Source organism: Camellia sinensis, chromosome 2 (assembly GCF_055761805.1).
Source record: "Camellia sinensis isolate YWXY chromosome 2, ASM5576180v1, whole genome shotgun sequence".
Lineage (NCBI taxonomy): Eukaryota > Viridiplantae > Streptophyta > Magnoliopsida > Ericales > Theaceae > Camellia > Camellia sinensis.
Window position 1 is genome coordinate 174,766,498 of NC_138962.1, and position 72,089 is coordinate 174,838,586.

The window sequence follows — 72,089 nt, forward strand, 5'->3', positions numbered from 1 at the left end:
TTGTTTGTGCAACCTATAGGTGAAGCTACTCAATCGCCGACCAAACTGTGTGTTTAAAGTCCTTGCTACATCACTCGGATTGCCTTGTAGATCAAACTGATCCTACAAAATCAAATCATTTTTTTTATAAGTTAAATAACCTAAATTTCAGACAAGCAGCAATGAGCCTGATTAAACAACAAAGAAAAAAAGATTGCATCAACAGATGTGTTAACAGTTGCAATTTAATTCCTAGATATGCAGGCATTATATATTGTAACAGTTGCAACAGATGTGTTAACAGAGGAATATGATGTCCATGTTTTTCTAGGCAGTCTACAGGAACCTAAAAATTCAATGTCAAGCTTTGACATGAAATGTCCTACATGTCTTTCTAGGCATTATATATTGTAATGAAAAACATTAACAGCAAGAATATGTGAATCATAAGTGTATACTATTGTAAATATTGCTTTTTACTGTGAAGATATTGCCAAGACCTTCCTAAATACATAGTTATAGTTGCATTCTTACTAATCGTTAAATTCGTTCCAAAACTAGAAGTCTTTGATATGCTACCATGTAATATCTTGTTTAGCAGCAAGTTCTTGTAATCACCCTAACAAAGAGAGTATTTCTTTCACACAATAATTACCATGTAATTTCAATTTCAATTTCAATTTCAATTTCAATTTTCATGTGTCATGCCTCTTTTACTTGACAATAATTACCTCCAAGCGTTGGATCATCGGCTTCTTATCAGCATCGTGAACCTTATTCCACCTACAAATGCTCAAGTCTGGTAATTGCGTTCGAACCTCTATGCCAATCTTGGAGGCCAACTTAGAGGCTTGATCTCCCACTGGCGCACGGAAATGTTCAGGTACAGGAACCAACATCTTTCCATTTTTCTGGACAATGCGTTGGGTTTGTATGCCGCGTGTTGGACCACGACCACGTCTGTCATGTGATGTTGTAAGGACATAATGTTAATTGAGTTAATAAGTAAACAAATGCAAGTTAGACCTTAAATTAAATATAAACAACTTTGCAAACTTACCAACACTACTAGATGCAGTCACCTCATGCACAGGTTGCACATTATGAGGTGGTAAGGGTTGGGTACCAATCTCTTGACGTGGGGGATCCATCCCTTCTTCTAGGGTGGGAGTTAATGGCCTCGAATAAGGCTGTAAACGTAACCCCGGTAGCATCTCTTGTTCCTGAAATAACATAATCGAATAGTAAAGAAGATATTTAACACAGTTAAAATATATTTTAAAAAAGATATGATGTTTAAGATATATGAAGAAGATATTTAAATAGTAAATGATATGTTCACACACAAATATAAAATAATGTATATAATACCTTGCGATAAAAGGAACCCAATGACTCGTTATCACTATCGTTCTCACTCCCTGATGGATTATACTCATCATCATCATCTACCTCAACCCTAATTCCCTTTTCCTTTGCATTTGCACATTTGGGCTGAACCACACTCATCAAAGAATTTGTAATATTCTTCACTCCAAGATTGTTCATTACCTCATAGTTCTTCTTGATTCGCTTATTTCTTTGTTTCTCATATTCTGTTAGCTTCTTAGTTCTCAAATCACCTGGTTTCAGCCATTGTCTTTTTCCTTTGACCATTTTCTACAACTATATAACATAATTCAACTTTAATTGGAAAATATAGACAATATAATTATTCACCATTAAATAAAAGAAGAAAAACATAATCCCAAACATAATCCCAATGTTTCGAATTGTAATGCATATATTTTAACTCCAAATATTTCATAACAAGGAAGTTCCAATCCCTTGAATTAATATTTCACGCAAAAATTTTAAATCATATTGTAGAGTAGTGAAGGTTTCCATGGAAAAAAAATCAAGACAAGAGATCCTCTTCTTAAAAGAGGTGATGTTCCTGTATTGCATATATTTTAAATCCAATTAGGATTGATGATCATTGATGCTTAACATAATTATGTCTTGCATTAATCATATATTACATTTGATTTTCTAATTCCTGGATGGACAGTTTCACTATGTTTGCCCAAATGCTTTGATGCTTGTGGTGATGATGGCCTATTGAGGAATTTTAACATCACTGGCACATCTCTGGATTTACATATCATATACTTAGACAAATCAAAGTTTTTCCTGTTCAGACATGCTATTCTTCACTTGTATACAATCCTTATTCGTTTTCTGTTTTCGGACTGCAGAGATAAAATTGAATTGGAATTGGACTTCAAGAGACATTGGGAAGAGTTCCGTTCGTCAAGTTCTGAAAAGGTAAGCTGTGATTATTTTGCTTTGCTTTCTAGTTTTTTTTTTTTTTTTTTTTGGGTATACAATTTACTGTATAAAAGTATTATTTTTTAGCTTTTTGGGTATACAATCTACTTTATAAAAGTATTATTTTTTAGAATTTTTTTTTATTAGGTTTTGAAATTCTTACAGTTAATGGTGTTTTTTTTGGGTCCATGCAGGCAAAAGAAACGGCCTTGAATATGACTGTAGATGTTTTTTGTAGATTAGTAAAGCAGCATACTAATGTAGCTCAGTTACTTACCATGTATGAAAACCTCTCTCCTTTTCTAATTTGTTGTGTCAATTTTGAAATATTTATGCAATTTACTTAAATGTGAAGATATGTTCCTTGCTATGTGTACGGTTTTTTCTTCTGCTTATGTAGATATTTATGCATTTCTATTTTTTAAATTGGTGGATTGTTATTTGTCCCCTTCTTTTCTTGTTATGAATGACTCCCTTGCTGCTGTTAGTACTAATAAGTGTTTTGTTCTCTCACATACCTGCAATTTGAATTTATGAAGCTGAAAATATGACAGACATATAATCATGGGAGACACGTAATTCATTCACTTACAGAATTATTGAAATACTTTGTATATTATCTTTGGTTTTCTATATCAAATGCATCATTACATACATAAAACTTATTATCAAAAGAACTTGTATATGTCTTTTTGAGAATGTTTTTGGCCCTGTCATGTAATATATATTGTGTCTAAATGCCTCTAAAGTCATCGACATAGAGTATTTGGCTTAACAGTCTCAGAATTAAGTAGAATGGAATTGGCTTATGGATAATTTCATTGGCCTTGAAATGCCCTATAATAGTATATTGTATTTTATATATATGCATGGATGTAAAATATTTCTGCTGAGGCAGGATCAAATTACATATTGTTTTAAGCTTCATATTCTTACATTCCTCAGTAACTTCTCTGTGGAGCCCACATTTGTCAAACTTATGTTGAAGTATTTGGTCCTTGTTTTTCACATCATGTTTGTTAATCAGCAATTAGTGGCCACACAATCCATATGGTCTTTTTTACTTCCTAACATTTCATGGCTATAATTTGGAGTTTTATATGGATGAGATATCTCTCAATCTCCAATCAAATTGGAATTTGGTGAGCATGATGAGAATGAAAGAAACACGCAACTCATTGTGGATTTTATAAATAAAATAGAGCAGGATACATATATATATATATATATTATATGTATAACAATATAATGTATACAGAACACAGAGTAGCAAAAGAAAAGAGAGAAAGAGAGAGCATCGAGAGAAAAGAGCAATGAGAGAGAGAGAGATTAACAGATCAGCGGCAGTGAGAAGAGGAGATGAGATCGGCAAGGGAAGGAGAGGCTAGATCGGCACAGCAGCGAGGGGCGGTGAGGAGAGGAGAAGCTAACAAATCAGCGGCGGTGAGGAGAGGGTGACGGCAGTGAGCAGAGTGAGCCGATCGGCGATGAATCTGTGTCTGAATCGATGAGGAGAGTGAGCAGCGGTGTCGCCTCTGTGTGTGTGTGTGTGTGTGTGTGTGTGTGTGTGAAATAGGTTTGAACCGATAGATTATTGTGGGTGTTTGAGGCGCCAAAACATTTTTTTTCCCCCCTAAATATTTAGTAACTAAATTATTTATTAGTGGCAAAATTATTTCTTTGATGCCAAAACATTTTTTTTCCCCCCTAAATATTTAGTAACTAAATTATTTATTAGTAGCAAAATTATTTCTTTGGTGCCAAAACATTTTTTTCCCCCCTAAATATTTAGTAACTAAATTATTTATTAGTGGCAAAATTATTTCTTTGGTGCCAAAACATTTTTTTTTCCCCCTAAATATTTAGTAACTAAATTATTTATTGGTGACAAAATTATTTCTTCACCAAAGATAGAAATATTGGCCACAAAAATCGTTTTGTCACTAAATAATATTAAAATATTAAAAATTATTGGTGACAAAAATATATTCGTCATTAATAATTTTATAATTAGTGACCAATTTTTTCGTCACTAAAAGTCTCAAAAGTTTGGCACCCTCCGAAAATATTAGCGGGAAAATATTTGGTGACAAAAAAAAATTATAAATAATGACGAAAAATAATTTCGTCACCTAATTTTTTTATTATGATTTAGATTGGTGACGAAATTTTATTTTTGCCTCCAAAAATGGTACATTTGGAGACGAAATATGATTTTTGTCATTAAAAGATACGTTTATCGTGACAAAAAAAATTTCGTCATTAGTTTTCGTCTCTAAAGACTATTTTTGTTGTAGTGTCATAAGTTTGGTGTTTTAGGCCTTAGACACCATCTTATTTGAGTTGATTGCATTTATTTATGGCTTTCCATACTTGTGATCACTTTTAATCACCTCTACAACCTCCCTCCTTTCTTGGCTTTTGTTTTTCTTTGAAAGTGGTTTCAAACTACTTGTTTGTTTAAGCATGAGATTGAGATGTCATACTTAATGGTTTAATCTCTTTGGGGGTTCATTACCAATGGCATGATGCCTCTTTCATGCCTAAAACAACAATTGGTTTGAGCCCTCTTTCCATTAGAGGACTTAAACTCACCATTGGACTCAATAAATTAAAGGATGGTTGGTAATTAAAATGAAGTAATTAAAATGGGGTTAACATGGTGCAAGATAATAATTGGTTTTGTGTTCAGTCGGACGTTAATTGAACACATGGAAGCTTAAGGGATTTCATACTCATTAGTGATGAAATAGCTCAAGTTTCCAAGGTCACCATTTCCCTTGATCAATTCATGAAAGGGAGGAGGTTTGAGTCTTGTTTTGTTGCATTTATTGAACTTGCACATTTTGATTCATAAGCCATCATGCAATGAAATTGCTTGAGTGTGTGGTTTGTAGACCAAGTTTTGTCCCCCCTTTGAGTTGTTTGATAATAAGAAGGGGTGAGTTATGCAGACAACCCTTGAGAATACCCTGTGTGTAACGTCCTCAAAATAATACATAAAACCCAACATTCTTGACATGCACAATATAAGAGAAATAAACATCTTTCTATTTATCAGAGTAGTTCTTACAAAAGTATTACAGGTTGACAACAAAAGTAAACGCCCTATGGGCTTATAACTTTTCAAGCCAACACTTGGTTACAAGAAAGGAGTACTAACTCATATACATATTGAGCCCTTAGCTTGGATTTACATGTAATACATCAAAGGAAAACAAAACAACCAAAAAGTCTGTTTGCCTCTAGCCTCCCAAGCTATGTCCTTTGAGGTGGCATGCTAGCTGTACCTGAAAATGGTGTCCCATATAGGGTGAGCCACAGCTCAGTAGAAATATACTAAACCAACTATAAACAATGACTAAAATTACAACATTCGATAGATGGTCCACACTTATATTCCCACTTATAACACATTACAGTTTCATGACATTCAGATCCATGTTACATTTCATTTCCCACTTCTTTTTCAACTTTGAGTTTGAAAACAAGGCCCAGAGCCTAGCCAAATAACTTAATGAGATTATGACTCATCATTAAAACACTTTTGAAATTCATGATGGATACACATTTTGGTGCTGTCTCAATAACACATAAACCACTTCCATACTTCACGAAGAATACACATTTTGGTGCTGTATCAATATAACATAGAAATACTTCTATACTTCACAATTGATAACGATATACATTTTAGTGCTATATCAAACCAATTCAAACACTTTCATAATCCACACTTGATACACATTGTAGTGCTGTATCAATGTCACACAAAATCCGGTTTGGAGGTCCATCCCCTATCTTCCCCTAAACAGTGGAGTACATCTCCTATCTCCTCCTACACACAATGTATATAAACAAAGATCATATACATAATCAATCAATACATAAAGTTAATGTATTATTCCAACCGCTATATTTGATAGCATACTCAATCGATTAGTTTTAGTTTGCCTAATCATCATGCATTGTCTACAACAATCAAGACTATCCTCCACCGATAGCCCAAAGCAGTTATTTCTAAACAGAAAATAAATGCACAAAATGGATAAAATAGCAACATTTTAACTAGGTGAGTGATAAATGATCCAATTACACCCTTTAATCACATACGTTCCCAATTTCAATATTCTAAATTCAACTTCTCATTTCTCAAAATTAATTTCACAAATTAATTCATCAATGTAATTAGGGCATTTCCCATAATTAATAAAACAACCCTAAGGTTCCATTTCTATCAATAACCCAACATTTACCTCAATTCTCCATGCTAAACATGCATATAGGTTTATATAAGTAAAACTTTTTCTTTGTAAAATTACATAAAGGCCCAAACTTTCTCAAAATTACTCAACAACCCCCAACATGTCGAAATGCTAAAATTTAAAGACAAAGCTCATAAAAAGGAGTAGGATATCCCTACCTCGAAACTAGAGCTCAAACGGGGAAGTTGAAGAAAACCAAAATGCTCCAAACTCCAAGATCCACGGATCAAAACGAAGCCCTCGACGATCCACACACTTTTTACAAAGGCCTAAGGGAAGGGGGACACTCTAATTAGATCAAACCCTAGAGAGAAGGGAGATCCTAGAGAGAGAGGCTCTCAAAAACGATTTTGGGAAAGTAAGAGAGAGAAAGGAAATGTAAAAAGTGATTTAAAATTACCCAGCGGATGACTCATATACGTATGACCCGCTCAAGCGGAGAATAGAACGCTCGAGCGTCAAGCACAAAAATCTGGATCTGCTCGAGCGCAAGAAGGCCCGCTTGAGCTCTAAGAAACAATAGCAAAACACATCCGCTCGAACGCGAAGAACCAGTCTGCTCGAGCGTAGATTTTCATCTCTTAGAACTTTTTAGAAAAAAAGAACTACCCGCTCGAACTCCAACAAGCCCGCTCGAGCGCGACCCGCTCAAGCGCCAACAAGCCCGCTCAAGCGTAGAAAACACACCTGCAGAAGTTTTGCAGGGGCACGAAATACTAGAGGGGTGTAAACCACGCTCGAGCGCAAGAAGGCCCGCTCGAGCGGACAACCCAAAAACCAAACTCCGCTCGAGCTCAGAAGGATCCGCTCGAGCGTAACACCAAAAACCTGGGCAACTACACTTTAGACCAAAACTCAACCTACCTGTTCAGAACACGCCCAACACATCCTATAACTCGAATACAAAGTACGAAAGGATATAAACAAGATATAAACAACTGCTAACATCCACGGAACCAAGTCCGGATCACTGTACAACAAGGGATAAAACCCGAAATCGCTATACTGTGCATGCTCTGTTTGTTCTTTGTTGCAGCAAGATGAACCCTGCAGTAGTGGCCGACAGACCACTTTTCATGGCCGGTAGGCCACCTTGAGTGGCCAGTAGGCCCTCACTCTTAGCCAGCCGGCCACCTCTACAAAATCCAGCAGTGTGTTTTTTGAGCAAAACAAAGCTATTCTGGAGGTAGACAAAAGTGTAAGTGTTCTTTTGTGCAATAGAGACCTTCTGGAAGCAAAACAGTGGCCTTTTCGGGTGAAAACTGAGCACATGCATGGGCATTCCTTGCATACCGAGCTTGTTTAGTTTAAATATTTAGCTTAAATATTTGTTATAATTAATTAGTTGTAGCTAGTTAATTTTGTAAAGTGATGTAATTATTTTAATTAGCTATATTAGTTAATTAATTAGTTCATTTGTTGTTGTAATAATTATTTAATTAGTTAAGTAGTTTAGCTAATTATTTATTTGTTCTTGTTATAATAGCTAGGTAATTAGCTTAGCTTTAATTAGTTAGCTAGTTAGTTCATTTGGACTCTCCTTCACGAGAGCATAATGTTGTAATAACGTGTATGTCTTCCAACCCCACGTCTTTCTCCCTTTTATTTGATAGCTTATGATGGTTAGTTTAGGGCATCATGTTTAAGTTAGCATATCTCATACCTTGCATCCACTTGTATTGCATGCACCGAGGTTCGGTTCATCATTCTAACTTGCATTGTTATTGATTATGCTTCTTTGAATACGTGCTTAGACTGCATGCTATCAAATTGATTCATATGCTATGCTAAGAAGCCGAGCCTGTTTAGATTGCATATCGCATATGTTGCATTAGTCATATTGCATAATTAGGAATCATGTATTTTTCTAACTTATTTCTCTTTTTGGCTTGGAGTACTAGGTGAGCCTTTACTCGCTTTAATATATTGCATTTGCATGTTGATGTTGCCATGTTTAGCATGCTTGCCATGAGGCTAATTGCTTAAGTGCTATAAATTGTTTTGAATGCCTGTGAATGAAGGCTAGTTGTTTGAATTGGAATAATTTGAGTAATATTCATATGCAATCACTTTTTCAAGTGGTACATATTCGAAACAATTTTCAAAAACAAACATGAATCAAGTGTTCCAATTCTTGCAAATTAGTCTATACTTGTATGTGTGTGTACATCACATAGTAATGCTAGCCTAATAATCAGAACAAGAGCATATAAATGTAAATAAGATTCATATTATGATTAGTAGAGGCTGATCTTTGATCGGGCGAGCAGGGGTGCTCAAATCATAACCTTCCCCTCTCATACCTTAGTTCCCGAGCCAAGATAATCTCAGTGATGATAGACACGTGGCCTTTTGGCATGAGTAATGGGTTTTCGAAATTTCTCAAAAATATTTAGGTGGCGACTCTGTATCTGGCAAAGTAGTCCATTTTTTGGCAATTTGATTCAAAATCAATTTTCCAAAAGATTTGTCAGATTTAGACTCTTTGGTGTTTATCTATTTCACATTGCACTTGTGACATCAGATTCAGAACTACGGGAGGCCGATACTGTAGGGCTTATTCGTCTTCTGAAAGGGGGCGCGAAAAGTCGAGCTACAGTACCAAATACAACCGCAACCCATTATCAAAACTCGCCTCAACTCCTCGAACTTATATGTTATTTATCCCCTTTTGACATTTCCAAAACATCCACAAGATTGTTAAATCGCATGAGAAAATTATAATGAACATGATGCATGAGTTTTCAAATCCAATTTCCTTAAGATTTGTTCAACTCACAACAACATTTAATTGTGTCAACAATAAAGGTTTTCTCCAATCCCACCATTTTCCACAATCTCAATAATCATCTACATTAATACATATATCTAAGAAAATTTAAGAATCCCATGTCTTAACACCATTTCCATAATTATTCACCCAATTTCAAGATTTAAGAGTTAATTTGGCCAAACCCATTATTAAATTAAATTTGAAAATTAGGGTTTTTAGAAAAATTGGGGCTTTTCTCCCATTAGCATATAAAAGTCAATATTCATTCGCAACATAAAGAATCAACAAGAAATTTTTACAATCTTTCTCAAAATTGTTAGATACAAGCTCCCATTAACACTACAAACCACTTTAATTTAACAAAACATCTTATACCATATTATACCTAAGAAATTACCACATATATATATATATATATATCAAATGAAAAATATAACGAGTTAAAAGTAGCCCTACCTCAAGATTGAAGGCAAATGGTGAATACCCAACTTCAAGCTTCAAGAAATGAGAGAACGATCGCTGGGACTTTTAGTCTAGGCTTGTTCTTCAACCCTCTTTGAAGATCTAAGGTGGATCTTGGTAGAAATTAAGAGAAATCCAGTGTTTAGGGCTAGGGTTTCGGAGGAAGAGTGCTAGACAGAGACAAGAGTTGGAAAAAATGAGAAAAATGAGTGTTTGATCGAATTTTAAGTGAGCTGTCCCGACCAAGCCGCTCGAGCAAACTATTCACCACTCGAGCAATGAACGCAAGGTTTTAGAAGTTTTGTAGAGCTATAGTGAAAATACTAGGAGTCTGAATTTTGCACTCAAGCAACCACTCTATTGCATAAGCGATCTCGCTTGCAAATATGCAAGATATTGGGAGCTGCACGTCTTCTCTCGAGCGATCGAGCGACCAAATGACCGCTCAAGCGGTCACCCAAAACCAACTATTACAACCTACCCTCCTTAAAGAATTTTTTCCCCGAAATTTTGTAATTTCTGCCAAAACAACTCCAACAACTTCCAAGGATGATGAATACTACAATAACAGTAACTCCAATCCTCACAACATTGCCCATTGGAAACCAAATTGAGGTCAAAATTCTCATCAAGATATGAAAGTTTAAGGGTATGTTTGGTTTGGTTTTGAGAGAGTAGTTTTTAAAAATTGTTTTGGGAAAAGAGTTTAGAAATTTGTTTAGTTTGTTTGGTTGTGTATTTTGAAAGTAGTTTTGGAGCTTGTGAGTTTGGAATGATTTGATATTTTGTTGTAATTGAATAGATGTATGTGAGAGAAAAAGTGATTGAGAAGGGGAGAGGAGAGAGAAAAAGTGATTGATTGATGTGTAATAGGGAGAAAGTGATTTTGGAAATTGTTTTGGAAAAATTACAAACCAAACAAGTTTTTTAGAAAAAAAAATTGCAAAATCATTCTACAAAACCAAACCAAACATACCCTAAGTCTTTAAGGAATTCAAAATTTTACATTACTCCGTTCCATAAATCAAGATGTGTATAATGATGAACACAATCATCTAACAAGATTACACATTATCAAATAAATTTGGATACTTTTCTCGAACCTCAGTTTCTCACACCCAAGTAGCTTCTACCACTCCATGATGGTGCCACAATACCTTCACTAAAGAGATAGTCTTAACTCTCAAAACTTGTTCTCGGGAGTCTAGGATATTCATAGGTCTCTCCTCATTTGAAGCATTCTCATCTACTTCCAGACTCGTCCAATCTAAGATGTAAGAAGAATCAGGTTCATATTTACAAAGCATAGAAATGTGAAACACGTCATGTATCCCGTATAGTTGCGGTGGTAAGGCAAGACGATAGGCTACTTCTCTCACATGTTCGATGATATCAACAGAACCGATGAATCTAGGTGACAACTTCCCGCATCGCCCAAATCTCGTCAAACCCTTTTTAGGCGATATCTTCAAAAATATATGATTGCCCACTTCGAATGATAAAGGTCTCCTTCTTCAGTCGGCATAACTTTTCTGTCGGCTTTAGGTCGTAATTAATCTCTTCCAAATGAGGGCTACTTTCTAGGTGGTCTCTGTAGACACCCAATTTTTTACCGCCCTTAAGACTGGGGCGCCTCATGTTGAACACTCAATGATGAATTCTTACGCTGTCCAAATCGTTCAATTTCTTCAGCAAAAGGCTTCGATTTTCAAGCTTCAAAGCCCAAACTTTGCACCCCCTTTAAACCAAAACCTAATTTTTTTCAGTCCAACTACCTAGAGGCCTGCTGGCCAAAAAGTGGTCAGTTGTCCCCCTGTGTGCATGTCTAGCACCAGCTAGCTCAATATAGATATTTCTGACAAGGGAACCTATTTTTCTATAAATAGATGACCATCCGTCATGGTTTTAGGTTTAGAAAATTTTAGCCAAAACCAAAAAATTGTCCAATAACCTTCTTATCTCTCTTGTAAAATACATACACTATCCGTACACTTCCTAAACCAAAAATTTGAGGCTTCTTGCTGAGATTATTGAATCCAAATTTCAACTTTTGAGAGTGATCATCTTGTGGTTTGTTCAAAAGGTATACCTTTGCCATCTTTTGCTTTGTTTACATTACTCTTTTCTTCTCTTTTTCTTGTTGTTTATACACTATTTTGGTCTGACTTTGAGAGCTGAAACTTGTGATTTAAAAGCTACCAAAGGTGGAAAGGTTAACCACCCTTTCTTGAACCTTATTCCATAGCTTATATCCTTGTGTTTTCCACTTGTTTCATTACTTTTAGCTACTGATTTTTAGAATTTTCAGAGGCTAAAACATGTGATTTAAAGGTTCAAAATGTGGAGGGGTTAGCCACCCTACCTTAGGCTTGTTTACTAGGTTTGTTCTCTTCTTTTTTTGCTTACTTTTTCTAGCTTTTTCAAGCTGATTTTTAGCATTGTTTTGTACTCTTTAGGGGCTGTGTAGTGTGTTTACTTAGTTTATGCATTGAATACTATGCTTATATTGTTGTAAATCCTCATAGATTTGGTGGTTTAGGCCATAGACACCAATCTATTTGAGTTGATAGCTTTTTATTCCATAGTTTTCACACGTACACTCACACTTGTAGTGATCACCTTTGCCTAGTCATCTTTGGAACCTCCCTCCTCTCAAACACTTAGTTGTTGATCAAGGCATGAGAAAGACACCTTCCATGCTTAATGGTTTAATCTCTTCGGAGGTTCATTACCAAGGCATTACATCTCACTCATGCTAAGCACAACTTCTTGTTTGACACTCCTCTTTATCGCTTTTTGCACTTAGTGGACGTAACTATCACTTTTGGAAAAAAAAATGAATAAGGAATGGAAAGGTATGTAAAAGAGGCTAATAAAATTAGAGTAAAAGAGGTAAAAAAAAAAAGGCAATAAAATTGAGTTGAGTTCAATCGGATGTTCTGTTGAACCTATTAAGTCTTGAATCACTACATGCTTTGTAGTGATGTTTAGTGATTCAAGAATCAATGTCTACCACTTCCCTTAAGATAACTCCATGATAGGGAGGAGGTATTGTTGGTCTTTCATTTTTTTCATTGAGCCTTTGTCCTATCAGTTCTAAGATCATCACGCAACAAACGTGCGAATATTAATGGTTTTTGAACCGAATCTACTCCTCCCTTGATCATCTTCATGATAGTGAAGGGCAAAGAGGATAAACATCTCCTAGAAACACTCTATTTTTGCTCTATTTCAATTCTTTCGCAGCAGGGTTAAACTCGAAAATAATGGTCGGCCGGCCACCTTCTTGTCCGGCCAACCATTTTCCAAGGCCAGCCGGCCACCTTTTTGTACAGGCAGTGGTAACATAGCAGAAGCTACGGTAAAAACAAAACAATTTTTTGATTATGGATAGAACAGATTCTGGCAGCAAAACAAAGAGGTTTCCGGGAGGATGTTCTCATTTGTGTGCGCGCGACTCCTCGTTTCCCGTTCTAGTCCATTAACTTAGCATTTTAACATTAGTACGTTGTAATTAATTAGTTGATTCATTCGAATTTGTAATAGCAAGGTAATTTAGATAATTCATTCAGTGTTGTAATAAGTAGTTTAAGTAGGATATTCGTTTGAACCCTCTTGTATGAGGGCATACTTGTAAAATTGTGTATGTCTTCTAACCCCCATTCTTTCTCCCTTTTATTTACTTACTTATGATGGTTACAGGTAGTATCATATTTTGGTTTTATATCATTACCATGTGTAAATATCCATTTTGCATGCATTGGGTTCGATTCATCATTCTAAAAATGTTGTCATTTCCTACTTATTTGAATACATGCATAACCGCATGCTTTAAGTTGAGCCATATATCATGCTAATAAACCGAACCTAGTAGTTGCATTTTGTATGTGTTGCACTAGTCACTTGCATATTAGAGCATGCATTTTGCTAACTACTTTCTTCTATTTTGTCTTGCCTCGATTGAGTACTAGGTGAGCATTTTTTTTTTTTTAGTATATTGCACGTATGTTTGTGTTGCCATAACAAGCATATTACCATAAGGCTAAGTGATTATTTGATATACATCTTGATTGCCGATGGATGAAGGCTATTTTGCTTAAGTTGGGATGATTTGATAAATGTACATATGAGCTTACTCTTTTGAGTAGCACATATCCAAAACTCTTTGCAAACAAACATGAAATCAAAGTATTCCAAAGTGGGAGAAATAGTCTATACTTGTGTGCTTCACATAGTAATGTTTAGCATAATATTTGGAACAACAACATATACTGTATATAAAAATCACATCATGATAAGTAGAGACTGATCTTTGATCGAGTGAGTGGGGTGCTCAATTCATGACCTTCTCCTCTCAAACCTAAGTTCCCGAGCCGAGACACTTTGATGATAACAAAAAAGTGGCCTTTGCCACAAGTCACGGGTTTCCTAAATTTCCCAAAAACATTTAGGTGGCGACTCTGAAATCTGGCAATATAGTCCATTTTTGGCATTTCCGATTGTAAATCATTTTTCAAAGATTTGCTGGATTTGGACTCTCATTGGTGTTTTTCTATTTCACATTGCACTTGTGAAACCAGATTCAAAAGCACGGGAGTCCGAACTGTAGGGCTATCGTATCCAAGGAGACTAAACCCCTCCAAGGAGCGCGAAAAGCCACCTACAGTTTCTGGCAATTCTGTTGGGGAAATTAGAAAACTTGACTCGAACTTCATGATGTGACATTTTATTTACAGATATATGTTCTTTGCATTGCATTTGCATTGGTACTCTAAGTCACTGTGTTTTCCATCTGCAATTCCTGGACGACTTGTCTAAAGAGCTTGCCAAAAGGCTGGCTGGTCGTGGGCTCTGTCATATTGGAATCACAACCCTTGGATCTAGATTACCGCCACTTGATCCTCCTTTCACTTCTTGGTGTTAGGTGTGAGTGATATATTAGGTAATCTTGCCGAGGTACCCCTTTTAACTAATCGGCCTAGCTACATATAGTAAAGCCATAGTGACTGTTCCAACTTAGGACAAGATGCTCACTCGTATGCAGGATTTTGTGAAACTACTTGCTTGAAGTAATGAAACCCTAGATCATCTCAAATCTAATACAAGGTAACCCTACCCCATTATAGGGGTGTTTTGGCTCTCTTTACATGGTATGTGCTTTACAATGAAACTGTATAGGAATGTTCATATCAGTGGCACAGTTGATATCAGTTTGTGAGACAGAATTTAGTATGGAGTATAGTCTTATAACTTTGATTATGTATGTTCTGATCAAATCTTAGGTAAGGTGTTGTCTGATTTCTAATTTTTTCGTTCTTTCTTTATTTCTTTTGCTAGATAGTCTAAAACCATAGCTTCAGAAAGTTCTGATATCTCCCAAGTACTCTGGATCCGTGTCGGAAGACTTTGTAAGGTCAGGGATCTTGTTCGGAGACAGCCAGTGTTTGCCTCATTGTCGCTAGTTGAAAGGCACAGAAGGGTCAAACAAAGTTCACCAGTTCAGCTGTTTCAGCAATCACCCCTCAGCTCACCTACATTCAATTCGCCTCAAGCACAACCATCTACTCCCAGAATGGCTCAGTATCCCCCATCAGATTTAGAAGAATTACTACTCCGTTTGCAGCAATCGGTTGACTCACTACAGCACGACATGACCTGTCAAGCTGAGGTCACAAATAGGTTGTAATAACAACAGCAGCCAGTTGCGGCTTCTGCTTCACACACACCTAATATGACTATCCCCACACCTGGTACCGCTGCCAATGCTGCCACAACTTAGGATCCACAAACTGAGGGTGTTCCGATTTTTCCCGTCCAGGCAGATCCCATTCTAGCACAGACATCTAGAGCCCCAGTCTACCAAACTGAGGTACCTTTTGAATTTGAGGTTGACCCAACCATGCTCAAAGTAAACAAACTGGAAAAAATCTTCAAAATGGCATAAGGAGTTAACTCCATTCCAAAATAGAGGATGTGTACACTGAATCTGCAGTCACTTTGCCGGAGTGGTTCAAAATGCCACAAATTGACCGCTTTGATGGCGTTGGGGACCCAATATGGTACACCTACGACTATTTTCTAATATCATGCGACCAATGGGTTTGACCGAACTGCAGAAATTGTCGCTCTTCGGTCGAACTATGTCGGGAATAGCTATCATTTGGTATACTAAGTTGGAGGGTTTTGTGAAGTAGAACTGGGAGGAATTGGACGAGTCTTTCAATGCTCAATACTCTTACATCACGCAAATCGAGGTCACAACTAATGTGTCAGGAGCTAAAAGAGGGTTTCTCCGAGTTTGTAACTAGGTGGAGAGCCAAAGCCTCTATGATGACCACCAGACCCTCAGAGAAAATCAGATCACAATGGTTGTCTGGAACTTTCATGGCAAGCTACTGCAAAAAATGATTGTTATCCCCTTATTTACCTTCAAAGGGCTTCATGAAATGGGGGTTCAACTTGAAGATGCCATGAAACAAGGTATCATCATTGATGACAAAGAGCCGGCCAAGAGGCCTTTCGTTCTAATGCTACCAGGGGTAGCACAGCTGCGAGGCCGTCAGAGGTGAGTGTTATCACCACAACCAAACCTACCGACCCCTTTGCCAACGTGGGCCCAAAAACTTCTAACTCTACCCGACCTTTGGGTATGACTTTCAACCAACTCTACATGACTCTATCTCAAGCCATGCAGGTGCTAATCAAAAAAAGGCATCTGAAACCCCTAGAACCTAGACCACTTCTCGACCTTCTTCCACCAAAGCACGATCCCACCAAATACTGTGTTTTCTAGCAACAACACAGCCATGAAATCGACCGGTGCTTCCGCCCACGTCATGAGATTCAAGAACTCATCGACAACAAAGTCATAGCTCCACCCCAAACGCCAAATGTGGCCACCAACCCACTTCCTGTCCACAACCAAGTCCCTCCACCTAGAAATATCCGCCTCATCCATACACTACCACTCACCTTCAACCCCGGCATCAATATCACCCCCTTCCACCTACTAAAGCCGGTATTGTTCATCCCTAATAGTAGGACTTATTCATGATGAACACATCCAATCCACAACTTGAGCCTCATAAATCTGTGGTGACGACACCTAAAGAAAATGAGGTTTTGACCTCAGAGGGAGGTGTCGGTCTGCTGCTGGAAATTTCTTGGGAAGTATCTGAGGGGAAGTATGACCCGAGCAGCTACATTTTTCCTGTTACTCAAACCAAGCCTAAAGTAGTACTGCCAACTTCAGTGGACATTAATGTAGTAAGGAAAAATAGCTCGAGCCAGGGGTTGGATGATCTTGCGAATATGGAAAAAGATTTGGATAACCTACGATTCTTTGAGGAACAAGACCAAGGCAATGTGTAGATCGGTTGGTTTGATCTGAGCCTATCAACTGACAACAGGGGATGGCTGAGTAATCAGTCCGACAAAGAAGAGAAAACCGGAGTTAAATCGGAGAAAAAGAAGTTCGTAGTAGTTGTTGTAGCTGAAGAAGCCAAAGGAAAAGAGAAAGTGCCAGAGGGCAGTAATACGGAAAAACAAACCCAAGATTTGGGTGTCGTAGAAACTACAAATGTTGAACGGGAAGCTGTGCTGAGGCAGTTTGAACAAGAAAGAATTGAAGATAGCTGGAAGACCGTAACATCTTGTCGTCCTAAGGGAGAGAATTATACTATGAAAGTGATACAAGTTGAAGGTCGTCCTAAGGAAGACCGTAACATCTATCGGTAGCTGAAGGTCAGTGGTGAGAAGATAGCAATTTGCATCTTGCCCACACAAACGAAAACTGGGGAGACCATATCCTGAATAGTACCTGGTATGCAGAGGAAATAGACTATCTGAACAGGAGTGGACTGTATTTCAAACCTCTACATTTGGATCAGGCCGAACCCTCAGGAAAAGATCGAGAGGTTGAAAAGGAAAAAAAGAAGAAGTTGGAGGAGGAGCTGGCCCTAAAGCAACTCAAAAATATCCAAGCTAACATATCCATTTGGGGCCTCCTCATGGCTTCTCAAGAGCACCGACAGGCAATATTGTCGACAATGGATAAGGCTAAATTGTCCATTGATACTACGCCAGAACAGCTTGTTGGCCTAATCTTCCCAAGTAACACCAATCTTATGCTCACCTTCTCCGATAAAGAGTTACCGCCAAAAGCATCAGCTGACAACAAACCACTATACATATTTATTGAGTGTAAAGGAAAGTGGGTGCCAGTGGTTTTAGTGGACACCAACTCTGCAATCAACGTCTGTCCTTCTTGCACTGCCTATGCGATAGGCCTAAAATTGGCATGTTTCGTCCCCACAGCCTAGGTGATTCGAGCATATGACTACATGAGCAGAGAAGCTATGGGGATGGTAAAAGTACAAGCCCAAGTGGGTACTTCCAAGCATGAGATTCAGTTCCATGTACTTGATGTGCCAGCTAACTTCAACCTACTTCTAGGGAGGCCCTGGTTGCATTACATGAAGGTTGTGTCCTCCATCCTCCATCAAATGATGAAATACCCTCATAAGGAAGGAGTGGCTACCATTTTGGGGAATTCATTTATTCATCCACCGCAGAGCTAACTACGCCTTTGCTGGAAATCAATCACGGTGATGAGGATGTATTTCTTTTGGAATTCACTCTAGTAGAAGCCCAAGTGGTATAGGCCATCTTAGCCGAGGATGAAGGCATGTATGTCAGTGCTCAGTCCATTTACTTCATGAAAAAGTTGCGGCATATTCCAGGAATGGGGCTCGGAAGGAGCGGGAGAAAAGATGTTGTGGTGCTAGCTGAGGTGCCACATAATCCACATACCTTTAGGTTGGGCTATGTGCCCACCAAAGAGGACTAGAGAAGGAAATGAGAAGAAATGAGAGAAAGGGTCAAGGCCAAAAGAGCTAGAAAGCATTATGAGTTGGTTCATAGGCCAATCTGGGGAACGTTGAATGGGTGCTTTGTCAAAGAATGAGAGGATTTCCCCTTCTGTGACTTTCTTGAGCCTTGGGTGGATTCCTCAATGAAAAAGTGTTTTCCCGGATTTGAAATCTTCTTTGACCACCAACTCTAAGACAGTGATGAAGAGGGGGCTGATCCAAGCATAAACGCCGGCCAAAACAAAGAAGACGATTCAGACAATAGTGAGGCTAAAGTAAGGGTAGCGCTGGTCAATCTCTTGACAGATCCTGAGACCAATACGGAGAACTTGGGGGATACCTTTACTGTCTCTATGATCGAAAAGGAACCGGTTCTGGATTCCACCAGTTGCATTCTGGATGCATCGAGGGCGTCATGCCTCACTTGGTAGTTAAAGGAAGGCTTTATTTCCAGTTCCGAATCAAATGATGAGCTGGCATCTAATTCCACCAATTCTATTGAGTCAGAATCAGATTCGAGTCAGTCCAAGGAGTCTGAGTCTGGCGCTTCCAAGGGTGGTAACCCGGATGCCAAGGTTCTGTCTAGGTCCTCTTTTGCTTTCTCTTTTGAGTCTATTGTAACCGAAGAGCCAGGACTTCTCAATGAGAATGCTACAAATTCTGTTTACTTCTCGGTGCTGTTAATTTATTGCATTGACCAAGATTTTCAAAATTTTAATGAAAACAAAAAGGAAGAAATTCCTCAAGCTTTGAAAAATTTGATTGACAGAGAGAAGGAGAGGTGTGATAAGCCCTGCATAGATAAAATTATTGCAATTAATGTGGGTACTGAAAAGGATCCACGCTTAATCCAAATTGGGTCCACGTTGTCTTCGGAGGAACACGAGCGTTTAATTTCTTTATTAAAAGATTTCAAAGATTTTTTCGAGTGGTCCTATGAAGACATGCCTGGAATCGATCTTGAGATCGTACAGTACCAAATCCCTCTTGACCCCGAGGCCCGACCTATCAAGAAAAAACTCTGCAGGATCTGTTTAGATTGGGCACTAAAGATTAAAAAGGAAGTCACCAAGCAGATTGACACTGGTTTTTTGTAGATGTCTGAATATCCGACTTAGTTGGCCAATATTGTTGCAGTTCTGAAGAAGGATGGCAAAATCACAGCTTGTGTCAACTTTTGGGATCTAAATAAGGCTAGTCCGAATGACGACTTTCCACTAGCACACATCGATGAATTGGTAGACTTCATTACCTGCCATGCATTGCTATCATTCATGGATGGATTTTCTGAGTATAATCAGATTTTAATGGCGCCTAAGGACAGAGAGAAGACTGTATTCACCGCGCCGTGGGGTACCTACTACTACAAAGTTATGCCATTTGGGTTGAAAAATGCCGAGGCTACATATCAGAATGCTGCAATCACCAGCTTACATGACATGATCCATAAGGAAGTCGAGATGTATGTGGACGACATGATTGTAAAATCCAAAGAGAGGGAAGGCCACTATACTGCACTAGATAAATTATTCAAACAGATCAGGGAGTACAGACTATGTTGAACCCGCAAAAATGCACTTTTAGGGTAACTACAATGAAAATTCTTGGATTTTTTATTACGCAGAGGGGAATTGAAATATATTCGTCCAAGATCAAGGCCATCTTAGAAATGCCACCACCAAGGACTAAAAAGGAGGTGCGCAGCTTTCTGGGAAAAGTGCAATTCATAAGACGATTTATCTCAAAATTAACTTTGACTTGTGAACCACTATTTGGTCTCTTCAAAAAGGGGAAGAAGTTCTGATGGGATGATCAATGTCAGCTCACTTTCGAATAGGTCAAGCAGTACCTTCAAAATCCACCTGTATTGTCGCCACCAGAACCGAAGAAGCCGTTGATCATGTATTTGTCGGTAACAGATTCAACCATGGGGTGCATGCTTGCTTAGCTTTGGTTTGGGCAACTAGGAAGTTGAAACACTATTTGTTAGCTCACTCTGTAATTCTAGTTTCGAGATTAGATCCCATTAAATATCTCTTTGAACAGAAGTATACACCTGCTTATGAGATGATAGCCGTAATAGATGAGGCTCAAGACAAAAACCCTGGTATTATGAGATTTGGAACTTTTTAGAGAAGGATATGTATCCACCAGGGGCAAATGCCAAAGATAAATGGGAAATACGACGTCTGGCCATCCAGTTCATCATTTGTGGGAATAAGTTGTACAAGAGAGGCCATCTGGGAATGCACAAGCTCTGCGTTGAAAAAGAAGAGTCAAAGTGTCTCATGGAGGCCATTCATCGAGGAGAGTGTGGACCACATATGAATGGTGTGATGCTGGCTAGGAAGATCCTCAGGCAAGGTTATTATTGGTCAACCATGGAGGAGGATTGTATTAATTTTGTTCGACGATGCCACGAATGTCAAATTCATGCCAATTACATGATAATCCCGCCGTCAAAGCTTTACAACATGACTTCGCCATGACCTTTCTCAGTCTGGGGAATTGACGTCATTAGGGCAGTCTTGCCAAAGGGCTCAAATGGACATGAGTTCATCTTGGTGGCAATTGACTATTTTACCAAGTGGGTGGAAGCGCAGTCTTACTTAGTGTTAAAAGCGTCACATGTAGCCAAGTTCATCAGAAACAACATCATCTGCAGGTGTGGGTAACCAAATGAGATCATCTTAGAAAATGGCTCGCACTTCAAGAAAGAGGTGATGGATTTGCTCAAAAAATACAACGTGCCTTTTCACAAGTCATCAACATATAAACCACAAACTAACAGAGCTGTTGAGGCCGCCAACAAGAATGTCAAGAATATCCTGTGAAAGATGATGGAAACTTATAGAGATTGGCCAGATAAATTGCCTTTTGCACTCTGGGGATATAGAACGTCAATTCGAACATCTACGGGGGCTACCCCTTACTCTTTGGTATATGGGATGGAAGTTGTTTTGCTGATTGAGATCGAAGTACCGTCGCTAAGAATCATGGCCGAGTGTTAGATAACAGAGGCGGATTGGTAGCGTAACAGATTCAAAGAATTGATGTTGTCTGACGAGAGAAGGTTGGCCGTGTTGTATCATATCCAAGGATATCAGAGTAGAATTGCCAAGGCCTTCAACAAGAAAGTCAAGTCCAGAAACCTTAAAGAAGGAGATATAGTGCTCAAAGACAATTAAGCTCCCATTCATGACCCTAAGGGCAAGTTCATACCCAATTCGACTGGCCCTTACATCATTAAATATATTTGGTCAGGAGAAGCAATCATCCTTATGGATTTAGATGGCTTGGAGTTCTTGCAACCAATCAACGTGGACAAGTTGAAGAAACACTATCCCTGAGAAGCTCGCTAGGCCAAAAACCTGAAAGAGTGACCTAGGAAAAAGTTAGAGCATGAAAAAAAAATAGAAATAAAAAAAAAAATAGAGCTCGCAAGGTTGAAAACCTGAAAGGGCGACTTTGGAAAAAATTAGAGTGCAAAAAAAGAGAATAAATACTCAAGTGAATCCTAACCGAACTACATAAGGCTTGATTCCCATCTTTGGGATACGTAGGCAACTTCATCCCAAAGTTTGGTCATAATCTTGCTCGACTCAACTGTCATGTCCATTTGTTTGATTGGTCCATCTTTTTCCATCATCTGTTAACATGGTTGTGTTACCTCCATTTGGTAGAAGGGCCCATTGCAAGACAGAACAATAATGATGAATGTAGTTGTAGGTAGTTATGATCTTTTGATTCGGGGCTATGCATCTTGAGGATTGATTCCATGTGTGTCAAGTGGTGACCATTTTTTAAAATTATTTTGAAAAGTTTTAATGAAATTGATTTTCTCAAAATTTTACGTTTTACAACACAGACCATTATTCGAACCAAAAAGGAAAATTTCCAGTACTCACAACTTTAATTACATGATTTTAACACAAGTAAATTATCTAACTCTCTGACTAAATCAAAGTTGCTTTTATATCATAAAAACTTGAAAGGAAAAGTCAAAGCAATAAACTAGGGGCATAGATGAGTCGAGTGATAGCCCTCTGCCTCATGCCCGCACCATCGGATGTCTTTGCAACCAAGGATGGCCTAACATGTGCCTCATCCTCAAGCCAAACCAAGCACTCACCAAAAAGAGTGTAATTGAAGCTAGCAGTAGGGGCTAAAAGCTCTCTCGTCCTCCAAGCAACGAGGTATCGAGCCAAGTGTAAAGCACGAACTGAGAATGGAGCAGGGTATTCAACCCCCTCATTTGGACGAGTTTGATCACGTCCAAATTGGCGCCTGAACCAGAACGGGAAGTAGAAGATGTAGTGTGTGAGGCTGATCAACTATATACCCGGCTAGCGTGACATGTTGTAGCTCATCTCAGTCAGGTTAAGCTAGGGGCAACGCCAAGCGATGTCAGCTGCAAATCTGCTGCATATCCAGATGCACCATAGTCCCCCTATGGGAAAGTCTACTAGCCGCGGGCGAAAAAAGTAGGATTTGGCCGAATACTCAGGGCAAGGGTCCACCACCTTCAGCTTATCCATCAACCACACCTGGGAAGGGATGAAAAAGAAGAAAGATTAAAAAACAAAGAGATGTACGTTGAGAGAAAAAGTAAGGAAACGGCTTTGAGAGAAAATAAGAGTGAGTACCAAATGATATGAGAAATCATAAATAAGAAAAAGCGGGAAACAATACCTGAAGAAGTAGTGGACTCCCCGCAAATTGAGAAGTCTCTCATCGATGGAAGGCATCCAAACCCATCAAAGTTTTAGCCAATGCCAAACCTATGCAGCTCTTACCCTCCTTTAAGCATTGGGCCACTTCGATCAACCTAATGCTAGCTCCGCTGCAACTAGGGGCAAGTAAGAAGTGTGCAAGTAAACATAAATAGAGGGCATGTTGACGATAACCTCAGCAAAAAAGGTCACCTCTGTCTCCAATGCCGAAAAACTGATGAATCAAGCCAGGTATATCCAACTCCCCGCATGAGCCAAGGACCGAGCCTCGTGTAAAGTAAGCCCACACATCTGTTCAAGGGCCCATGCATGGCCAAAACGGGGTTGGGGCATAATCTTCTCATTACGCTGGGACTCCATTAATACTTGAAGTTCTTTGAGAGTAAGACACATTTCTTGTGTTCCGAAGTGAAACACATGAGTAACCAGGTTCCAACATTGAACAACAACATGAAAGAACGGTAAACAAAGTGAAATACGGCTCAACGAAAAAAGAGCGATAATGTCAAAACCGCAGAAATTTACCTTTTACGTGCCGTCCAAAGTGACCGTCCAATCCTTGAGCCTCTCTATAAGAAAGATCTCCATTTTCAGAGAAAATAGTAGAAAATATGGTATTCTGTCGAAGAAATGGCAAGAAAAGAACTTTATAGAAAATAAGGTTATGTGAATGGCTGACAACTGTTGCCAGCTATCCAGCTATATATCTTAGCTGGCCGGCTAACTTTCCTAGCCGGCTGTCCATTCACTTGGCCGGTCGACCAAGTGTGTTGGCCAAGCAGCTGGGCAACAGTGTTGTGATTGGCCCTCTTTGTTTTTAAGTCTTGTTTTGAGTCTTTTGCTTCTAGCAAGTGTAAATAGCTGTGTTTAAGTTATTTTAGGTTTGTTTTTCCTTTATTGAGTTGTATTTTGCATTTTGGTCAGTTGAAGGCTCAATATCCAGTTATGAACATCATTCAAATACAAGCATTTTTCGGTTCAAATTCAGTTCCAATTTTACGCAAGTATGGTGCCATTCTCAAGATGCTGTACAAAATAAAACTCCTTTTATAAAACTGTAAAGTTTTACCTCGATCATAGTTTTTACAAAAGAGGAATACAAGTGTTTAAAACAAAAGTAATAGTCCTATCTGAAGCTATACAAAGTTCCAAACTACAAAGCAAAAGAAAAGAACAAAAAGAATACAAAATCGGTATCAGTTGCATCAGGCACGAGAGGCCCTCTTCATCCTCTTCTGCGAAGGGGACTCGGGGGCACTGTCACTAGCAGCACTACTGTCATTGGAAGGGTGAGACTTAGAGCCAGAGCCAGTGTCATCCTCCTCACTTCCTGACTCAGAACCAGCTTTATCATCCTCACTCCCAGACTCGGAGTACCTGCTCACTATCTCCTCAGTGCTATTAGTCTCGACATCATTCCCACTCAAAATTAACTTCGAGGAGGAGGAAGCCTTCTGTACCTGAGACTCTCCACTCCGAGCACCCCTACCTCTCCCTTGACCTATGTCGCGCACAGGGGCCTGTCTACCTCTCCTCCCTATAGCTGGAGGACGTACCGCTGGTGCAGTCGGTGCCGCAGGTACAGGCGAAGACTGAAAACAAGAAATAAAGGTTCAAAACAGTGTCAGTGTAGAATCAGTGTGAGTATGGCAAATAAGAACAGCGTCAATGCAAAATCAGTGCAAAATCAATATGAGTATGGCAAATCAGAATGGTATCGGTGCAAAACAGTATGATTATGGTAGAAAGTGAATCAGAGTAGTCAGATGAATGAGAAAGGTAGAATACCTGATAACCGTAGAGAGTAAGTAATGTCTCCCTCTTCTGCACAAAGAGGCGACCAACTGAAGGAGGCCATCTACATAGCCCACTGGCACTTGCAAATGAGTTTGGGGCATCAATATCCAAAAAAGGGAGTATGAAATACGAACTGCAAAGCAAAGTGCATACCTGCTGCACGTTAGGGTCCCTAACATACCCATACTCTTCCTCCGGCTGCTCAATCAGAATATAGTAGGCCGTTCCGTTTCGGCCGCCAACATGGGATCGCAGTCGGAATCACAGGAAGACCGGCTACATGAACAGTAGGGGCCGCTCCTTCAGCATCAGATTCAGCCACGTAAGCAGCCCCTCTAGCAGTGGGTGCATCTATAGCACCTCCCGCATGAGCACTGGTCAAGGACGGCATGAGATAGGTCCTAATGAACTCAGCATAGTCTCTGGCTCCATGAAAAAGGTCAGCATCCTGCCCCACCATAAACTGCATAATGGCCTTGACTGGCAGACCATCAGTTGTCCTCATAGATAGAGGAGGCAGAGCAAGAACAATGGGGACAGGTAGGCCCAAGGTCTGATGCACTAACCTCTCCCTGAGATGCCAAGTCCAACACAAAGGGCCCTCTAGCAAGATCCGCATCTGGGAAGTGTCCCAAGATCCGGCATGCTCATCCTGCGTCCCAGCTGGCATCGCCACCCACGGCTACCACATAATTTGCGAAAACAAATTCACAATTGTCAGTAGCAATGGAAAATGAAGTAAAAGTTGGTATGGGTTTCAGAGTACCTCACGTGCTGCCACTGTATTAAAGAATTGGCAGAAGTAAGCGAAGACAATATCACTACGACGCCAGGGGTGGCACTGGCCGTCGTATCGCCGGGAAACAACCTTTACCACGTCCCTTGGCACAGGGGCAAGGACAGGGAAGTACGCATAGACCTAGAGTTGCAAGAAAAGGTCAGTTTGTGAGTCAACAGGCAGAAATAGAGATAAAGACATAAAGTGGAAAGCAGAAAATATAATGTACAAACAGAGATAAAGACATAAAGTGCAAAGCAGAAAGCATAATGAACAAACAGAAATGAATAGAAAGTGCAGTGTGTACCTTCTAGGCTCTCCAGTAGGGCCCGACCTTGTTCCCCTTCTTGCAAGAACTGAAGCTCATGTACTCGTATAGTGTGGCGAGGCCAGCGCCACCCCAATCATAGAACCACACTCGGGCAAGACCACTAAAGCGCTCAGAACGTACAGCCCCTCGACATTCCACCTGTTCGCGAATAATGTGGTATCGAGGAGTTAAATCAGGAAGCCCCGAGTGTACTACTCAATCTCCTCCTGATTCTCCGAATAGCTCCCGTGAAAATGGTCATAAAACCAGTTGTATCTCACTATGTGTGGTCTATCATGCACCAAGTAGATGAATCCAAGCTGCCTCCCACTAGCCCATATCGATGTCAAAGGGAATCAGATCACCCCTACCTATAGCCCGGTGATGATAGAGAAGTCTTACGGGATCATCGTCATCTCCCCAGTGGAGGAGAAGTGGAAGAAGTTGGTGGTGTCCTACCACCTCTCTACCAAAGCCCCAAGTAAAGCCCGACTGGCCTGTAGTCGCGTGAGGCCTGAGTAGAATAAGTTGAAGCCTGCCTTATCGACCAACTCTCTGACTCAAGCAGGAAGCTCTTGATACCAGTCTCTCGCAGTCATGGCCTCATAGCCTCTCCAGGTAAGAGCATCACCCTGGGATACAAGAGAAGAATATTTCAGATGCATAATAGAATGAAATATCAAAGCAAGCAAAATGCATAAAAGAAGTAAAGTTTCTTACCTTAGCAGCATCGTGGGAGAGATGAAAGGCATGCTCCCTCAATAGGAAGTCCTCTGGCACGCCCCCGAAGAAGTCCTCAAACCGCAACATGCCACCAGAGGCCATCGCGTGTGTCAATGGGTGGTAAGTGGCTGGGTCGAATGGCCTCACCCTTAAAGGTGGCAACTCGGGCTCAGGCTCCGGAGGGTAGATCTCCTCAGCGGCAATGTCAGCGGCGATGTCCTCCGCCGTCCCACCAGCCTCTTCCATCATTGACTCCTTAACCTTTGTAGCAAGTGGAAGCACTGGTATCTCAGGAGGGGTACCATCATGTGGGATGTCGTCCGCCATGGAGAAATATAGCAGTGGTGAGTGAAAATGAGATAAAATAAGGAAAATATGTGGAAAATGCCAAAAGTCAAACCGTAAGAGAGAGAAAAAGAGAGAAAAAGTCAAAACTCGGGAACCAAGGAAAACCCGTGAGGAATGAATCCAAAGCAATGAGAAACCACAAAACTCAACCAAATCAAATTTCAATCGGTTCAAAATGTAGAGGATTACGAGTGTTCTGTGAATAAAGTTTGTGTAGGGCATTGGGTAACGTGAATAAAGTGCAAATCTAGAGAGAGAAAACACCTAGAGAGAGAGAGAGAAGGAGTGTTTTCTGATGTCAAGGTGTGAAAAAATGAGGCTTGGGTCATCTTTTAAAGAGCCTCGGAGGTGAAATGCCAAAATTGCCCCCGAATTTGGTTGGGTGGCCTACCGGCCAATTAGGTGACCGACCGTCCCTTTCTTTTGGCCGGCCGACCCTCAAGTGGTCCAGAGTTGGTTTTTGCATAGATCTTGCTTGGTCCATGCATATCTAGTCCTATTTTTATCTTGAGAAGGAAAATTAAAGTGTTTGAAGTTGTTTCAGCTTTGGAAAGTCCCGAGATTGTGTTTCGGTTACGTCATTTTGAGTCTTGTCATTTCTCCGAAGTGGGAAAGTGCCTCGATTTCAAGCTTAAGCAAGTTGTATCCTTTTTGAGCATTTAAAGGACCTTCGAACTATAAGTCAGAGATCTTTATGAGGTGTTTTCAAAATAAGACTTTTTGGTTATCTTTTCAAATTCTGTTGGCTATTATGTTGCATAGAGCATGCATCGTATTGTGTTTTACATCAATTACATAAGTATTGCAATTATGTTACATTCATGTACATCGTGCTTTTCATTTATTGTGTTCACCCCTGTCACATGAGTGTGATTTGGCTTGTACCCTCTTTCCCTTTCTGTGCGGAGCGTAGTTTGGCTTGTATCTTTTGTCTCTCCTCCTCTCTGCGTGAAGCGTAGTTTGGCTTGTATCTTTCACCCTTATTACATGAGTGTGATTTGGTTTGTACCTTGTACCCTCTCTACGTAAAATGTAGTTCGGTACCTTTCTTGTTACCCGGTTAAAACCTTCCCTCTCTCCGTATGAAACACAGAGAGATATGCCTGTTGGTTACACCATTCTTGTTACCTAGTTAAAACCTTCCTCTCTCTGTATGAAATACAGAGAGATATGCCTATTGGTTACACCATCCTTGTTACTCGATTAAAATCTTCCCTCTCTCCGTATGAAATACAGAGAGATATGCATGTTGGCTATACCATTCTTGTTACCTGGTTAAAACATTCCCTCTCTCCGTATGAAATACAGATATATATGCCTGTTGGTTACGCTGCCTTTCTTGTTACCCGGTTAAAACCTTTTTTCTCTCAGAAAGAAATACGGTGAGATACGCCTGTTGGTTACACCATCCTTGTTCCCCCAAGTTACAACCTTTCCTCTCTCTGTATGAAATACAGAGGGATACGCCTGTTGGTTACGCCACACTGTCGTTCTTTTGCATAAAATGCATTAGGACGTTGCTTTGCCTTGTTATAACCTTCTCCCTCTCTGTATGAAATACAGAGGGATACAACTGTCAGTTATGCCACCCTTTCGTTCTTTCGCGTAAAACACGTTAGGACGTTGCTTTGCCTGGTTACAACCTTCATTCTCTCTGTATGAAATACATACACATATATCTGTTGGTTGCACTGTCTTTTCTCCTTTCACGTGAAACGTGTTTTGAATTGTTGTTTGCTTACTCCTTTCCATGTGAAACATGGGTAGATTTGTTTTGATTTAGGCTGAGGCTTGTTCCATTCATATGCTATCATCTTGTTATTGGTCATTGCATTGTCTTGCATTATCATAGATTTTCAAAGTAACCGACTTCGCGAAGCGTGTAAGTCCAACTTCCAAATATATTCTTATGCATATTATTTACATATATCATTTGTATCTCACTCATGAACTGTGCTAGTTTGATTCCTTGCAAAGGGATATGTAGGCAACTTTCGAGTTCAACCAAATTGTATTTACATTTTGATGGCTTGCCCAAGTCTTGCGGCCTTGTCAAATGGGTTGTCTTTTGGCTTTGACATTCACTCACGTCATTTCATGACTATGACTTCTGTCAAAGAAGGGCAACTATAGACACCTCATTTTTGACAACCCTTAAGACTTGGGTGCCTTATGTTAAATAATCAATGATGAATTGTTATGTTGTCCAAATCGTTCAATTTCTTCAGCAAAAGGCTTCGATTAGAGCCCAAACCTTGCACCCCCTTTAAACCAAAACCTATTTTTTTTCAGCTCGACTACCCAGAGGCATGTTGGCCAAAAAGTGGCCGGCAGGCCAATTTTTATTGGCCGGCCATCCGTCTTCATGGACGGCTGGCCATGTCTTGCGGCCAGTAGATATTCTACTGCTAGCTGTTCACCCATGTTCATGCCTAGCACCAACTGACTTAATACAGATATTTCCGACAGGAGAACCTGTTTTTCTATAAATAGATGACCATTCCTCATGGTTTTAGGTTAGAAAATTTTGGCCAAAACCAAAAACTTGTCCAACACTCTTCCTATCTCTCTTGCAATATATATACACTATCTATACACTTCCTAAACCAAAAATGTGAGACTACTTGTTGAGACTATTGAACCCAAATTTCAGCTCTTGAGAGTGATCATCTTGTGGTTTGTGAACAAAAGAGTATCTTCTCTTCAAGAGGTACCTTTGCCATCTTTTGCTTTATTTACACTGCTCTTTTCTTCTCTTTTTCTTGTTGTTTATACATTGTTTTGGACTGTTTTTTAAGGCTGAAACTTGTGATTCAAAAGCTAGCAAAGGTGGAGGGGTTAACCACCCTTTCTTAAGCCTTATTCCATAGCTTATATCCTTGTGTTTCCCACTTGTTTCGTTACTTTTAGCTACTAATTTTTAGAATTTTCAGAGGCTAAAACATATGATTTAAAGGTCCAAAACGTGGAGGGGTTAGCCACCCTACCTTAGGCTTGTTTACTTGGTTTGTTCTCTTCTTTTTTGCTTACTTTTTCTAGCTTTTTCAAGCTAATTTTTAGCACTGTTTTGTGCTATTTAGGGGCTGTGTAGTGTGTTTGCTTAGTTTATGCTTTGAATACTATGCTTATATTATTGTAAGTCCTCATAGATTTAGTGGTTTAGGCCATAGACACCAATCTATTTGAGTTGATAGCTTTTTATTCCATAGTTTTCACACATACACTCACACTTGTAGTGATCACCTTTGCCTAATCATCTTTGCAACCTCCCTCATTTCTGTGCTTTCTTTGATTAAGAGTTGTCTCAAACACTTAGTTGTTGTTCAAGGCATGAGAAAGAGACCTTCCATGCTTAATGGTTTAATCTCTTCGAAGGTTCATTACCAAGGCATTACATCTCTCTCATGTTAAGCACAACTTCTTGTTTGGCACTCCACTTTATCACTTTTTTCACTTGGTGGATGTAACTATCACTTTTGGACAAAAATGAATAAGGAATGGAAAGGTAATGTAAAAGAGGCTAATAAAATTAGAGTAAAAGAGGTAAAAAAAAAAAAAGGGTAATAAAATTGAGTTGGGTTCAATCGGATGTTATATTGAACCTATTGAGTCTTGAATCACTACATACTTTGTAGTGATGTTTAGCGATTCAAGAATCAATGTCTACTACTTTCCTTGAGATAACTCCATGATAGGGAGGAGGTATTATTGTTCTTTCATTTCTTTCATTGAGCCTTTGTCCTATCAATTCTAAGATCATCACGCAACAAACGTGCAAATATTAATGGTTTGTGAACCGAATCTACTCGTCCCTTGATCATCTTCACGATAGTAAAAGGTAGAGAGGATAAACATCTCCTAGAAACACTCTACTTTTGCTTTGTTTCAATTCTGTCGTAGCAGCGCTAAACTCGAAAACAGTGGTCGGCCGGCCACCTTCCTGTCCAGCCGACCACTTTCCAAGGCCGGTCAGCCACCTTTTTGTACAGGCAGTGGTATTTTTCTTGTAAAACAGAGCAGAAGCTATGGTAAAAACAAAATAATTTTTTAACTATGGATAGAACAGATTTTGGCAGCAAAACAATGAGGTTTCCGGGAGGATGTTCTCATTTGTGTGCACGCAACTCCTCGTCTCCCGTTCTAGTCCCTTAACTTAGCATTTTAACATTAGTACGTTTTAATTAATTAGTTGATTCATTCGAATTTGTAATAGCTAGGTAATTTAGTTAATTCATTCAGTGTCGTAATAAGTAGTTTAAGCAGGATATTCATTCGGACCCTCTTATATGAGGGCATACTTGTAATATTGTGTATGTCTTCTAACCCCTATTCTTTCTCCCATTTATTTACTTACTTATGATGGTTGCAGGTAGTATCATATTTTGGTTTCATATCATTACCATGTGTAAATATCCATTTTTGCATGCATTGGGTTCGGTTCATCATTCTAACAATGTTGTCATTTCCTACTTACTTGAATACATGCGCAACCGCATGCTTTAAGTTGAGCCATATGTCATGTTAATAAACCGAACCTAGTAGTTGCATTTTGTATGTGTTGCACTAGTCACTTGCATATTAGAGCATGCATTTTGCTAACTACTTTCTTCTATTTTGTCCTGCCTCGATTGAGTACTAGGTGAGCCTTTTTTTTTAAGCATATTGCAAGTATGTTTGTGTTGCCATAGCAAGCATATTACCATGAGGCTACGTGATTATTTGATATACATCTTGATTGCCAGCGGATAAAGGCTATTTTGCTTAAGTTGGAATGATTTGATAAATGTACATATGAGCTTACTCTTTTGAGTAGCACATATCCAAAACTCTTTGCAAACAAACATGAAATCAAAGCATTCCAAAGTGGGAGAAATAGTCTATACTTGTGTGCCTCACATAGTAATGTTTAGCATAATATTTGGAACAACAGCATATACTGTATATAAAAATCACATCATGATTAGTAGAGGCTGATCTTTGATCGGGTGAGTGAGGTTCTCAATTTATGACCTTCCCCTCTCATACCTAAGTTCCCAAGCCGAGACACTTTGGTGATGACAGAAAAGTGGCCTTTGGCACAAGTCACGGGTTTCCTAAATTTTCCAAAAACATTTAGGTGGCGACTCTAAAATCTGGCAATGCAGTTCATTTTTGGCATTTCCAATTGTAAATCATTTTTTCAAAGATTTGCTGGATTTGGACTCTTATTTGTGTTTTTCTATTTCACATTGCACTTGTGAAACCAGATTCAGAACCACGGGAGTCCGAACTGTAGGGCTATCATATCCAAGGAGACTAAACCCCTTTCGAGAAACACGAAAAGCCAGCTACAGTCTCACGAACCAATTTTGGTCCAAGTATGGGTGAATTCCCCACCTTGATCCAACATGCCGGTGACCTGCACAGACGCCCATACAAGGCTTCAAAAGGTCCCATCCCAATGCCAGCTTGAAAACTGTTATTGTACACGAACTCTACTAAAGGTAAGTGTCTTTCCTAAAAGCCTTTGAAGTCTAGTATGCAAGAGCTTAACATGTCCTCTAATATTTGGATAATACGCTTGGACTATCCATCGGTTTGAGGGTGGTATGTGGTGCTAAAGGTCAACTGAGTGCCCATGACAGTTTGCAAACTTTTCCACAACCGTGAGGTAAAAGCCTAACAATTTCCCTAACATAAAGTTTGGCTAGGTAATCAATCGAATCGCCCATACACACAACAAGAAAATGAGCTAACTTAGTCAGTCAATCCACAACAACCCAAATCGCGTCATTACCCCTCTGAGTTCTAGGAAGACTTGAAAGAAAGTCCATTGTGATGTGTTCCCATTTCCATTCGGCTATAGGCAAGGGTTGTAACAACCCTGCTGGCTTTTGGTGCTCCGTTTTGACTTGTTGACAAGCTGAGCATTTGGACACAAATAAGGCTACATTCCGCTTCATACCTCTCCACCAAAATTGATGGCTAAGGTCACGATTCATTTTTGTGCCTCCCAGATGTACCGCAAGGCGAGAGTGATGGAATTCCCAGAGCACTTCGTCTCTACACGATTTTGGTACAAAAAAGCAGTCTACAAACCGGATACTCAAATCAGAATGTATTCTTAACCCTTTTTCCTCCTTTCCTTGTGAGATTTTCTCCCTAATTTTCTCTACTTCTGCATTGCCTTATTGTGCTTCTGTAACCCATGAGACAAGTATGGATTGGGCAAGAACTGAAAACAAAGTGTCTTGCTCAAAAGACTCACCAAGATGCAAATCAAACTCACTTAGATCACCCAACATCTCCCACTCTCTCACGACAAGACTACCAATGATGCTCACAGAGTTTTTACTCAAGGCGTCGGCCACCACATTGGCCTTCCCCGAATAGTAATGCAATTCAAAATCATAATCTTTCGTGAACTCCATCCATCTCCTCTGACAGAGGTTCAAATCTTTTTTTGAGAACAGGTGCTTGAGACTTTTATGATCCGAAAACACTTCAAATTTCCCCCCATAGAGATAGTGCCTCCAAAGTTTTAGAGAAAAAATTAAAGTGGCTAATTCAAGGTCGTGCGTAGGGTAGTTCTTGTCATGAGTCTTTAATTGACATAAACCATATGCTACTACTTTATCCTCTTGCATTAGAACACATCCCAAATCTTTTCTAGAAGCATCACAATACACGATATAACCCAACCCTCTTTCCGGAATGATTAAAATTGGTGCAAAAGTCAATCTAGCTTTTAATTCTACGATAGATTTTTCACAAGGCTCACTCCAAACAAATTTTACCCTCTTTTTGGTTAGTCTTGTCAATGGTGATGCTAGAGTAAAAAAGTCTTTCACAAACCACCTATAATACCCGACTAGACCCAAAAACCTACTTAGGTCACCCCCAATTCTGCATAGCTTCGATTTTCAAAGAGTCTCTAGTAACCCCATTCTCGGAGAAAACGTGGCCCAAGAACTTCATCTCAAAAAGCCAAAACTAACATTTCTCATACTTAGCATACAACCGGTGTTCCCTAAGCAGCTGCAAGACAATAAGGAGGTGCTCTTTATGCTCCTCATCGGAAGGTGAATAGATAAGAATATCGTCCACAAACACCACTGTGCATTTATCAAGATAGCCCTAAAAGACTCGATTCATTAAGTCCATAACAGTGTTAGGGGCATTGGTTAAACCAAATGGCATCACGAGGAATTCATAATGGCCATACCGAGTACGAAATGCCGACTTCGGAATATCTTCCCCTTTCACACGCAACTGATGATAACCCGATCATAAATCTATCTTTGAGAAACATCGGGAACCCTTAAGTTGATCGAAAAGATCATCTATCCTAGGCAATGGATACTTGTTTTTAACCTTTGCGGTAGTCAATGCATAACAGCAACGAACCATCTTTCTTCTTAGCAAAAAGAGTCAGTGCTCTCCAAGGCGAGGTACTAGGGCATATAAAACCCTTGTCTAACAACTCTTGTAATTGTTCCTTCAAAACAAGCAACTCTGCTGGTGCAAATCTATAAGGTGATATGGAGATGGGTGCCGTGCCAAGTACCAAATCTATTGAAAACTCAACCTTGTGGTGAGGTGGCAATTCAGTGAGATCTTTAGAAAAAAACATCTGAATATTCACAAACCACTCTGGGAAAATCCCCCCAAACCACACCACTTCCATCATCCACAATGGTTGCAAGAAAAAAACTAAGTTTGCCTCGACTTTGCAGATTGTACAACAGTGACAACCCACCATCAGTCCTGTCCCCCCAAAAAATAAAAACAATCCCTTCCTGCTATGCACACAATAACTCTTTCACAGTAGCAATCTATGGTGGTGCGATAGGAAAACAACCAGTCCATACCAAGGATGATGTCAAAGCCTGGCATATCTAATAATACAAGATTGAAAGGAAGTTGGCAATCCGCAACTTCAATCACACACCCCCGACACCCCCTGTCCAAGACGATATGACCCCCAATTGGTGACTCTACCATAAGTGAATACTCTAGTCGTTCGATCTTTAAGCCCAACATGGATGCAAATGCAGATGCCATGAATGAATGTGACGCTCCAATATCTATTAATACATTAGCCCAAGTATTATAAATAAGATATGTACCTCTTATCACCGATGGTCCAGAAGATTGCTCAGAAGCAGTAACAGCATAAACTCACCCTCGTCACCTCTGCTCACTCCGATCACCCCTTGGAATATAGGTCAGTTGCACTAACTGTGTAGAAGTGGCCCCTTGCACCGCTCTAGATGTCTGCCTAGGCTGGACTAGCTGATAATTCTGTCTCTGGCCTTGGCCTGCCTGATAACCCCCAGGCTGTCGAGACCCTGAAGCACTTCCCGTCCTGGTTAACTGTGGACAAGGCCTCTTCATATGCCCCGATTACCCACAATGATAACATGCGGGCGATTGACCCTTCTCCTGGGATTGGCTCTGAGAACGAGCTGACTATTGATGGTTAAGACTCTGCTTACACTCCGATGCCTTGCGACTCTATTGGCCATATTTGAAACAAGTAATACGGTTAGGACCCCATATTTCTCGAACTCTTCATAGAAACAGACCTCAAGGACTTAGTCTGTTGGGGTAAGGACTGGAAGGAAGAAGAAGAAGAACCCCTTCTTAGAGGATCCCGTGTCATCCGGAGATTCCGCATAGCCTGACCTCTTATGTTTCAACCTCGATTTCTCAGCCTCTAGCATGATTTCTACATGTGCCACAACCTCAATCAGCCTATCATAGTCTCTGTACATGTTATCCATTACTTTCATCAAAATCTTGGGTCTCAATCTCTTTTCAAACTCTAAGCACCAACGCTCCTCAATAACTACAAGCTTGGGTGCAAAACGTGTCAAACTGGTAAAAGTGGCCTCAAATTCTGCCACCGGTGTATCAAGCTGCCTAAGCTCCTTGAACTGTTTCCTCAACCGCTCCCTACCCGTGGAAGGCAAAATCTTCTCCTGGAAGGCATGGGCGAATGCCACCCAAGTGTGTTCGACCCTCATCTTAACAGATTTCCACCATTGCCTGGCCTCCCCTTTGAGTTGATAGTCGCCAACGCTACTCAGAGTTCTCTATCACGAATGTCTAAAATCTCAAAAGACTTGACAATTTGCTCTAACCACTCATCAGCCTTCATGGGATCGGGCCCGTTACTAAACTTGGCAGGGTTAGAGCAAAAGAATTCCTTTTTCAAGAAGGAAGTTCAAGTTTCTCCCTCTATTGTCCTTGCTGCTTGCTTGGCTCGGAGTATTTCTATGGACTCTCGAAGTGCCTTGGCTATTTTTGGGCTGGTGCCCCCATCGCATCTTGGGCCGGAGAAATGGCCACATTATTTTGTCCTGTCCCTTCTTCTTAGGAAGGAAGATCTCGTTGGGCCGGAATACCCCGACCACCTCGGCGAGGTCTACCATGGCCTCTACCACATCTAGACATCCTATACAAGAACAAGAGAGAATAGATTTAATTCACAATTTAAGCACCCGCATGCTAACCCATACGTCACACCCTGAAATAGTCACAACCCAATCCATCTATTCATTAAGCATAAGGCAATCCACATAAGCACATAAACACATAGAGCACATACGGATCATTCTTCTAAGATACCGACTCGTTCCACGACACTCAAGGACTTCCAAGTGAAAAAAGCATTGATCAAGTGCCTTTCCATAGGGACTTCGATAAGTGTGATAGACGCGAATGATATCTCAGAAACTTGACCCCCTACCCACATAGTCACATAAGCACATAACTATATCAAGTACTAATGTCACATCCCAACATGATAACCCATTGTGGCATAAGCCACATCCCACAAGCTCCAAGTATTCAAACCCAGTTAGCTCTGATATTGAATTATAATGCCCTGGAATTTAGGTTACCTTAATCAAATATGCTTACTTGGGTTTATTTAATATAGAAGAGAGAGTGAGTGAGAGAGAGTGAGTGAGAGAGAGAGAGAATAAGTCCATAATAACATTAATAAAATTTCATGACTATCTCTTTCTCATTGAACTATTCCAGTGATTACATCATGTGTTTGTTTACATTTATCAACAAAATAATAATAGTTCAAAAGACAAGAGATAATGTAAAAGAAAAGCCAAAAAGGGGGGAAACATCTTTTCATGGAGTGTCCTTGAATAAACAAAAATGGGAGTCTAAATTCCTAAACAAGAATAGCCCAAGGCTCAAAACAAAACATCAAAAGAGAGCTTTCGTGCCCTTGTCCAGAAATTCTTCCCCACGCCAATCATTTAGGTGGTGCTTCCACATTGTTTCTTGAAAGATGGTTAGTTTTGGGGTGAGCTAGTGCTCAGTAGGAAATACATTTAACAAGTTATATAGATAATTGAGATGCATATGATCATGTCATGTACCTGTGAGGATAAAATTCAGATTTTCTCTTTTAAAACCAAAAATGTTCAATGCATGATTCCAATTTAAACACTCATCCACAATAATGAGGTGGTAAATACGCTATGATGTCCCAAGCGAGAGCCATGAAACCAAAAATACATATATATATATTTTTATATAGAAAATATTTTCAAATTTGCCGACTCTAATAACCACGGGACGATTGGCACCCAAAACCTTTCCCTCTCCACTTTCGCCGACTCTTGAAACGGCGGGCTTATGGACACCCAAGATCAAGTTTTTTCACATTCGTCGACTCTATAAACATCAGGCTTGTGGACACCTAAAAACCTTTCTCACATTCGTCTGGCAATATGCTCAGACAGGGCAATTGGGCACCTTGACTCCCTACACATGTACCAAATACAACCACAACCCATTACCAAAACCCAACTCAACTACCCGGACTTATGTGCTATTTTCCCCCTTTTGACATTTCCAAAACATCCACAAGATTGTAAAAATCACATGAGAAACTTATAATGCACATGATGCACGTCATGACCCGCTCCCTATACCCAAGGCTTAAGCATCGTGATGGCCAGTAATTGAAATTACCTATGTCCAATTCTTGAACAAATAAATAAACGCAAGCGGAAAAAATATTTAAGTGAGGGTACCAAAATAATCATTGGAGCTTTTACTTTCATAACAAAACTCATTGACCAAAAGGCCGATATTTACATATGAAGTGCTATGTGTGCCTATTCCGTAGCCCCTCATCTAAGACTCTCCAAAAGCTATGTTTGGATTGCATTGTTTCTTGAAAATTAGTAAACAACTATAAGCACAAAGTGAAAAATATTATATTAAGAGTATAAGGGCGTAAAATCACCATGGATAATTATTGGCTAAATCAAGTTTGATATTAATATACAGGGTATATAATATAGAGATCATTTGACATATAATACAGAAATCATATAAACAAAATAATCATAACCACGGTACAGAACGGAACCGAATAGATGTATGGACTCAAGAGGTGGCTCGTACGAACTCTAAAGGTGGCTCCCACCATAGTGTAACACTTAGCTCCGTACAGCACTTTTCTCCACACCAAAAATCATAACCACGGTACAGAACAGAACGGATGTATGGACTCAAGAGGTGGCTCATACGAACTCTAGAGGTGGCTCCCATAATAGTGTAGCACTTAGCTCCGTATAACACTTTGCTCCACATCAGAGTAGGATTCAAGTGGTGGCTCGTACAAACTCTAGAGGTGGCTCCCACAATAATGTAGCACTTAACTCCGTACAACACTTTGCTCCATACCAAAAATCAGAGAGTCAGGGGATCTATGATAGACAGAGGGTCACAAAGTGACTAATCAGAGGGCCAATGGTTATTTAAGTCCCCCAATGCATGGGACTTCCGTTGTGGTACTTATAAAATAATAACTCAAAACACATTTTAATAAACAGTTATATCCATGGGTTTTCCATATTATATAAAATAAGGTTCATAAATTAGAAATGCTAAGATAATTTATAAAACATAATTTACATAAAATAAACTATGGTAACTCAAAACATACGTAAAACATATAATGGTAACTCAAGGTATAATATAACTCATCTTAAAATTAATACCTCACTCTTTCTTCTTTACTTCTAATATTTCTTTCACTTTCCTTGCTTCTGTTTTCTTGATCTAAACAAATCCTCCCCAATTTATAGGGAGGCAACCATGGGCACCAAGCCACAAGGTTGCCCTTAGCTCCTACATGTGGCTCCCAAAGCCTTATCCCTTAATTCATGTTTATCCTTTTTTTTTTTCCTTTTTTTTTTACCTTGATTTAACTCTAATTTGACTCAATTCTTAAACTATTATATACCTTTTTTTCTTCTTTAATCCCTAATTAAATTTCATTTTATCACATATAACTATATCATTCAATACTTTATTTTACTCATACAGAATATTTAATTAAACATTTAGGGTTTTTCTCATTTATAATTAAATAATACTAATATAAAATTTAAGGGACAACTTAAATTTTCGGGTTGTTACAATGCATGAGTTTTCAAATCCAATTTCCTTAAGGTTTGTTCAATTCACAACAACATTTAATTGTGTCAACAATAAAGGTTTTCTCCAATCCCACCATTTTCCACAATCTCAATATTCATCTACATTAACACATATCCAAGAAAATTCAAGAATCTCATGCCTCAACACCATTTCCATAATTATTCACCCAATTTCAAGATTTCAAAGTCAATTTGGCCAAACCCATTATTAAATCAAATTTGAAAATTAAGGTTTGTAGAAAAATTGGGGCTTTCTCCCATTAGCATATAAAATTCAATATTCATTCCCAACATAAAGAATCAACAAGAAAATTTTACAATCTTTCTCAAAATTGTTAGATACAAGCTTCCATTAACACTACAAACCACTTTAATTTAACAAAACATCTTATACCATATTATACATAAGAAATTGCCACATATATATCTCAAATGAAGAATATAACGAGTTAAAAGTACTCATACCTCAAGATTGAAGGCAAATGGTGAATAGCCAACTTCAAGCTTCAAGAAATGAGAGAACGATCAGTAGGACTTTTAGTCTAGGCTTGTTCTTCAACCATCTTTGAAGATCTAAGGTGAATCTTCATAGAAATTAAGGGAAATCAAGTATTTAGGGCTAGGGTTTCAGAGGAAAGGTGCTAGAGAGAGAGAAGAGTTGGAAAAAGTGAGAAAAATGAGTGTCTGATTGACATTTAAGTGAGTTGTCCCGATCAGACCGCTAGAGCGAACTATTCACCACATGAACGGTAAATGCAAGGTTCCAGAAGTTTTGCAGAGCTACAGTGAAAATACTAGGGGCCTGAATTTTGCGCTTAAGCGACCACTCCATCGCTTGGACGGTCTCGCCTTAAACATACAAGATACTGGGACCTGTGCATCTTTGCTCGAGCGACCAAATGATTGCTCGAGTGGTCACCCAGAATCAACTGTTACAGAAATTACTATTAGTCGATCAATTTTATTGAAATTAATTTGGGTAATAAGCTAGTTACAATTGTGCGCGTACACACACATAGGGTAGCTAAGAAATTTTCAGCTCAATAAGTTTTTTCAAGATCGACTTGAGATAATTTGAGACCTATGAAGCATAGATACAGGTAGGAGTACCGGTATTAGTACGATATGGGCACGTTGATACGGTAAAATCCCAAAAAAAAAAAAAAAAAAAAGTAGGTACATGTACGACTTAATACATTTGTAAAAAAAAAATAATAATTTGGAATAATACAAAAAATGATTAAATGGTTTAATTTGTTAAATTCAAGATACAATTGATATTTAATGCCAAAAGTCCAGGTATAAGATAAACAAAAATTTAATATTATTATTTTAAATAACTTACAAATCATAATTTAATTTTAAAATCATACTAAGTACAAAACTAAAAATAAAAAAGAAATCTAATAAAAAGAATTTTATCTTTGTAGTAAAAGAAAATATTGTTTCGACTGAGGCACGTCACAGCTTGGGTATATACTAGATATGTTTGGGTACGCCAAAAATTAAGAAGAAAAAATTTTAGTACGTATTTTGTGTATCCGATATGTATTCATACATTGGTGAGTACTTGGTACGACATGTTTGTCGAATTATCCATACTTCATAATCTCAAGATAATTCTAAATGAGGATTTTTATATTTTTTATTATTTTTGGGGGGATTTGGTCAAAATCCCCTCATAATAAAATTTTAACATTAAGGACAAGCACAAAAAAATTTCCTTAGAAAGTCCTACAAATATCACTATTATCAAAATATTAAACTTTAAAATAATATAACTTTTGATATAGATGTCGATTTTTAATAAAAAAAAATGTTTTTAAAATTCTCTTATCAAGATCTATAAAATAAAATCAATGTTGACTATGAAATTCTTAAAAAAAAAAAGAAATTATTACCATTGAAATTGATGTAAACAATAACAGTAACATGTTACTCTGTCCCACAGTAACATGTTACTCTATTTGATAGTAATATGTTACTCTGACAATATTGTCCAAGCAAAAAAAAAGGATATTTTACTTATTATGTTTTTTTTCCTTAGGGAGTTTATGAAGAAAAATAAATTGGATTGTTCTTTTCACCAAATAAGAGTCCAATAGAGGGTTTTGACTAAATTTTCCTTATTTTTTTACAAAGTATATGTTATTTAAGATTTAATTTTTTTTATTATTGATATAAAAAAAAATTATTTATTAAATATTTAAATTTATTTTTTTTATATTTGGATCTCAAATTGATTTTTAAAATATAGTTTGGAAAGTAAAATAAAATTCTAAATAAATTTTGGTGTCACGTCAGCACATTTTGTCTAATTATAGACGGAATATGACGGCAGGAGCTAAACTTATCAAAATTTAAAAAGTTTGAGTGTAAAATTAATATTAATTGATATTTATGGGTCAAATTAAAAAATATGTGAAATTTTGGGGTTAAAATAATACTTTCTCAAAACTCCGCTACGTAACTCAAATTATCAACGGCTCAAATAGCCCGAAATTTTAAAACGACGTCGTTTTGGAATTTTTTTTATTATCTTAGCGGTAAGATTTATTCTCTTACCGGTAAAATAATTTTTCCATATCAAGTCTGAGTCATTCTCTTACCGATAAAAATACTAAAACGACATCATTTTAACCTTCAAAACATTCAAGGTCTTACGCATTCGAGTTCTCACGTATTTTCCCATGAAAAGTATTTGAGAGCTTTAGGCTCCGTTTGGGAAGAAAAAAGTCAGGCTTTTTTGGCTAAAATAGTCACAAAAAACAAAATAGGCTTTTTAACCACAAAAAACAAAACATCAAATCCAACCCATAATCATTACAATCCTCTCTCACAAAAAAAGTCAAAAAAGCCAAAAAGTCAAAAAGCCAAAAAGCCCTTCCCAAACCAGGCTAAAATAGCCAAAAAGTCAAAAAGTCAACCCACTTCTCAAACGGAGGCTAAATTGGAAGTTCTAAAGGAGCTTTAGAGAGTGGGTTTCATTTACTGATGTGATGTTTTGATCTTAATTTTTTTTTAAAAAAAAATTTCTACCTCATTAATGATCAATTAATGCTCCTAAATTAATGGAATGAATCATTGTTGATTTTCCATACCTAAATCGGCAAAAAGTGTGATTTCCTTACGTAAAAGTAGGTTGCTGCTACCTACGCCTAAACGCGGTAGGTACCTGGACAAATAGGTACGCGTGGTCAACAAGTTGGACGCGCCTTTCTCTCTACTCGTTACAGCATCTGCAACATTTGTCAAAATTTCGTTTTATTAGAACATTTCTAATGATAATTACTATTATAAAATTATAAAAATTATAATTTGACATGCTTTAGTAAATTAGACTTTATCTCTTTGAAATTTAAAAAATATGTACAATTAATTTTAAATTTTTAACATAATTAATTTAGCATTTTTAAAATTTCAATTCATGTAACAATTAAGCTCTTTTTATTAATAATTTATTAATTTTTTCTCTCTTTTCTACCAAAATGTATATTTATTTTTATTTATTTCTATGTCTACCTACTCTATGGATTAATTTCCGTAAATTTAATGCTAATAAAAAAATTGGTAATTTAATAACTTTACTAAAAGAGATATCAATATAATTATGTCAAAAATATAAGATTGATTATATTTTTTTCAAATTTCAAAAGCAATAAATGTATTTACACTTATTACTTTAGCTAAAAAAAAAATTTAATGTATACTTCATAATACTCTTTATTTTAATTATAAATATTTGAATTATTCATTTAATATTTTTTATGAGAAAAAAATGGAAGAGAAAAGAGAAGAAAAGAAAAGAGTTGATGATTAATAACAAAATTAGTTAACGAATAATGGCTAAACATAAATAAATAGTCACTATTCACAAAATTATTTTAAACTAGTCTGTTTGGAGAGATTTTTTTAAGGTTTTTTTTTTTTTTAACACGATACCACTGATGAGATTTTTTTTAAGTTTGATTGGCTATTTTTGGTAGGTTGTTGTGGATGCACTTAGCTGCCACATTGATCATTTTAAGATATACATATATACAAATATGAGCAATGTTGTGTTATCTCAAATGGTTTAAATTTTATTTTGTTGGTCATTTGGCCAGTCGTTCAATAAAAAGACTAACAGTTGTGGTCGACAATGTAATAATCGCGATAGATAAATATTTCACCCAGTCGTTCAGGTGGTCATCCGACCAGTCGACCGGTGAACACAAATTCGAGGCAACTCAATTCGAGACACCAAGGATTTCACTACAAATATTTATAGGGAAGAGAAATTAAAAAACTCGTCATTTTAATTTATAAATTCATCCACAATGATATATGTATCAATAGAGTTGGCCCTATAAAAAGATGCTACAATATCCACCCTAAAAAGGTACATATGATAAGTACTTTATAATTTTTTCAACTCCAAAAGTTATAATTTTTTTCATCACAAAATGTCAAAATAAAAATCACAAAAGGTTATAATAAAAATCATAAAGTGTTATAACTTCATCATTCATAATTTTAGCTTGTGCACTATAAATTCATTATTTATAGTTTTATCACAAAATATCATAACACATACCACAAATATTAATAACTTTTAAAAAATAAAATAATTATAATTTTTTTTTATGTATTTATGTACACCTTTTTTTGGGTGAACGCCATCACTTCATCATATTTATATATAATATGTTCGCATATGCACATCTAACTTTGCAATTTTAGAAGGGCAATTCATTTCAACTCTATCATTCCCAGAATGAAGATTAAGAAAAAGGCACATCTCAACAACACCGCTGAATACATTGAACACAAGAGAAAGGTCTCTCTCTCTCTCTCTCTGTAATAAATTATATTTTCAATTGCAGAATTATTCAATATTGTTCTTCAAATTTCTGTGAATGATAACAACTCTATCAAAACCAGTTCCAGTAATGTCTAGCATATATATATATATATATATATTATAGGTTGTGTTTGATTGTGGAATTTGAGAAGGAAATAAAATTATAAGAAAAATATCAATGAAATGAAAGATATTTCTTCTTCTTCTTCTTCTTCTAACATTCTCATTGTTTTTATTTTCTTTTCTCTCTACAAATTCCTTTTCAAGTGAAAGATCCAAATAAATATTTTGGTTATGTTTGGATATTAGATATGAGGAGGGGGAAAAATGGAATAAATTTGAGAATTGAGAGGTTTTGATTCTTTTATTTATTTATTTATTAGTAGACTGTATTAAATTCTTGGATATTAGATTTTAGATGACTAAGAGGTTGATTCTTTTTTCTATATATATTCACAGATATTTGAGAATTGAGACTAAAAGAAGAAATTTAACATTTCTTGGTTACAATGACAAACACAATGAATCATGTGAGGCTATAGTTAGCTAAAATTAGGGTTAATTACACCAAAACACCTCAAGTTTAAAAATATAATACTTTCACTCCTGCAGATCACATTCAAAAGAGGGTCAATATGTACAAATTCATATAAATAAGAGGGTTAACGTGATATTTGTTAATAGTTGAAGAGATCTTAGTATAATTAACTACATTTGAGTACTCATTGATTTCCCTTTCTAAATCATGATGCAGAAAAAATGGATTGATGAGAAGTTTAGTTGTAATTGCTTCACGTTGTACCCAAGATCTCTCTTTGTCACTTGGGGTACTCGTGTTGAATACTGGGATTGGAAATGTTTCAAAGAAACAAGGTTTGTCACAATTTTCCATTCCTCTGTTACTTTCATCCACAAAATTTTAATTTCTATTTTAGAGATCATAAATATATAAATTTTATTGTCATTCCGTTAATGATTTAGAGACCCGCATATAAATTTGACCAATTCAATGTTGGAGTAAGTCCTCCACGATGACGATGTTAAGATTCACATTAGAAGGATCGTGTATTTTTTTTTTTTCAAACCGCTTTCTAAATTTATGATCTAAATACAGTCTACATGGATTTTGATTTTTTGCAGCGATGAAAACGTGGAGGTAGCGAAACTGAAAGCCGTGTGCTGGCTGGATGTGAGAGGAAAGTTCAACATGTCTGAGCTCTCTCCAGGAATTGTTTATGAGGTTATTTATGTAATTAAGTTGACAAATGGGGCAAGTGGTTGGGAGCTCCCGATTGTACTCAGGTTGTCCCTCCCTGGAAAACTCCAAGAACGCCAAGTTAGCCTTTTGGAGAAGCCCAAAGGAGAATGGTTAGAGCTCAATGTTGGCAACTTTCAAACACAAGATTGTGAAAATGGAGAGGTGTGCTTTGATCTTTATGAACATGGTGGGCATTGGAAACATGGACTTATTATCCAATGTGCAATTATTAGGCCCAAAACTTCGACCAATTATATTATTGTATAATGCATCCATCTGGTTTCATTTAGTTTTAGGTTAGTAACTTAATGTTATATCATCACATGCTTAAATAATTGTATTTTTAAGGGTCTGTTTGATCGGACTAATTATGGTATAAGATTGAAATTATTAGTTTATGGTACTCATAGTCCAATATATTTAGTTGTAATTTTTTATTATTCAGATTAGATTCCGATGGACATCTTATCTAATAAAGTTGATAGATTTTTTAATGTGAGCTTTTTTTATAAATCTTCTTTCTAAGAGTTTTATTGCATCTAATCCATATTGTTTTTTACTATTCCATTAGGTTTTATTTGAGGTAAGAAGACGAAAACACCATCAATCTCTCATACCCCCTCTTAATGTTGATATTTAATGTTGATTGTCATTATGTTTTGGTAGTTCCCATGCATCAAGATGTTGATTATCATTATATTCATATTAATTTGAAATGAATTTTTGTCATTGTGTTGTCAATTACATGATGTGAATATTCACATCATGCAATTGAAATGAATATTCACATCATTATATTCACATTAATTTAAAATAAATTTTTGTCATTGTGTTGTTAATTACATGATGCGAATATTCATACTAAAGCATACAAATGTAAACGTTTACATCACTATGTTAGATGAGAGAGAATGTTCACATCACTACATATTGTGAATAAAAATGTGTTGTCAATTAAAAATTTAATGAACGTTATTTTAATGTGTTGTCAATTAAAAATATATTCACATCAGATGAGAAAGAATGTTCACATTATTTTTAATGTATTGTCAATTAAAAATATATTCACATTATATAATAATATAAAATAATAACATCAATATTATTTAATTTGTATATGAAATTTCCTATGCCTGGGTCCTTTTCCTTCTCTCTCCTCCCTCAATATTAAATATCAACATTAAATATCAATATTAAATATAAGGACATAAAAGTCTAAGAAAATAATATAAATCAAGAAAAATGACTTTATGAAATAAAAGTATAAATACATAGGCCTAAGTGGGTTAAAAAATTTCTTCATGAACTTCTTGAGTTTAAACACTTCTAAATGAGATTTACGCCCATTTTTTAATCTTATCATTAATAATGTAATACAAATATACAATTGAGATTATATATTTTTATATTTATTTTAAAACAAACGTGTATAAGAGGGAATTATTTAAATAACATGAAACGTAAAATTTTGTCATATTGGTATTAGGTTCGTATAAATGAGAAGATAGGTTGGTGGTTACCGTGAATTTCTCGTTGAAAATAAATAAATAAATAAAATAAAACAAAATAAATTTTGAAGAAATCAGTATGGTACAAGCTCGAATTTCAGCCGCCAGAGAAGATGGAAGAGTAAGACACAGCGCATGTGGACCGAGGAGATCTTGTTCTTCATTGAAGCATACCTAAGCTATCTAGCTGTAGTGCCCTCAATTTCATAAAATTCGACTTATCAAATCTAATATTCACTATTCATTTCTATTAATCAATCAAATTATAAATGCGGAAGCTAATAATAATCCTCAAAACAAACCAAAATTTATAAGTGAGACAATTATCTTTCATTATGTGTGTTCCATTCCAAATGATCTTTGAGATTACAAAAGATGATTACATGTATTAATATATTTATAACTCTAAAGTTTGAATCTATAACATGTAATATTACAAAAACTAATAAAACCAAACCTATGATTTAGTCTAATTATTCTAGAAGAGACTTATATGTAAGTCCTAATAGGTGAACTTATCGTTTAATAAGTACTTTGATAATTAATGGCGTTTTTCATCAAATATTATTAACAAAAAATATTAACTGTTAGTTTTCAACAACAGTTTGAAAATATTGTCACAAAAATTGTCACTAATTATAAGTTTTAGAGACAGTTTAAAAAAATTATCAAAAAAATGTCACAAATTTTCAACTTTCAGTGACAGTTTAAAAAATTCATCACAAAAAAAATTATTAATTTTAAGTTTTAGCGACAATTTATAAAAATCGTTACAAAAAAAACCATTAATTGTTAATTTTTGGCGATATATTCAAAAAAAAAAATGTCACAAAATTATTTTTAGAAATGTTTTACTGAACTTGATAGAAAGTAAGTCCAACTATTAGGACATGTTGATAGTTAGTCCCTATACTGTGGCCTTTGTATCATTTTGGTCCTTATAATTTCAATTGGCTCAATTTTGATCTTGATTTTTTTAATTTTTTTCAAATTGGTCCAATTGATTCTAATTGTTAGTAGCATTTTTTTTTTTTTATGGCAAATGCACACATGTGCGACTTGTGTCATATTTTTATGGACAAAATTATAAACTTAATCAATTCAATCACTAAATCTCAACTAACTTGGTGATCATTTTCAGTCAAAAATCATAACAACGTTATCATTTGAATCAAATTGACACAAAATCTAAAATTAAATGTTAAAATTGAGCAAATTAAAATTATAGGGAGTAAAATAGCATAAACAATAAAATATAGGGACTATTAGTATAAATTTATCCATTATTATACTGGCTCTGTTTGGTAAAGCTGTGGGAAAATGATTATAGCTTATAACTTATAACTGTGAATATAAGCTAATTTCTGACTTATAAATTAAGCTTCTCCTCCCCCACTCAAAGAATAAGTTGATTTCTAACTTACAAAAAGGTATAAACTATATTGTTAAACTGAACCAAACACATCAAAATAGCTTAAATTAAACTAAAAGCTAAAATAAACTAAAGATAAGCTGTACCAAACAGGGCCACTATTCGGTTCTAAGTAAACGGCAACTATATAAGATTTTGAGGAATTTCTTACAAAATAGTTCGGCAGAACCGGCATGGGGCATGGCAAAACAGCGATGATCATAGTTTGTTTTAAATTTTATTTTGATTTTTGTAATTTTTTATGTGATTTTTTAAAAAAAATATTAATAACGCATGACCGAGAGACCACATTGTAATAAAATTGAAAAGATAAGATTCAAATTATTTAAATTAAAAGTATGAAGATTAAAGTAAAATTTTCACTCAAACGAGAGAAACCAGAGTTGTAATTCACCGAAATTTTTATATTAAGACTGGATACAATTCTTTTCCTAGGCCTTAATTATTTTAATTTTAACGTATCAAAACCTACTAAAGTCCAACTCTCAATACTAAACATAAAAACAAAGTTATTTTTAATAGTTGAGGACCCTAATTATTTTGATTTTAACTAATAATACTAAATTCAAAAACAAAACTGTTTTTATTCTTATTAGTGGAGAGCTCAAAGTAATTGATTTTAACTTTTTCAAAATCCCCTAACCCAATTTTCCGTTCTGAGATTGAATTTTCTTAGATTTTGATATTTTCTGTAAATGCCTTTTAGAATTTGTATCATTCCAAGTTTTATTTCAAATGTTTGTTAATGTTTCTTGAAAGTGAATTTTTAAAAATTTGAATTGATTGTTGCGTGTTGGATCGTGGATTGAATTGTTTATTTAATTATATTTTGCATACAGTATTTATATGGATATGAAAATACGAAAAAAAGAAGAAACAAAAGATGAATTAATTTAGTTTCATGTAGGAGATTTGGTTCAATTTTGTAATTAAAAATGTGAGAAATATTTAAATAAATAATATTGTGGTTGTTCAATTTTTCTTTTTCTTTTTTCTATATTTTTGCTCGGTATTTTTTTCTTGTTGTAAACGGCTTAGTTATAACACAACAAGCTTATATTTTATCTTGTTAAATTTTGTAATAATTTCTTCATCTTTTATTTAATGAAAAAGAAACTAATTTTATCTTTTTAAATAACATGTAAAAATCCCATATTGAAAGTTTTCACTTAAGTTTGGTTACGATGACAATGGTAAAAAGTAAGAGAAATATAAATTAAAAAAAAAAAAAAGAATTTGTCTTGAATGAAAGTGGTGAAAGTTACACAAAAGTTAAATTTCTTGTACAACTCATAATAGTATGGTAATTTAGCTTCTACTTTTTTGCAAAAAGTATAAAAAAAAATACAAAAAAAAATTTAAATTTGTTATAAAGGTAGTTACTTATAATTACAATTCCTATTTTCTTGCAAAATTTTTTATCCTAATTAAATTCATACAAATATATATATATATATATATATACTTTTTATTTTCTTTTCTTTTATTTATTTTCTATCAATTTCACTTTTCATTATTATTATTTATTTTTTTTCTAATCAAACAGTTGTACGACCATCACTCTAGTTGTTGTTGTTCAAGTCTTCCTTCATAAAATTGCATAAATTTCCAAGGAATGTAAATAGTAGTATCTCTTTCCCTCGATAGAACAAAAACATAAAATGAAAGCTGGCATTGGCAAATGGGTGAAGTAGATATATCTTGATGTTGATAATGAATGAGATGGGGGCCAACTCTAGAAAGCACCAACTATTCAAAATGGGTGTTGTATTCAACGCATTACGCGTTACGCGTGTTGATACTTACAAGTCATGAATATGCATGTCTACGTGTTAGACACGTTACATAGCATGTAAATTTTTTTAATTAATATTATTTTTGAAGGACACATTCGAACACTTTACGAATCTGCATGTTTCATATTTGGATACACTTTAAGATACCTTCATTGATTTATTTTATATTTTATCTTGTTAAATTTTGTAATGAATTCTTCATCTTTTATTTAAGGAAAAAGAAACTAATTTTATCTTTTTAAATAACATGTAAAAATCCCATATTGAATGTTCACTTAAGTTTGGTTACGATGAAAATGATAGAAAGCAAGAGAAATAGAAAGGAGGATGGGGGGGATGAAATTATTTTGAATGAAAGTGGTGAAAGTTGCACAAAAGTTAAATTTCTTGTACAACTCATAATAGCATAGTAATTTAGCTTCTAGTTTTTTTGCAAAAAGTATAAATATATATATATATATAAAAACTAATTTGTTATAAAGGTAGTTACTTATAATTACAATTCCTATTTTCTTGCAAATTTTTTATCCTAATTAAATGCATACAAATATATATATATATATATAGTTTTTATTTTATTTTATTTTACTTATTTTTTTTTTATCAATTTCACGATGAAAATGGTAAAAAGTAAGAGAAATATAAATTAAAAAAAAAATGAATTTGTCTTGAATGAAAGTGGTGAAAGTTACACAAAAGTTAAATTTCTTGTACAACTCATAATAGTATGGTAATTTAGCTTCTACTTTTTTGCAAAAAGTATTAAAAAAAAAAATACAAAAAAAAATTTAAATTTGTTATAAAGGTAGTTACTTATAATTACAATTCCTATTTTCTTGCAAAATTTTTTATCCTAATTAAATTCATACAAATATATATATATATACTTTTTATTTTCTTTTCTTTTATTTATTTTCTATCAATTTCACTTTTCATTATTATTATTTATTTTTTTTCTAATCAAACAGTTGTACGACCATCACTCTAGTTGTTGTTGTTCAAGTCTTCCTTCATAAAATTGCATAAGTTTCCAAGGAATGTAAATAAAGTTGGCCCCCATCTCATTCATTATCAACATCAAGATATATCTACTTCACCCATTTGCCAATGCCAGCTTTCATTTTATGTTTTTGTTCTATCGAGGGAAAGAGATACTACTATTTATGGGGTCACTCTAGAAAGCACCAACTATTCAAAATGGGTGTTGTATTCAACGCATTACGCGTTATGCGTGTTGATACTTACAAGTCATGAATATGCATGTCTACGTGTTAGACACGTTACATAGCATGTAAATTTTTTTAATTAATATTATTTTTGAAGGACACATTCAAACACTTTACGAATCTGCATGTTTCATATTTGGATACACTTTAAGATACCTTCATTGATTTATTTTATATTTTATCTTGTTAAATTTTGTAATGAATTCTTCATCTTTTATTTAAGGAAAAAGAAACTAATTTTATCTTTTTAAATAACATGTAAAAATCCAATATTGAATGTTCACTTAAGTTTGGTTACGATGAAAATGATAGAAAGCAAGAGAAATAGAAAGGAGGAGGGGGGGGAATGAAATTATTTTGAATGAAAGTGGTGAAAGTTGCACAAAAGTTAAATTTCTTGTACAACTCATAATAGCATAGTAATTTAGCTTCTAGTTTTTTTGCAAAAAGTATAAATATATATATATATATATATATATATATAAAAACTAATTTGTTATAAAGGTAGTTACTTATAATTACAATTCCTATTTTCTTGCAAATTTTTTATCCTAATTAAATGCATACAAATATATATATATATATATATAGTTTTTATTTTATTTTATTTTACTTATTTTTTTTTTTACCAATTTCACTTTTCATTATTATTACTATTTTTATTTTTTTTTCTAATCAAACAATTGTACGACCATCACTCTAGTTGTTGTTGTTCAAGTCTTCCTTCATAAAATTGCATAAGTTTCCAAGAAATGTCAAATAAAGTTGGCCCCATCTCATTCATCATCAACATCAACATATATCTACTTCACCCCTTTTTGCTCGACAAAGGGTAGTGCTGTGCGGGTAAAACGGCATAGTTTTGATGCTTTTGTTTTGTTTTGTTTTTTATTTTTTTTAAGTTGTTGTAAAGTTTCTTTAATAGCTTAGTTTTGTGGTTTGAAACAAAACAAGATAAAATCTTACAAATCTTTAAAGGAAAACATTTATTGATATATTTTTATTTCATTTTTATGAGATTTAATGAGTATTTATTGACTAATATTTTTGGCATTTAAAAAAAAAAAAAAAAAGAAGATGATACTAGTTTTTTTTTTTTTTTTTTTTGACAGTAGGTTGATTTTTAAAAAATCAAATGTTACTAGTTGTATTTTTTTTACATTGATATTTATTAAAATATAACTATGTATATTTTATGAAAAATGCTTGGGAGCACTAATTAGGTGGCAGTGGGTCCCACCATTAATGATGTGATGTTTTAGTCTTGGAGTTGTATTTTTTTTATTATTACTTTTTTAATGCATTAGTGCTATTAGTGGTGATGTTTTTAGTGGAATGAATCATTGTTGATATTTTATTCTCCACGGACTAAAGTATAATTATTTGTCAGTGTTGATAAATTTAAAAATAATATATGTAAAAAACGAAAAACATATTGTAGATGACTTGTTAATTTTATGTATTTATTTGTGAAAAATAAAATATAGTTAGTTACACTCTAATAAATATCAATGTAAAAAAAAAGAGGAATGAAATGTGTTTAGTCCAAATATTAGATTAGACATCATTGTTAGGGCGCTTAAGCTCCATCATGGATTTCGTTTCGATCATCCGAATCATTCATTTTTTAGGTCACTTTGGATAGATCATCTATACAAAAAAATTAAGTTGATTTGATTTACATCGTTATATAATTTTTGTATATTTGTCTTTGAAAAAAGATTTGGTTTATTTTCAAATCATTCCTATTGTTCATTTTTTTCAGAGACAAATATAATAAAATTATATAGTTACAGAGATCCAATCAACTTGAATTTTTTGGTGGATAATTTACACATAGTAAACTAAAAAAATAAACGGTTCAGATGATAAAAATGAGACCCATGGTGGATTCCACGGACTTGAACAGTGCTATCCAGTCCAAAAATTGAACTGGAGACAACCTATTGCCAAAAAAAAAAAAACTAGTCTCATCTAATTTTTTTTTTTTTAAATGCCAAAAATATTAGTCAATAAATACTCATTAAATCTCATAAAAATGAAATAAAAATATATCAATAAATATTTTCCTTTGAACATTTGTAAGATTTTATCTTTGTTTTGTTTCAAACCACAAAATTAGACTGTTAAAGAAACTTTACAATAATTTAAAAAAAAAAAAAAAGCATCAAAGCTATGCCGTTTTGCCCGCACAGCCCACCCTGCTGTGCTCTAAGCACAGCAGGTACCCCTTGTCCTTTGCCAATGCTAGCTTTCATTTCATGGTTTTGTTCTTTCGAGGGAAAGCGATACTACTATTTATGGGGTCACTCTAGAAAGCACCAAATATTCAAAATAGGTGTTATGTTCAACGCATTACGCGTTATGCGTGTTGATACTTACAAGTTGTGAATATGCATGTCTACGTGTTAGACGCGTTACATCGCATGTAAATTTTTTTAATTAATATTATTTTTGAAGGACACATTCGAACACTTTACAAATCTGCGTATTTCGTATGTGGACACACTTTAAGATACCTTTGTTGATTTATTTATTTATTTTTAGAATTAATTTTAGTCAACCTAAAATATATGAAAATATAGAGAAGAAAAAAAGTGAAAAAAAATGAAAAAACACCCATATATACATATGCCTCTTATATCTCTCTGTTTTAAATTTATATTTGAGCAAATTACACATGTAGTTTCTAAATTTTTCTTTTTGTATCATTTTAGTCTATATATTTTCAATTAACTCAATTTTAACTCTTAGTTTTAAATTTTGTTTCAATTTGGTCTAATTGATAACGTTGTTATGTTAGTGTTTTTGAGTGAAAAAGTGTCATTGGTTCTATGATTAGGAAGTATGATCACCTAGTTTAGGCAGTTACCTATGTGTAGATCACAATTTGGGAGAAAGATGATGGGCTAAGGGGTTCTAGATAGAGGGGACCAAAGACTCATGTTGTGTGATGACCGGTTCGTATTTAATCTTATTCTCTAGAGTTGTGTCGATATTGCCTTCGTTCGAAGTCGGGTTTCGAGTGTAGTCGTGCCGTCAGTGGTGTTCGTTGTTCCTGAGAATTATTTCTATAGATATTTTCAGTTGCATTGTTTCATTTCTGAATTTGTGCATGTCTCGAATGGTGCGAGGTCGACTCCAGAGTGCCGAGGAGGAAGCCGAAGTTTTTCCGGGCAAGAGGGCCAGGGCCGCACGTGCAGGAGGTCAAGCCGCACGTGTGGGAAACAGGGCAGTAGGCTGGGTGCACACTCCTAAAAAGGCAGGTGCGCGAGGTGGTGCGGGGAAGGACCGTACGTGCGCAAGTGAGAGTTGCACGTGCGGGAGGGGCCGCTCCGCACGTGCGGGGAGGTACGCCGCACGTGCAGCAGAGCGTGTTTTTACTCCGAATTTCGTGCTTTCAGCTATATTTTTGTTATTTTGTCCCTTTTGCCTTCATTTTCAAATTATATCACTCTCTCTCTCTACAATATTTTCTCTCATTTCCTCTCATCTCTCTCTATCCAAACCCACAAAACATTATACCTTCTTTGATCTCAAGAAATCCTTAGAGATTTTGATGCTAGTCCCTTATACCAAAATGATGAGTGTGTCGAGGGCTTCGTCTTGACTGGTGGAGATCGTATTTCGGCGACGTCGATTTTGGGCTCTTTCTCCTCTTCTCTCTTAAGGTAAGGATCTCTTTGATTCTTTTCAATGCCTCTACTATAGATAGATATGTGGTATGTTTTTATTGCATCAAAACCATGTGGTATGGGTTCATTTTCAAAAATCATGATAGGGAATGTGAGGCTTGGGTGTTGAGATAGAGATTGCATGGGATGGATTGATGTTAGGTTAAAATTTGGGGTGTGATGCACTATATTCATTATTAGAGAGATAAAGCCCTAGTTCTTGTTATAATGCTTAATGGATAAAAAGGGATTGAAAATCGTGAAATAATTATGTTATGAATTTATGAAATGAGGTTAATGTGTTGGAATTTGATTTAAGATTTAATTGGATCTTACGATTTGGGTATTATTTTGGTGTTGGATTGACTATGTTTAAATATAATAAATTAATAAATTGTTAATTGTAAAAATATAACCATGAAATTAGATTATTAATGAATCACCTTACCATTAAATAGAAATGATGTGAGTTATAACATGCCGCCATGATAGAAATCTCCTATTTAAAATGATGGAAAGTGAATTGGTCATATTTTTGTGAAATGAAGTAGAATTGGATTAAGGCATAAGGTGGAGAATGTTATTGTAGAAGAAAAAGGTAATTAGTTTTGTAATGGATGGAATGAGACATTAACATAATATGAGTCCCGAAGATTTACTTGAGTTTGGATCACTAATGCTTTACTTCCTTGTTTTTGATTGTTGGACTTAACACCTCACGAGAATTGAATTGTAAAACACATGTGTTGAAATACAAACACTTAGAGGTTTTGTCCTTGGTCATCGGTGGAGGATGACATTGTTGTGTTGAATGGTTGCATGTACGTTTTACGCTTGAGTTGGTTGCACTCTGTTGTGGTTGCTTGTATGCATTGCATTTGTTGGTTGTACCTTATCATGTTGTGATGATCGAAAGGGGTGTAATGCGCTGAGAATCAGAGGTACCATTCCCTTCCAACTAGCGCCTGGTAAAATGGAGCAAAGGTACCATTCCCTTCCAGCTAGTGTCTGGTAAATTGGCATGTTGTTGTTGAGAGGTGAAATCATTGGCTTACTGTGCTTGAGGCAAGTAGAGCGGAGATTTGTTGTTATTGTTGTCTTACTTAGTTATGTGTATTATATGTTGTGATGTTATAGCGATCCCGGGTTTGTCCCCTTTATGTATAGTGTTCCGGTCGTAGGTTCCGTGGAGTTGGTTTTTTTTTTTTAGTCGTGCGCTCGAGCAGACCATATCACGCTGGAGCGGAGTTTTCACACTTCCAGTATCTGTGCCTCTGCAAAATTTCTGCAGGTGTGTTTTTCACGCTCGAGCGGGTTTCCTTACGCTCAAGCAGGTAACGCTCGAGCGGGTATGTTGGAGCTCGAGCGGGGTGTTCATTGTCTGTGAAAGTTCTGAGAGGGGGTAATCTACGCTCGAGCGAACTGGTTTTCGCGCTCGAGCGGACGTATTTTGTTCTTGTGTCCTAGCGCTCGAGCGGGCCTTCTTGCGCTCGAGCGGGTCCAGTTTTTGTGCTTGACGCTCAAGCGTTCTATTATCCGCTCGAGCGGATCATGCGTATATCAGTTGGCAGCTGTGCATTTTTTAAATCACTTTTCAACATCCTTTCTCTCTTTTACTTTTCCGAAAAAGCCATTTGAGAGCTTCTCTCACTAAAACTCAACTTCTCTCTAAGTATTGATCTAGTAAACTGATTTCCTCACCTCTGGCCTTTACAAAAGTTGTGTTGATCGTCGAGGGCTACGTTTTGATCCAAGCATATTGAGTTTTGGAGCACTTTGAGTTTCGTCATCTACTCCCTTTGAGCTCCGAGTTTGAGGTAGGGATATCCTACTCCTCCTTATGAGTTTTGTCTTTGAATTTTAGCATTTTAACATGTTGGGGGTTGTTGGGTATTTTGAGAAAGTTTGGGTCTTTGTGTAATTTTACAAAAGATGGGGATTTGTTATATGTAAACCTATATGCATGTTTAATAAAGAGAAATGAGGCTAATGTTGAACTATTGAAGAAAATGGAACCTTAGTGTTGTTATGTAGATTAAGGGTAAAGCCCTAATTACATTGATAAATTAATTTGTACAAGAAATTTAGGGAATTGAGAAATTGAATAGGAAATATTCAAATTAGAAAGATATGGGGTTAAAGGGTGTAGTTGGACTCACTTATCGCTCACCTAGTTAAACTGTTGATAATATATCAAATTGGTGCATTTATTTCCTATTTAGAAATAACTGTATTGGACTATCGGTGGAGGATAGTCTTGATTGTTGTAGGCAATGTATGATGATTAGGCAAACTAAGGCTAATCTATTGAGTATGCTAATGAACATGGCAATTGGTTTAATACATCAAAATGTTGTATTGATAGGTTGAATTTGTATATGATAATTGTTTATATGTATTGTATTGTGTGGGAGGAGAACGGGGCTGTACTCCACGGTTTATTGGAAGAACGGGGCTGAACCTCTAAACCGAATCTTGTGACAGTGATACAGCACTACAATGTGTATCAGGCTGCGAATTAGAAGTGTTTTCTTGTGACAGTGATACAACACTATAATGTGTATCAGGCTATGAATTAGAAGTGTTTGTTTGATTTGATATAGCACTAAAATGTATATCATTATCATTCGTGAAATATGGAAGTGTTTGTTTGATTTGATATAGCACTAAAATGTATATCATTACCATTCGTGAAGCATGTAATTGTTTGTTGATTTGATATAGCACTAAAATGTATATCATTATCATTCGTGAAATATGGAATTGTTTGTTAGATTTGATATAGCACTGAAATGTATATTACTGAGAAATATGGAAATGTTTTGTTTGACTTAGATATGACACCAACATGTATATCCATCATGAATTTTGAAAGTGTTCTAGTGGGGAATTATGATCTCATCAAATGATTTGGCCAGGGCATTGAGCCTTGTTTTCAAACTCTAAGTTGAATAAGAAAAGGAAAGTGAATTGTAATACAGACACGAATGTCATGGAACAGTAATGTGAGGTAAACGAGTGTACAAGTGTTGACCATCTATCAACTGCTAATCTTTTAGTCATTGCTTATAGTTGGTTTAGTGTATTTCTACTAGGCTATAGCTCACCCTATATGGGACACCATTTTCAGGTACAGGAAGCATGCCACCTCCAAGGACATAGCTTGAGAGGCTAGAGGCAGGCAGACGTTGTGGTTGTGTTATCTTTTGTTTTATTACATGTAATTTCAAGCCAAAGGCTTAATGTGTATTTGAGTTAGTACTCTATTCCTTGTAACCAAGTGTTAACTTGGAAAACTGTAAGCTCGTAGGGCATTTGCTTTCGTTGTTAACATGTAATGCTTTGTAAAGAATTATTCTGATGAATAGAATGATGTTTATATCTTATATCAACGCATGTCTAAATTGATGGGATTAATGCAATTTTTTTGGGGGGCGTTACAATCATGATTCGACGAGGTTGAATTGTCTTATATGTAGTGTAGATGTGTTTGAGTATGTTTGGATGTGTTGAGAGTGGTTGAGGGAGTTGCTTACCAACAATGAATTATTGATGATATTTCTTTAACTTGAATGTAAGGTTGAAATGCAATGAATGTGTGGAGTCAGACTTGGGTTCTTATTTTGAATTGATAAATATATGAGAGCATTGGTTTTGGTGAACGTGTTTTCAAAAATAAAGTGGGTATTATGGGTATTTGTCACAAATGGAACACGGAAATGGGTAAGAGTTGTTCATTGGGAAAAAGGGTAGTAAAAGTGGAAATTGATGTTGCTAAATAATTAAATGATTTTGAGAACAGTACATATATATGTATATACTTTGGTTATAAAATGTCACATTATTTATATGGTATGAGATTAGCATTCATGATCATAACTATCTGTAAGTTGTTATTGTTGAGGATCATGCTGAGATCCTTACTGGACTATATGTTTATCCCACGTTGTTCAATCTTTTTCAGGTGATTATCACAACGTACTACAAGATTTTGGATCTTCTTTATTTGTTGGCCACGGGGCCTCTTTATGTGTAGGCAGAATGCCATTGATATAAAAGGGTTATACCCTTCTTCTTGACTTTTAAATGATGTAAGCCTATGGGAAATTTCTTTAATTGTATTTCGTGTTGCATTCTTTCATCCGATTGAGAGAATCCCATTGATTTATTCCTTGAGAATATTACGCGCTAACTCTGAAATTGAATGTATAATAAAGGCTTGGTAATAGTAATCCGAGTAATAAAAAGTGGGGCGTGACATGTTGGCACCAGGAGCAACAATAGTTAAATAGGTTCCACCTCATATTAGCTCCAATCACAACAGATTAGGTCAATATTACTATTGTCAGGTTTGAGTTCGTGGAGGACTAGATAAAATGTAATGGTTTGCTATCAGTATGGTCAGCTAGGCCATAAGTCACCTAAGTGCCTGTAGAGGGAGAGGACAGTAGCAAACTCGTGCACCAAGTTAATCACTGAGTATGGGACAACAACCTACCTATTATTAGTGTTGCCAGTCCAATCACATCAAACAGTTTTTCTCATAGCCTAGGGGCGCATCTAGTGCTATAAGCTCAAACTCAAAGCCTTCAGTCAAGGCATTATCATCAATTCCTAACATGGATATTCATTAAACTCCAGAGGTTTACAAAAGAATGTTCTACATGCGGTTATACATTCAACATTCCAAGAACATGAATCTATAGCATGTGGCATGATCAGTCAAGTACGAATTAATGCCCTCAAGGGCTACAAATTTCAAGGCTTAAGCCCGGTTATACAAAAATGGTTTTTCGAACCCATACATGTAAAACCCTTGGCTTGTCAAAAATAATTAGAACAAAGAAAAGAGCCTTGTACTCTGAAAGCATATTCCACATCTCTAACTCGACAAGATCACCACATCTTTTCCTGCACAAAATCCATAGGGTAAGCACAAAACCCAATAGGAAAATCTTAACACAGTATATATATTTTATACAATCTCTTGGGATGAATGCATATGCTATGCCATGTTTAAAAAAACATACATCTCTATCTTTTGAAACTTTTGTACACAATGCAATTTGAGAATGTAACAATTCAATGATTTCAATGTAGTTCAAAGGGGCGGTAAATAGGACTCAGGTAATTCCTAGGTTGGTATCCTACGTGTGGAAGACCAAAACTACCTTGAGATTTCTCAATTTCTTAATTCATCCACACAATCATCCATTGTGATCAAATTTCAGATCTTATCAATATAACATCATAATATATATTTCCAAGAGACAATATAACAATATCAACATTCATGTATTCTCCACATGTTAAACATCATTTTTTAAACTCGATTTTTCCAAGACAAACCAACAATAAGTTTTAAAATCAACTATTCTCATTTCCTTCATGAAATTCCCTCATTTGATACAACCATAGGAATTCCTCCATCATTTCTTCACATAACAATTCACCAAGCATAAATTTCACATTACCTCAACTTTTTCTCCCAAAATCCCCAAATTCTAGGGTTTCCACCAAAACAAGGTTTTGTTCCATTTTGGAAAAGATTTTTCTAAAACAACACCCACACCTTGAAACATAACTCAGATTCTCAAAGGTTGTGGGAAAAATAGATAAAATCAACTTCTAACATCATCTAGGGTTCAACAACCCAAAATCATAACTCAAACATGTAATAAATGCTTCAAACAAGCATAATTTTGCAAATATATATATATAACTCAAAGATTATCCTTACCTCAAGCTTGGGAAACGAAGAGGAAGAAAACCCTAGAAATTAAAGTTCACAAAAACACGATCCAATCGGTTACAAATGTAGCCCTCGTCGCCCTCTTCGATTTGGTATAAAAAAAACCCCTCAAAATCTTGAAGATTTGAGCTAAATCTTAAAGAGAAGTTGAATTTGGGTGTGTTTTTAGAGAGAATGAAGAGAAAAGATGAATATATATATATATATAGAGAGAGAGAGAGAGATGAGACAAAAATCTATGCAAAACACTTTTTGGCATCAGTTTTGAGAAAAAGAACACGAATTTCGAAATAGACGCTCTGAAATCTGCTCAAGTGGTTTCAATTCCACACGAATGGAATTTCCAATCCACACGAGCAAAAATTATTGCCTCATGGGCAAATTGCTCTAGAGAGCCGCCCAGAAAATCTGCCCAAAATTTGCTCAAGTGAGACCCAAAATCCACTCCAGCAGTTTTCTACCCAGAAAACTCTGAAAATTTTTGGAAAACTCTGTGAGCATCCACTCGGGCAGTTTTCAATCTCTCACGAGCATTTTTGCCTAGAAACTAAGAATTGATTTTGCAACCCAAGGCAAGTTCCAATGCCCAAAACCCTAAAATTTTTAACCTGGAAAAGTTACGAGAGGTTAAGTAAGAGTAGGAAAGAAATCTCAATGACTCAATACGATAAACAAAACACCGAAAGTAATGCACTCTCCCCTACTTCACAATACTAATCAAGTCCAAGACTCGCATTCATTTATCTCATCAATATTTTCATCTATCTTAGGGTTAGAGGTTAATATTCTAGAGATTCCTTTGAGTGTAGAGTCACAATTGGGAAGAGAGTGGTCTTAAGATGAGTCTGATGCTCTTGCAAAATAGAGGTTCCAGATCGTTGGCTATCATTTGATTTCATTATGTTAGACAAGATGGGCTTCGATGTCATTCTTGGCATGAATTAGTTGACTTCTTATCATGAGACTATAGATTGTTATTGTAGAAGAGTGTCGGTGCGCTCTCTAGTTGGGGATCATTTTTATTTCTTGGGTGATCGAGGCGATAGATCCATTCCACCATTGTATGATCTTCAGGGTCAAGGTGAACTTAGCTTCTTTTTTTTTTTTTTTTTTTTTGCTATCACCCTAGTCGATGAGGGTGACATAATTCAAGGCATGTTACCAAGAGTAGTTTGTGAGTACCCAAATCTTTTTTCAAAAGACCGTACAGAGTTGCCGTCATATCGAGAGATTGAATTCTCCATCGACCTAGTGCCAGACATAACACCAATTTGCATGGCACTATACACATTTGCAGTTTCTTGATAAGGATTTCATCGACCCTAGCACATCGCCATAGGGAGCACTCACTCTCTTTGCCAAGAAAAAGGATAGGTCTTTACAGTTGTTATAGACTATCACAAGTTGAATCGAGTCACCATTAAAAACAAATACCCACTGTCTAGAATAGATGACATGTTCTACGAACTCAACGGTTCTCATCGCTTCTCCAAAATTTATTTGAAATTTGGTTATCATTAATTAAGGGTTAAAGAAGAAAATGTACCAAAAATAACATTTTGCACACATATGGCCACTATGAATTCCTAGTCATGCTTTTTGGGTTAACAAATGCCCTAGCATCATTAATGGACTTATAACGATTCCGGTTTAGACCCATCCCACTCCTTGATTTTGAATCCAAGAATCCATGTACTTAACTACTGTTCATCTTATTTCCATCTTGTTGCTTATTGAGTTTGGCTATTAGGAGTTTTGGCTACGTTGTACTCAAGCAATCTTTTACAATCTACAAAACTACTAGAAGTGTGGTATCTTCGCTCAAGTAGTCATTCATGCGCTCGAGCGGTCTTTTGCAGGTTTGAACTTCTGGGAGGGGGTCATTGTGCGCTCAAGGGGTGGTTTTGATCGCTCAAGCAGTGTCATTTACTGTGCCTTACGCTCGAGTGGTGTTTTGGTCACTCGAGCGGTCTGTGCGTATATCAGTCCAAGAAAAGGCCATTTTGAGTCACTTTTTCATCATTCTCTCTCTAAACATTTCAAAACCCTAGATCTTTACTCTCTCTATAGTTCTTACCTTCTAGCTCTAAATACTCTCAATCCATTGGTTTTCTCACCCTAGTCCTGTGGAGAAAAAGGTAGAGCACGTCAAGGTCTTCGCTTTAATCGGAGGAGTTATTGTTTCCGGCTCTGCCAAAGTTTAACTCTTGTTCTCTCTTGTCTTCTACTTTGAGGTAGGGATTTCTTGACCTTTAATAAAAAAAAATTCAGCTTAGTTATTTGCTCTTTGAAATCGGCTACTAATTTGGGGATTTTTGGGAAAACCTAGGGTTTGATTTTGAAATCAAAAGAGGGGTTTTCCAAATAGGTTCTTGAGAATGGTTATGGGGATGTGTTTATGGTTGAGATATGTTAAAATGGTGGATATCCTTTCTTAAAATTGATTTTGTAAGTATAGGGGATTTTTGTTCTAAAATTTGAAATATTTGGATTTGTGAAAGGAAATTGAAAATGATGTTGGGTTTTATAAGATTGGAACAATGCTTATGTTGATGATGATGGTGGAGTTGGATATGTAATATCACTCCCATTATAAAATGATGGAATTATTGGAAACTATTTGTTGTATAGATATATCTGTTTTGGGCTGTCGGTGTAGGATAGTCTTGATTGTTATAGACATTAAATGAAGATTAGGTTAGATTGAAAGTAATTTCTCATATATTGTGCATTGAGCATCATTTCATATTGAACATTGTAAATGTATTGATTTTGAGGAAAATGAGTGAATATCCTGGTTAATTTGGTTAAGGGGTGTGGATATGGTTGTGATGTTAGCTTGTGTGTCCTTGGTAAAAATCCAGAAACCTGCGCGGTTAGGTGCTGATCCCTCCGATTAGTACCGGTAAAATGGCTTTTGTAGTGCTTGCATAGCCTACTGGCAGACAAGTACCTAGAGATTTTCAGTGTTTTGTATCCACTGAACTGTTTTCTATTAAAAAAGGATTATTTTAATGAATTGATTTATAATCTGGCATTGCATTGTTTGGAGATGGAAAACGAGGAATCTTTGACTAATGGCATGCATGTGCATTCGCCTTATAATTTTGTTAAGATTCATATACTGTGTTAGAGTATCTCTACTGGAATGGCTCACCCTATGTGGAAAAAAACTTTCAAGTGCCGATAATATGCCTCTACTAGGGGCATAGCTTAGGAGGACTTGGAGCTAGGGGGGCTTCATTTTTGTTTATTAATGTAATTATTTTTGTTTAAGCCTCAGGCTTTACCTGTATTGAGTTAAACTCATTTTGTTGTACCCAAGCATCGACTCAAAAAGTTGTAGCCATTAGGGCATATAATTATTTAGTTTTACTTTTACTTTAATTCATGTATCCATGCCATATGCTATAGATTCAGAATCTAAGATTTATGAATGTATATTGCATACATCATATTTTGTTTTGTTCGAAGTTATGAATGGAATTGAAAATATGATGTTGTTGATCATTTGTAAGTAATGTTATGAGTTGGGTTATTGTTATTTATTTTGGGGCATTACAACTTGGTATTAGGGCTACCAGATTTGAATACTTTGGGATCATAGGACGTGGTTTTTACCACAATGGGTTCTCTTATTAGATGACATTAGAAATAGACCTACTATGTTATGTGATAACATGCTTATGTGACTAAATGAGTATGGGATTTAATTTCTTAGATATTGATTGGGTCTACGAGTTTCTAGAAGTCCTATTAGAAGAGCACTTGATCACTACTATTTCTAACTGGAACTCTAGCAATGTCACACGACGATCACTATCTAGAAAGGAAGTTCGTTTGTGTTTATGTGATTAGGTGTTTATGTGGAGTGAATTAGTTGTTGTCCACCATATTAGGACGTGAGTGAATTAGCTTCGGCACATTTGTAAATGTGCTAATCTGCTGTGTTACCTTTATTAGGATGCTAGGACATGGACGTGGTGGTGGTAGGCGTGGTAGGCCTAGCCTGCAGGAGGTGCCGTTATCGGATGACATTCTGATGTAGGAGGAGAGAGTTGGTCAGGCCAACGTGGCTGAGCCAACAGGTCAGTAAGCCATGGGCGCTTTGGCCTGTGAAATGGCTGGTGCTTTACGGGAATCTATGGACATTCATAGGATTGATAATCAAGTCCAGACCCATGTTGCCGAGACAGGACCGTCCTTTCTGAAGAGGGAGTTTTTCTGGTCGAATCCGAATGAGTTTTTGGGGACTTGAAGGAGCCACTAAAGGCAGATGAGTGGCTTGAGTAGATGCTAAAGACATTTAAGAAGCTTGGCATTGAGGACAACGATTTAATGGTGACCTTGGTATCCTTCCAGCTAAAAGGAGATGTGGGTCAATAGTGGAAGTATGCGTGAGGGCGTAATAGGGTTATTTGAGAGGCCTTTTTAAATGCCTTCCAGGACAAGTTCTTGCCTCCCATTGCTAGGGAGAAGTTGAGGGATTAGTTCTTGAAGCTCAAGCAACCAAACACACCTGTAGCAGAGTTTGAGGTCGCTTTTACTAGTCGTTCTAGGTTTATATCGGAACTTGTGGCGATGGAGGAATGTCGTTGTGTCAAGTTCAAGAAGCAATTGAGGATCGAGCTCCTTTTCAAGGTGGTTAGGTCTATGATTAGGGATTATGGTCGACTTGTGGAAGCGACAGCTCATTAGAGACCGTGATTTAGGTGGAGGATAAGAGGATGAAGGGCTCCAAGCAGAGGAGTCAAGAGGTTCAGGGAAAGACTTGGGAAAACAAAAGGCAGAGGGGTTCCACCCTACAGCAATCCCAGGCAGCACAGTTCAGATCCACTTTTCTTGTACCAAGTTCTGGTTCAGGGAAAGGTAGTCAAGATGGGATCACTTGCTTTAAGTATGGTTAGTTGGGCCATAAGTCTTCAGTTTTCTTGCAGAGAAGAGGAGGGCAAGAGTCTGCACCGTCTTCGACTCATCTACAGAGCCAAATTCAGGGGAGAGGGCAGCGACCTACCTGTTATCAGTGTGGGTAGGAGGTTTTACCTATAGGCAAGTAAGACATCTAGTGCATCTGGTTCGAGACAGACACTGAGCCATCAGCCCACCCAGTCAGCACAGGCCTCAAGGGCCACTCAGGGAGCCTCTTCGGCTCAATCAACTTACCAGTCTTATGCTCCGAGGGGTAAGTAGGTAGAGTAGGGACCCAACGGGCGTACGTATGCTGTTATCATGCCAGATCAGTTTCCAGCACCCTCTATTATGAGAGGTAACTTTTTGTTGTTCAATTCTATTACCAATGTGTTGATTGATACTGGTGCATCGCATTCCTTCATTTTGTCAGCATTCGCATTAGTTTTGGGGTTAAAGGTAACTCAGTTAGCATCTCCACTTAGGGTAGAGTCACCAGTTGGGGGTAAGGTTGACTTGGACTGGGGATGTCGTGGTTATGAGATTGAGGTTGCTGATCGCCGACTTCTTTTTGCTGTTGTATTATTAGACATGTCGGGTTTCGATGTCATCTTAGACATGGATTGTTGTCTTCGTACCATGCTGTTATAAATTGTTACCGTTAGAGAGTTACGGTGTGCACCTCGAGTGGTGACTGTTTTTATTTTCTAGGGGACCGAGCTAATAAAGTTTTATCGCTAGTATATGACTGTCGTTGTTGGGGCGACCTTAGTTGTCTTCTTGCAGCTTTCTTGAGTAATAAGAGTGATATGATCCGAGTTAAATTACCGAGGATAGTTTGTGAATACCTAGATGTCTTTCCTAAAAATCCTACTAATTTGCCACCCCACCGAGAGATTGAATTCTCCATTGACTTAGTACCTAACACGACATCGATTTCTATGCACCATATAGATTTGCACCTGCCGAGTTATATGAGTTGAAGATTTAACTCCAAGAGTTGTTAGATAAGGGCTTCATTCGCCCTACTACATTGCCTTGGGAAGCACCGACTCTCTTTGCTAAGAAGAAAGATGGCACCTTACGATTGTGCATCGATTATCGGAAGTTAAACTGGGTAACTGTTAAGAACAAGTACCCATTACCTCGTATAGATGATCTGTTTGACCGGTTGAAAGGGGTCTTTTTGCTTTTCCAAGATTGACTTGAGATCGCGTTATCACCAATTGATGGTGAATAAGGAGGATATTCAAAAAATGGCATTCCGTACGCGGTATGGCCACTATGAGTTCTTAGTGATGCTTTTTGGGCTAACCAATGCATCGACTTCGTTTATGGATTTGATGAACCAAATCTTTCATGAGTTCTTAGATCATTTTGTGGTTGTCTTCATTGACGACATCTTAATCTAGTCACTCTCTGAGAAGGAACACTTGCAGATTGTACTTGAGTTGCTTAGAGCACAAAGTCTATATGCTAAGTTTCAGGAAGTATGAGTTCTAGTTAAAAGAAGTTAAGTTCTTAGGCCATGTGATATCCGGGAAAGGGGTAATGGTACACTCTTCTAAGATAGAGGCAGTGCAAGATTGAGAACAACCTAAGAATGCCTTTGAGATCCGAAGTTTCTTGGGCTTAGTCGGGTATTACCGATGTTTTGTGAAAGACTTCTCTAGATTGGCCTCACCATTGACTAGATTAACGAGGAAGGGGGTGAAGTTGGTGTGAAGTGAGACTTGTGAAAAGTCATTCCAATAGCTTAAGGTTAGACTCACCACTGCTCTAGTATTGATTATTTTGGAGAGGGGTTTGGGCTATTTAGTGTATTATGATGCATCTCGAGAAGGGTTGTGTTGTGTATTGATTCAAGAGGGAAAAGTGGTAGCATACAGTTCGCGGGCAGTTAAAAACACATGAGAGAAATTATCTTACTCACGACCTAGAGCTACCGGCGGTGATTTTTGCCTTAAAAATCTAGAGGCATTATTTATATGGTGAGAGATTCAAGGTGTTTTCCGATCACAAGAGTTTAAAATATCTATTTTCATAGAAGAATTTGAATTTGAGGCAGAGGAGATGGATGGAGTTTATAGAGGATTATGATTTCAAGTTGCACTATCATCCCGGGAAGGCCAATGTAATGGCTGATGCCTTGAGTAGGAAATCCGTAAGTAGTGTAGCTAGTATTGCCATATGGGAATGAGAGATGGGTGCTATTGGCGAGTTTTGACTTGCATCTTAACAAGTATGTTGAGTCAACCATTTTGTTCACTGTAGTTGCACAACCTACACTAGTGAGCCGAGCTATAGAAGCACAAAGATGCAATCACAAAATAGAGGTTACCAGAGGAAAGATAGCTAATGGGAAGGTGGAATAGGGCTTGAACGTGTATTCAGACTCGAGTGTGAGGTATTTAGATCGCTTTTTCATGCCAGAATCTTGTAGGGAAGAGGTTCTTTGAGAGTTCCACCATTCACACCTTGCGGTACGCCCGGAAGGCACAAAGATGTACCATGACCTTAGCTGCCAGTTTTGGTGGAGGGGAGTGAAGAAAGATGTAGCCTTGTTTGTCTCAAGGTGCCATACTCGTTAACAAATAAAGGCCAAGCACCAACAACCAGCAGGTTTGTTACAACCGTTACCTATAGCCGAGTGGAAATAGGAGCATGTCATGATGGATTTTGTTGTGGGTCTTCTGAGGACTCAACGGGGAAATGATACCATATGGATGATAGTCGACCGGTTAACTAAATTAGCACACTTTGTGCCTATGTGCATGAGTGACTCGGTAGATTATCTTGCCAACCTTTATATTAGGGACATAGTTTGACTTCAAGGGGTCCCTGTGACTATCATTTCGGATAGAGATCCTCATTTCATGGCATGGTTGTGTCAAAGCCTACAGAATGCCTTGGACACTAGATTGACGTTTAGCACCGCCTATCATCCTCAGACTAACGGGCAGTCCGAGCGAACCATTCAGATCTTAGAAGACATGCTTTAGGGTTGTGTTTTGGATTTTAAGGGATCGTGTGAGAGGCATTTACCTTTCGTGAAGTTTCCCTATAATAATAGCTTTCAGGCGAGTATTAGTATGGCATCGTTTGAGGCCTTGTATGGATGACTGTGTAAATCCCAGTGTGTTGGGCCAAGGAGGGTGACGCACCTATGTTAGGTCCTAAGTTTGTTCGAGAAACGGCGGAGAAGGTCACGCTTATTCGTAAGAGGTTGGTTTTTGTTCAAAGTCGCCAGAAAAGCTATGTCAACCGTAGGAGGAGACATTTGTCCTTTAAGGTAGGAGATCACGTTCTCCTACAGATATCACTGAGATGGGGTTTAATGAGATTCAGGAAGAGCAGAAAGTTGTCTCCTAGATTTATTGGGCCTTTTAAGATTCTAGAGCAGATTGGGAAGGTAGCTTATTGTTTGGCCTTGCCACCACAACCTTTCGGGATTCATAACATGTTCCGTATTTGTATGCTTTGAAAGTATAAGCCTAATCTTTCACACATATTGGATTGGACTGAGTTAGAGGTAGATGAGAATGCCTCGTATGAGGAGAGACCGGTACAGGTTTTAGACTCTCAGGACCAAGTCTTGTAAGGCAAGACTATTACATTGGTTAAGGTGTTATGGAGACACCATAAGGTTGAGGAAGCGACTTGAGAGCATAAGGCAGAGGTCCATAAGAAATATCCTGACCTCTTTGTTAATATTTGAGACTTGTGTTGAAAATCTTATTTATGTTGTAATATATATAAACATTGTATATGTTTTAAGGAACTTAATTATAATAGTTGGTGTTGAAAAACTCAATGTATCATTGTTACAAGTTTAGATGATATATGATTTGCTTTACTTTCAATGAATGTTAGTTGTTTTTAAATTTTGGGGACGAAATTCCTTAAGGGAGGAGATTATAATGATTCCAGTTTAGACTCAACCCATTTCTTGATTTTGAATCCAAGAATCCATGTATTTAACTGTTGTTCATCTCATTTCCATCTTGTTGCTTGTTGAGTTTGGCTATTAGGAGTTTTGGTTGCGTTTGAAACAGGTAGGAGTTTTTTAATCAGTTGTTGTCCAGATTTTTGCCCGTTTGCTTGAGCGGTCTTTATTGCGCTCGAGCAGTCTTTTACAGTCTGCAAAACTGTTGGAAGTGTGATATCTTCGCTCCAACAGTCCTTCTTGCGCTCGAACGGTCTTTTGCAGGTCTAAACTTTTGGGAGGGGGTCATTGTGCACTGGAGCGGTGGTTTTGGTCGCTCGAGCTATAACAATTCTGATTTAGTTTATTATTTTGGATCTGGGATTCCTTGTCTTACATGATTGTTCATACCCTTGCACATTCTATTCTTGATTGAGTTTGGTTATTTGGATCTCGTTGTTGCATTTAGAATAGGTTGGGAGTCCGTTTTTCAAATAAGTCCTTGCCCAAACTTCAGTCAGTTTGCTCGAGCGATCCTTTGGTCGCTCGAGTGGTCTTCAAGAACTTCCAGAATTTTTGTAGGTCTGCAGAGATATTGGGAGGGTAGTGTTCTTCGCTGGAGCAATGTTTCTTGCGCTCAAGCAATCTTGGCTCGAGTGGTCCTTCTTGAGCTCGAGCAATTAGCCTCTATTTGCAAAACTTCTAGGAGGGCATCATTGTGCGCTCGAGCGGTAACTTTGTTTGCTCAAGTGGTCTCACTTTTGTGTCTGGTTGCTCGAGCAGTGTTTTGGTCGCTCGAGCGGTCTGCGCGTGTATCAATTCGTAAAAGCCACTTTTTGGATCACTTTTTCATCTCTCTCTCTCTAAACATTTCAAAACCCCAGATTTTCTTCCTCTCTCTCTCTAGAAATTAGCTTTAAACCTTAAATACCCTATCATCTGTTGGTTTTTACACCATTATCCTTTGGGAAAATGAGTAGAGCACACCGAGAGCTTCCATTTGATCAGAACAAAATTCATTTCTGGCTTCGTCAAGTTCCAACCCTTGTTCTTCTTTGTCCTTGTCTTTAAGGTAGCAATTTCTCCACACTTTTGTATGATTTTTAACTTGGTTATTTGCTTTTCTAAATAATATTGTGATTTGGGGATTTTTGAACAAAATCTAGGGGTTTGGTTTAAAAATTAAAATAGGGTTTTCAAATGGGTTCTTGAATATGATTATGGGTTTGTAAATATGGTTGAGTGGTGATAAAATTGTGAATTTTTATCCTTGAAATTGATTTATAAAGAAAATGAGATTTTGCCCTAAAAAGTGAATAGTTGATTTTGTAAAAAGGAAATAGAAATGATGTTGGGTTTTATGAAATAGGAATGATGATGATGATGGTGGTGGTGGTGGAGTTGGATATGCATTATCACTCCCATCTTGAAATTTTGGAAGTATATCTTTATTGAAAATTATCTATATGTTTTGGGCTATCGGTGGAGGATAGCCATAATTGTTATAGAAATTGCATGAGAAATAAGATAATTAAAACTAATTTCTCATCCATTTGCATTGAACATTGTTGCATACTTAACACACTGAAAATGTATATTGTTTTGAGAAAAATGGGTTAATATCTTGGTGAATTTGGGTAGGGGGTGTGGTTGTGGTATTATTGTTGGCGTGTATGTTCTCGGTGAAAGTCCAGAAATCTGTGCAGTTACGTGTCGAGCCTTCCGGTTAATACCGGTAAAAATGGCATTGATAGTGCTTATATAGCCTACCGACAGACACATACCTAAAGATTCTTAGTGCTTGTATCCACTACCCCGTTTTCTGTTGTAAATGAAATGTTTTCATGAATTGTGATGTAAACCTGGTACTGCATGGTTTTTGGAAAGAGATATAAAATGTTTTGGCATGAGCATTGCATACGCATTCACCTTATAACTTTGTTAAGATTCATACACTA

The 72,089-nt window shown here is 36.7% G+C and overlaps 1 protein-coding gene and 1 long non-coding RNA gene across 2 annotated transcripts; both read left to right on the forward strand.

Moving 5' to 3' along the window:
* The first annotated feature begins 43,728 nt into the window (after positions 1-43,728).
* Positions 43,729-46,405, forward strand: LOC114284267 (protein PHLOEM PROTEIN 2-LIKE A1). Its single transcript, XM_028227171.2, has 3 exons — positions 43,729-44,628; positions 45,407-45,525; positions 45,793-46,405. Exons 1-3 carry the CDS (start codon positions 44,566-44,568, stop codon positions 46,175-46,177), a joined length of 567 nt encoding a protein of 188 aa, XP_028082972.1. The 5' UTR covers positions 43,729-44,565; the 3' UTR covers positions 46,178-46,405.
* Positions 46,406-54,452: 8,047 nt separating this feature from the next.
* On the forward strand, positions 54,453-58,932 carry LOC114284264 (uncharacterized). The gene is made up of 2 exons (XR_003636836.2): positions 54,453-55,543; positions 58,677-58,932. It is a non-coding gene; the product is annotated as an uncharacterized LOC114284264 (long non-coding RNA).
* The last annotated feature ends 13,157 nt before the right edge of the window (positions 58,933-72,089 follow it).

What these genes read in the sequence shown, in the direction of transcription:
- LOC114284267 (XM_028227171.2), top strand. Translation starts at nt 44,566, where the DNA reads ATGAAGATTAAGAAAAAGGCACATCTCAACAACACCGCTGAATACATT. An exon ending in ACATTGAACACAAGAGAAAG is followed by an intron (nt 44,629 to 45,406) that starts GTCTCTCTCTCT and finishes ATCATGATGCAG; the next exon opens with AAAAAATGGATTGATGAGAA. An exon ending in AAATGTTTCAAAGAAACAAG is followed by an intron (nt 45,526 to 45,792) that starts GTTTGTCACAAT and finishes GATTTTTTGCAG; the next exon opens with CGATGAAAACGTGGAGGTAG.